Source organism: Eurytemora carolleeae, unplaced genomic scaffold (genome assembly GCF_000591075.1).
Source record: "Eurytemora carolleeae unplaced genomic scaffold, Eaff_2.0 scaffold687, whole genome shotgun sequence".
NCBI lineage: Eukaryota > Metazoa > Arthropoda > Copepoda > Calanoida > Temoridae > Eurytemora > Eurytemora carolleeae.
This window is the reverse complement of record NW_019396800.1, coordinates 20,757-71,718: the sequence shown is the minus strand read 5'-3', so window position 1 is coordinate 71,718 and position 50,962 is coordinate 20,757. Positions and strand designations below refer to the sequence as shown.

Here is a 50,962-nt window from a genome sequence, read left to right as displayed (position 1 = left end):
GGGCTTTAGTGGTGTTGGGTAAAGGAGGGTATAAAGAAGGGTATGGTGGGAATAGTGGACTGGAGGATGGGGGAGGGTGGGAGGATTCTCTGCTCTGATAGCTCAGCAATCAGCATAAGAAGTTTCCTTATGTCATAATTAATAATTTAGCATTTATTCGCATTTTTTCGCGAAACAGCAAAAAGCGAAATTTTACGAATAAAGTAAAAATTTTTTCATTTTTCGCGAGGGAACGAAATGCAAAAAATGCGAAGTTTTCGGCGAAATTTTTTTTTCGCTAACTGATTTCCCTATTTCGGTGGAAACCCTACGCCGAAGTGTGATATGAGATTAAAAAACTTATTTGACTGTAAACATATAACTTAATCTTTGTTATGATCATAGCTCTTGAATAACGGGCTTGTATGTTAAACATAAAAGATTTCAAACTAAAATTTACGATCACTCCCTTTTGATGTTACTTTATATATCCTCCCTCCCTCCCCTCCTTTATCATTGAAAACCAAGTTGTGTATCTCTTGTAGACTCAGGTAGAGCTGTGCAGTGGTGAGAAAGCGTGACTGCATCAATTTTTAAAGAATTTGAAAAGAATTTTCAAACTATTGGATTCTTTACAAATATCTATAAACAAGAAATAAAGTTGAGACAAAAAACCATAAAAGATCTCTCAACGCGCTTTTTAGACTTTTCCATATTTCACCTAGATTTTGATAAATACTTGTTATTTTTTCACAAGTTTTGAGTGGCGATATTGTATAGCTTTGGAACCCAGCTTTATCTGGAGACTAATATTTCCTTATACAATTCATCCCACTCAACATAGGATTCAAATATAAGTTAAGAACATTCCTGTGGTTCTACCATGTTCTTCAATAAAAATTTTAAGCAAATCGGGATACAAACAAACACCCCTATATAGATTTCAGTAAACCTGACAATCGCGAAGTACAAACTAAGAAAATCCGCAATTTTTGGTAAAATTTTATATTTGTATTCATTTTTAATTCAAGCAAACAGAATTCAATGTAAATCGTGATTGCTAAATTATTTGTTAACAGCTTTAAACTGCGGAAGGGGCGTGTCTTGAGGGGTTGGAAAGAGGAGGGGCTGTGCAGTGTAAACAGGCCCATTCATCACAATAAGTGATTTAATAAGTACTGGTAAAACTATTTACTTTGTAACAACATTAAAAACATTTAAGTATTGCTTTAATGCAGTTTTAATATTTCACAGTTTTTTGGTTCTCACTGTATGCTGAGGCTTCAATTTAAAAGCTTACTCTCGAGTTTAAATCCGTTAGTTTTAATTCTAACATTCAAATTTAGACTTGTCTTGTTTAGTTTTGCCATGTGTATTCGGCCATTGGCTAAAATCGGTTTAGTTCAAAATATAAACAAACATTTCATACAATTTTAAAATACAAGAAGTAAATTTATGATTTATTAATAAAGAGCAAATATAAGAAAAATAATGTAACCATGAATCAAGTAACATGGTCTAAGGTTTAGACGTTGGTCTTAAAAAATACTTTTACTGCAATCATAAAGAATAAGTTGATTAAATGATGAAATTTGGGAGACATGTCATACTGTTAATGCATGCTATAAGGCATTCGAAAACTGAAAAATCATAAGGTTTTTTTTAAAGGCAGAGGTATGTAGTTTGAATATGCAATATTGTTCCAATAAATACATTTACATTTACGTATTGTGAAGTCAGCAGAAAACCTACAGATGTTTTTTGTTTGATTTATATCAAACGTTTTAGGATTTCTTAGAAGCATGTTTTCAATTTTCTTTATTTATGAGACCATTGTTCAACAAATACCCCTCATTTGCTTAAAATATTTGATAATTTACGTTTTTATTTTTGCAATGATAATTTTAAAACAAAGTGCTTCAGGATCTGATGAGAGTGGCAGTACGTGTGCGTCCACAATACATACATTTTAATCATTTTCAAAAACATGTTTCACCTTTAGCTAGTATCTATCTACACCGATTAACAAATAGTATAAACCAAGAATGTAAGGCAAGGAAAGTCAATTGCGGTTTGTATACTCTGTGTACATATTGAAACCAGTTCTCTCTGGGGGGAATTTGTAAACAATAATAGATGCATCAGTGTTCGTTTAGTAGCCGAGGAGGTTAAAAGCATTAAATTTTGATAATTTTGATAATTCACTTAATAATTTCCTATGACCAGAATATTTCATTGATTTTTTATGTGAATGATGGATCCCATGTCAGGCTTCGACATTCGTCTTGTGTTTACATTAGCGCCCAGAGACAGTACACTGCAGTACTAAAGATGTGTACACTTCTGAAATGACTTTCCTTGCCTTACATCCTTGGCATAAACAAGCAACATTTAACTAATAATGTTTAAAAATTAACGCTTAATGAATAACAATTAACAATTAGCAATTAACACTTAACGAATAAAGGACGTAGCAAACAAACTGGTAACATAATGTGTTTTAACAAATAGTTCAACTATTTCTAACCCTTCATCAAATCCGACTTCAGACCTTATGAACAAATCTCGTACTCGACTTAGTCTTTTATATTTTGAAGTCAGAACTTTTATATTTCGAAGTCAGAACTTTTATATTTTGAATATTGTTAATATACAGACCTATGGTTTGATTTAATTCCTCATCGATATCCCGTGATGGTCTTACCCTGCAGGGATTACTTCAATTGAGTAATCAACCATTGATCCTTAAATTTAAAAGTGCCTCAATTGTATATCGAGATAAATCATTCCAGATGAACAATATCCATGCACAATAACTCGAATCTCTATTCGATTTAAATCTTGTTCTTATTTTACAAAAAAATCAAAGCATTGGAAAACTAAATTTAAGAATCCTTGAGCTTTTAACTAAACTGTTTAATGTCAATGTTGAGTAAAAATGTGTGAGGGGGGGCACAACAATACACAATGATAATAATAATAATAACAATTTTCATTTATTTTATTCGTTTAATCCTGACATTTTGTGGTGTGCTGTCACCACCACTAAATATTATGCACTGGGACCGGAAGTGAAGGGGGGATAAAATTGACTTTTCAGCCTTTTTTGTGACTTAAAATGTGTAAAAACGTGAAAATATTTTACAGGGTGACACAAAGAATTTTAATAAGGACTTTTAAAGAGAGTGACCGACAATGTATGGTGATTGAACTGAATATGTGAAAAACAAATTTGGGATTCATTTGAAGCATATAAAACTATTCTACGACGCATAATTACTGAGTTTGATCGCAAAGTCGACTTTCAAAATCATCCTACTAAGCAAAATCATCCTTTAAGTGGATACGTTTTGAGAATCGTTTTTTAGAATTATTAAATATCGACGACAAAAAATGTAAAAAAATTCTACATTAAACTAATTAGTTGTTTAGAAAGAGGTTGATTCACTACGGTATTCTTAAAAGGTTTGTTTTGGTTTTAAATGTATGAAATCCATAATCTTCTTTCTGAAAATTGGTTACCTTTAATTGTGATATCCTCATAAAATGAATTGTGCATATTTTCTTCAGAAACAATAGAGGAAATTGAGAGAACTAAACACTTGTCAAGTTAGATATCCAAATTGTGGATCAGATATAAGTTTAAAGGGTATTGTTGTGGTTGAGGCATGCCCCCTTTTCTTTTTTTAATTGCAAGGTCGTTTGAATTTACAATGACGACTTTTTACAGAAACTTTTATCATTAGGAACTCCAATATTAATATGAGCTACATCCTACTTTAAATGTTTTTACATAAATATAAGAGATACAATTTATAGACTTTAGAGACGACTGTACGGAATATGGCATTCATGTATAGCTCCCTGCTGCTATTATCTTGAATTTTTTGTTTAAGAACGATTCACCGACATAGGATCAAACGACCTAGGGTCAAATGCCATAGGGTCCAACGACATATGGTAAAAAGGGTCAAAATGTGCGACAAACGGGCAAAATTTCAATTAGACTATTTTTTGGTTAATTTGAACTATTTTTGTTCATTTGAACTAATAGCCGCAGCGATTGTCACCCTAGCCTGTCCTAACCGCAGCGCTCGGCCCAGAAATTGTCTTAACCTAACCAACCTCTGAAATACTACATATTCTATGTTATGTTTTATGTTCCTTTGAAACATAAGCCGACGCTCGGCCCCCTAGCATGTCCTAGCCGCAGCGCTCGGTCCAGAAATTGTCTTAACCTAACCAAACCCTGAAATAATACATAAAATATTTTTTCCATTTTAACCCTTTGTGCTTTTACCCTTTGTCGCGTTTTTTACAATTTGTCGTTTAACCTATGTCGTTTGACCCTGGGTCGTTTGACCCTGGGTCGTTTGACCCTAAGTCGGTTGACCCTATGTCGTTTGACCCTGGGTCGTTTGACCCTGGGTCGTTTGACCCTTGGTCGTTTGACCCTAAGTCGGTTGACCCTATGTCGTTTGACCCTATGTCGTTTGATCCTAGGTCGTTTGACCTTAGGTCATTTGACCCTTGGTCGTTTGACCCTGGGCCTTTTGACCCTAAGTCGTTTGACCCTATGTCGTTGAACCCTTTTAGGATATTCTTGTAAATGTACACGATTTTTGAAGAAAGGCCGGGTGGATAATTTTAAGCTGAAGTAAAAAAGGAGGAACATCGAATGCCTTAAAAAAATAAATTTTTCGATGTAAAATTGGAAAACGCTGATATTAGAATAACTATAAAAGTCTCCTTGTCCTTCTCTAAACTGGATTGCATATAATATACATACAATATATAGTATATATACACAGTTAACTGGGCATATCAAGATGCATATATTAATATGCGCGGTTCTTCTTTGATAATTTCTAAATCCCGAGTTTTGATATCAGTATTGACAACCAGCAACCCGGGGAGGGATACGATGTCTTGTATGCAACCGTGCGTTCTGGATTTTAAAGTATTTTATAGATAGTTTTCTTAAACTACTCAAAGCGTTATTTGTGTGCATGGGATATTCTAAGATATTTTGAATATATTTGATTCTGGTTTAGGTTGAAGACCTCCCACTGTTTTAGGACAAGATACAGGAGGAGTAGGAGGAGGAGAATGATGAGGATGAGGATATTGAGGATGATGAGGATGATGATAATGATGAGGATGATGAGGAGGAGGAGTAGGAGATTAGTGTATCCAGTATATCCATGAGTATATCCAGTGTATCCAGTGTATCCAGTGTATCCAGTATATCCAGTATATCCAGTGTATCCAGTGTATCCAGTATATCCAATATATCAAGTATATCCAGTGTATCCATGAGTATATCCAGTGTATCCAGTGTATCCAGTGTATCCAGTGTATCCAGTGTATCCAGTGTATCCAGTGTATCCAGTGTTCCAGTGTATCCAGTGTATCCAGTTTATCCAGTGTATAGTGTGTATCCAGTGTATTTAGTGTATCCAGTGTATCCAGTGTCTAGTGTATCTAGTGTATATCTGGGGAGTTAAGCCTGGTTGAGATTTGAACTGTGTATCCTTTAGAACTGGGGAGTCAAGCCTGGTTGAGATTTGAACTACTGTATCCTTTAGAATCAGGGAGTTCAGCCTGGTTGAGATTTGGACTGTGTGTCCTTTAGAATCAGGGAGTTCAGCCTAGTTGAGATTTGGAGTGTGTGTCCTTTAGAACCGAGGAGTTAAGCCTAGTTGAGATTTGGACTGTGTATCCTTTAGAATCAGGGAGTTCAGCCTAGTTGAGATTTGGACTGTATATATCCTTTAGAACCGGGGAGTTAAGCCTAGTTGAGATTTGAACTGTGTATCGTTTAGAATCAGGAAGTTAAGCATGGTTTAGATTTGGACTGTATATATCCTTTAGAATCAGGGAGTTAAGCCTGGTTGAGATATGGGCTGTGTATCCTTTAGAATCAGGGAGTTAAGCCTGGTTGAGATATGGGCTGTGTTTTCCTTTAGAATCAGGGAGTTAAGCCTGGTTGAGATATGGGCTGTGTTTTCCTTTAGAATCAGGGAGTTAAGCCTGGTTGAGATATGGGCTGTGTTTTCCTTTAGAATCAGGGAGTTAAGCCTGGTTGAGATATGGGCTGTGTTTTCCTTTAGAATCAGGGAGTTAAGCCTGGTTGAGATATGGGCTGTGTTTTCCTTTAGAATCAGGGAGTTAAGCCTGGTTGAGATTTGGAGTGTGTCCTTTAGAACCGGGGAGTTAAGCCTGGTTGATCTTGTTATCGAGTAGACCTGGATAGAAACGTCTCGAGAAAATTGTTATGGAGTAGGCGTTTACTACATGAAGTGTGCAACTTGCATTGCGCATGCAAATAAACAAATCTGCGAGCGTAGCACGCACATTTTTCATCAACTCCCAAGGTTTATAGCAAAGGAGTGAAATCATAAAATAGATATTTTTATCCTTAGGATTCATAACATTATCTAAAACCAGATTAAGAAAATGAATTTTAAGAGAATACTAATTTTCTTTTAACATAATTCGCTTTGGCAATAGAAATGGTCAAATTCTAATCTTAATATTGTCATAGTTCTTTACAAAATAATGATAAATATAGTAATTTCCATCCTTCAATCAATATATCCTGTAGTGGCGACTTTTTAAGAACAAAATTCGTTCAAGATGAGCAATATTTTGTGATTCACGTTTTGCTGTGAATTGAATTACACTCTCTTATATTAAAAGAACAATTAAAATGATGTTACCTTCAATTCAAAAATGGTTTTCCTTTCAATTTTTATTAATGAGTTACTCGCCTAGACCCCTACGCCAAGAGGAAAGCAATCTAAAACGTTTTGTCATTATTTGCGATTATTAACATTGTCAGTTATCACGGTTGTTTCCAAAATGGCTGACCTTGGACCTACTTTTTGCCGCGGACAAATTTTCCGGGTTTTAGAACTCAAACACTGGGACCAGATAGAGAGCGTTAAAAACAGTTTTTTGGTTAAAACCGTGAACTTATTTTATCCTAAAACAATGAATTTTCACATTTAAACCAGCAGAGAATTCAATGACACAACTGAAGGTTTTTGGAAAGAATATTTTTGAAATTTTAGAGAAATGTAAAATATGATTTAAAAAAATTGCATCCTCAATTACGTTAAACTAAAGTAAAATGCACGGACGATTGAAATCTTATATGTTTTTTTTGTGTCATAACTCATCTTATTGAAGAGCTACTGAGAAGAACAGGAATTCATAATATGTATAAACCGAATACATTTGCTTTTCTTGTGCGTAAAATCAGAATTAGAGAAGGAACGAGGTCACAAAGTCGAACCAATAATTTTAAAATGAATTTGACCTTCCCCTCCTGGCTAGTTTGCAGTGCAATTAACGAAATAGATTATTTAGATAATTAAACTAAAAAACATCTTTGTGTCCTGTTTTGATAATATTCAAAGTATAATGTAAATTCTTAAAGATTTTAACCAGCAAGAAATTGAATGACACTACTGAAGGTTTTTTTTGAAAAAAAAACTGTTTTCTTTTTGATACGTAAAAAAAATTTTGTGTGTAATGCATACATTGTGCATAGGGTCTAACCAAGGAAAAGAAAAATCGTTTCTCAAAAAGTTTTTTTTTTCGCAACCATTTCGCTTCATTTTTGCATTTCGTAAAATAATTTATCGAATAGAAATTCTAGATCTCAAACAAACTAAACAATTAATTATGTCCTGTTTTAATAATGAAGTAAAAGTTGAATGTAAATTGTTGAATACGGTGTAATGATGAGGTGCATGAACTCTGACACAAGACACCAATAAATGCGGGAATAAAGTCTGACCACTGCGTACACCCTGATTGAGCCGTGACCAGCTGTGATTGTCCCCCCGGGCTGACCATAAATCCAACGGTAGCTACTTCAGCTAAGAATATTTGTCTGCTCAATAATACATACTAGCAAAAGTATGTCCCATATGTATTTTTAAGTATGCAAGGTCTTTTAGGATATTTTTGCGGATTTTTTATCAATAATAATTGAGATCAAAATGTGATGAAAATATATTGATTTGCAGACATGATGTACTTCGAGTTGATGTTAGTTTTATGTGACATACATCGTACAATTTTATATCGACGCTCTTCGTTATATACGAAAATATAAGCATATATCTAAGAAGAGATTTTTCGTTAACTTTGAAAGTAAAATAATCAAGTATAGACGTCCAACTGTAATTCTAACATGTCCGCGCAATTTTTTTCGGTGGGTCAAAGAATGCTCAAATATGGGGTTAAACCCAGCTCCTGTAGTAATTTTGTTTATTTTTCGCAAGGTTTTTGCAAATCGTTTATTTTAGAGGTTAACTTCTTGCACAATTCTCATGAAAAGCCCATCTTTCTCATCCCAATGTTTATAATTTAATTTGTTAGTTTAAAATTAACCATCGTTATTTTCTTCTACACTCCTAAACAATTCATTGGATACATGAGGAAAAAGTGTTGAAAGCCTTATGTTGTAGTTTTAGTTTTTATCCATTGTGACCAACCATCATACCCTGTCTTATCTAACCTTATCTATCTAAATCTTACCTCTTCCTAATGCTTGTTTTTAAGGAATGTCATTCAATATTATACAATATACAGATCATGAACCGAATTTAGGTAGATAGACAGAAAAGTCAGATAAACAGTTAGACAGATTTACATATTTATAAACCTAAAAACACCTAGATAAAGTACATTGTACATTGTAACCTAACTACGTCAAACCTTTATTGCGATTAAACCTATAACTTTGCTTATCAATAACTAACTGTGCTTGTAAATAACTACGTAAAACTTGTACTGTGATTAATCTAACTGTGCTTGTAAATAACTACGTAAAACTTGTACTGTGATTAATCTAACTGTGTTTGTAGATAACGAGGTAAAACTTGTGATTACGTTCATTGACTTAACCTGTATCATAGAGCTCTAAATAAAAGTCAGTTGGAATAATACTCCGCTTTGATGAACCTGAAGGGGAAAAACACAGAGTCTATCTAGATTGGATAGATCAAGTGGAATACATGTTGAGTGATGAAGAGAAAGCTCTGGTGGAAGTAGAAAAAGATCGAGTTTATATAGATAGGCTGTTGAGTAATGATGATAAAGCTATGATTGAAGCCATTTTAATTGATGAAGAGCTATGGTAGAAGGAGAAAAAGATCAAGTTTATACACTGCAGGTTAGATCGAGTTTTTGAAGTGAAACCCATTAAAAAGTTAAATCATGCAGTGATTCGGACACGGAAAAGTTAGTTAAACAGGAAGTAACAATTTCCTGTTCAGAACAAGAAGCGAAATTAGTAACTAGAAGTATAAGTCAGGAAATATTAACCTGGTTATGTAATGTGACAGACTCTCTGCCCCCAATTATGAATGAAATGGGAAAAAAAGCGGAGCAAATCCTTTTTGATCCCACTACTATGAAACATATACCAGAAGTAAGAGAGAAAGTGTCCATCCCTACGGGAAGTGCTAAATTTATGAAAATACGAGTAGAGGAGAATTGGAAAGATGAGGAGTTTATAGAATCAATGCTACCTGCAGAATATCAAGAAGCAGCCTGAGATTTAGTACTTCAAGAAAATGATTATAATTTGTCAGGCAGTATACAAGCTGTATACATAAAGGGTCATGAAGGTGAGGAAAAAACATTAGAGGAAACGAATATATGCTAGAATCAACCTATTCTACAGAAGAGGAGCGTCACGAACAAGAAAGGCGCCAAGATCAAGAAGAGCACCAGAAACAAAAGAAGTATCAAGAACGTTCCACGATAAAGATGTTTCTGTTGAAGACAAAAGCGATGATAATGAAAGCAGCAGGAGTGTAACTGAGTCTGAGTGCAGAGAAGCAAATACCGAGGCCGAAAACGAGGTCAGAAAAAAAGAAATCAAGATCAAGAAATACAGAGGAAACAAGATAAAGGAAGAGAAATCGAAGAACCAAATAAGTTACCAAAGAAGAGAAAAATCGAGGAGATAATAGAAATTTATAAAGAAGGAAAATCAAGGCTGTTTAACTGAATATATCGAAGAGGTTTAGGAATTGGAATAATGTGCAGAGTTCTTTGTGAAATCTACCTCACTCATTAGGAGATGGAATAAATAAAAATCCAAAAAGGTCAAATAAACCGACAACTATGTATGTCAGCCCCAAAGTTGCAATATGAATGAATATGGAGTTAGAACAACACAGCTAGGACAGCAGGAAAGTTTATCCAGTTCTAGAGAATCAGTCAGAAAGTTCAGAGAGACAACAAGAAGATAAGAAAGGATTAAGATAAAGTACTCCAGCTGTAAAAAACAGGTTCCAACCCTTCCACCACCACATTTCTAGAGAGGGATGTAAACATGGATGACAACATAGAAAGGGATTACAGTTACAAGGAGAATGCAACTGGGACAAAAGTAAAGGAACCTAACATAATTATAAAAGAACCAAATATGAAAATAATAGATGAATTAGATCAAATATGTCTAAATCCCGAAATAGACTAGGAGACAGAAACCAAGAGAAAAGATGAGTGTCAGATTGAGCTGAGGAACAATTGGTATGTTAACCCCAAGAAGGAGTGCAATAGTGTGCAGAAGTCCGTGAAGAAGATCACCCAGGAGAAGGAGTGCAACATTATAACTGATCACTAGTGAAGGTTGAGAATGTCCGGCAATGTAGAAGACAGTGTGAACAAATGTGGAATACTATCTCTGAAAGAGTGGGCTCTTCTGAGAGTGTCAAAAAATGCCAAACTGGCCGAGAGTGCATTACTGAAACTGTCTGTGAGTGCTCTAAGGAGAAGGTTAGAGAATGCAACCTTATAAACAATCCTGTCTGCAATGTTATCCATTGTGAATAAGTGTACTCTATGAAGTGCAATGCTGTGCCCAAAGAAACGTGTTGGGATTAGAAAAATATAGAATTAGAAAAATATACAAATAGCCAGATGTACAGTTAGACACATTTTTACAGATTTACAGATAGATGGTTATACGATTAGACAAACACACATTTAGAAAGATATGTATGATTAGACAGATATTCAGTTAGACAGATAGACAGATAGACTGCTATACAGTTAGACAGATTTATAGACAGTTTGACATATATTCAGACAGACTACCTAACATTTAGGAAGATAAGCATTTAGACAGATACAATTAGACGGATACAAATTTGACAGATATAATAAAATGTTGTGAATGAGAAAATGTGGTTCTAACTTCAAGAAATATGATCCCTTCACTTCATTTAAACAAAATATATTATATTTCTCTCATTAAAATATATAAATATATATAAATATAATATTTTAATCATTAGTAAAAAAATCTTTGAATTTACCAAAGCTTACTGCCTCGTTTTCCACAAATGAAGTGATGCAAAAAATATTTATTTTCAATCACCCTTTCTTTAAATCAGATTCAAATAAGAATGAGGAATTTTCAGTGTTACAGGAATCTGAATCAACATGATTCAAAGTTCATTTTGGCCAAATTTTCTGTTTCTTTTCCTCGCAGCTGTAACTCTGTAAGTATAATATTGAAAAGGAAAACGAAAAACGAAACGAACATTTTTGAAAACGACCCTTTGTTAACGACCGTTAACGACAATCCTTCATTAGCGAATGTTAACAACGCCCTTGGTTTACGATCGTTATCGACCTTTATAGGAAAAAATACATTTTTTGGTCAGAAAATCTGAGGTATTAAAACATTCAGGGTCTTTCTCTCGATAAAAAAAAAACATTTAAGACAACATTCATTCCCTTATCTTTCTGAAAAAAATTCAGTTAATTGTCAAAAAACTCAAATTCATTAGCAAAATCATTTCAAAATCAGTCGTGTTTCGCTTTTTGTAGGTTCAAAACAAATGGTTCATTTTCAAAAACAATCGTTTTTAGAAAAAGAAAAGAAAAACAAAATAAAAACGATCGTTTTTAAAAACGATTAACAACAATGCCATTTTTACATTTGCCAAAATGCCTGTTATAATTTAAATATGGTAAATTTGAAAACGGAAAATTTTATCTTTTTAACAATTTAAAAAATTAATGTTAAGAACAGCAGGAGAAAACACACTTAAAAAGCAAATGTGCGAGTGTTCAAAAGTCAAAGTAAGTTTTTTCTTCATATTTCATATTTAAGAATATAGTTAAAGAATCTAAATGTAATTGCTGGTCGTGTTTAGTTGAGAACATATATATGATTATGATGTCAGGTTATTTAGCTGGACTGAAGTATAGTGAAATACTGAACTTAAGTTAGGTGGATTTTGTAACTGATCTTAAATACAGTTAAGAAAGTTACAGGACTATATAAGTACTGAGCATTCTTTAGTTAATAACAGAACTTAAGAATAATTTGGTTAGTAACAGAACTTAAGTGCAGTTTAGCAGGTGACTGAAATTAAGTTTAGTTCAGTTGGTAACTGAACTCAAGTATATTTCAGTTGATAACAACTTAAGTGGAGTTTATTTGGTAACTGAAATTGAGTATAGTTCAGTTGGCAGTCGAACTAAAGTAAATTTTAATTAAAAACAATGCTTAAGCACAGTTTAGTTGATAATTGGTACATTAGAGTAATAAGATCAAAAAACTATCTTTTTAAATTAAAATTTTTTTAATTGAATCTTTCATAGCCAGAGGTTAATGCAGCTTTTGAGGCCAAACATGCATCCAGGCATAAAAGAAGTACAGAGTCAGGTTAGTCTAACAATTTGAAAAAATTTTAAATTATTATATTACCAAAAATTGTTGAACTAACACCTTTTTTTACTCTGTGAGGTTTGGAACATCATCAACGCCAAATTTTAAATTAAAATAAACCAAAAGCATTAAATTTTGAATTAAAATAAACCAAAAGCGTTAAATTTTGAATTAAAATAAACCAAAAGCATTTAATTTTAAATTAAAATAAACCAAAAGCATAAAATTTAAAAATCGTTAAAACAAGTCAAAGTATTCAATTTTTTTCTTTGATTTTCTGAGTGATTGTTTTTATAAATTTCCTAGTCAAAAAGTGTCGTAAAAATAGTCAAATTTTATTCATTCCCTTAAATCTAAAAATTGATGTTATCCTGATGCGGCGTTTCACAAAAAAATAAGCTAGGAAAGGGCCCAAATTATCAGTTTTCAGAAAGAAAAATAAACATGAAATATGACAAATTATCATAGCTTTGAATCATAAAAGGCCAATCAAAAAAATAGAAATACTTTTGTTTCTACAGAGGGACCCATAAGACTGTGGAATAGGAGGACGACATCTCAGGAATCTTCTAATGTATTAGAAAACAAGCTTTACCAGTGAAATGAAAATCAACTTATCAAGTGGGTCTGTGTACACTGCACAATTGTTGTTTTCCATGTGCATAGGACTATTGAAGATCATAACTTGAGTCTCACAGTCGTATTTCTATTCCACAGTTGTATTGGTCCTAATATATATGGTTTACTAAAAACTGTGTTTTGCAGAGGGACCCGAGGACAGAATTGTTGGAGGATATGCTGCAGAGAACCCTAAACCTTGGATCGCTAAACTCTGGTTGAAGAAAAGTGAATTTTTGTGTGGATCAACTGTCATTAATAAAAGGTTTACCTTAAAGCCAAAATACGTAGTTAACATATGAAAAAACTAGGATTTTCTGCATGCACATTTTTATTTAGCTTTATACAATTTTCTTGAATGATTAAATCTTTTTAAATCTTCTGATTTGCCCTGAAAATCGCAATAAATTATGTGGGACCCCCTGTATATCCCCAAGTTACTCGAATAGAGAAACTGCACTTGTCAATTCTCGGAATATTTATCAACGATCAATGTTCAAGATGTGAATCAGAAATGTGATTTTTAAATACACTTTAATTATGTATATTTCTAGATACTTGTTAACCGCTGGTCACTGTATATGTAAGGTTCTAAAATGTACTGCAGGAAAACCGGATTACGTAGCCAAGGATGAACTGGCAGGTAGAACATAGAAGTCGTGACTTAATTCCCATGTTTATTGGAACACGCTTACATAGGAACTGAGTGTCGACTCTGAGATCGTATTTTAAAAATAATTTTTGATTAAATGTGGTGATGTCTACTAGGAAAATTGTAATCTGGTATAGACTTAGGTTTTTTTGTGTTTTGTTGGCTTTCTGATAAAGTTCTTAGTAAAATGAAAAAGTTTTTAATCTTCCTGACAGAAACAATCTCAAGAACTGACAAGGGTTAACCCAGACTGAAATATATTTTCAATAAATGTGGAACCCATCTACTTTTTTTACTCTACATCACCGAATTTTAAAATTACAGTTTTTTATATGTTCAAAATAAGATAATCACAGTTTAATTTAATAAATTTAAATCAAAACAAATTCTTCATTCTGATATCTTTAAGCGCAAAATAGACAGACCTCATTTTGGAACTGTGATTATTGTTTTAAGGGTTTAGTTTTAATATCAGTTTTAGGTTAATTCAGCAAACAAAAATAACCTTCTACCCTACCATACAAACTTGAAAACTGTCTGAAATTGTAAACATGAAGGAGTATGAATGTATTAATTTAATAAATAAAATAAGCAATTAGCATAGAAAGATTGAAAATTTAGAGAAAAATTTCACGTCTGAACTTTAGACCTACATACTTGAAAACTTATTTTGATTTCAGCATATCTTGGAGTTAACAAACATCCTGTTAAAATAGACAATTCTGACATAAAAGGTAAATTTTATTATCTAAAATCTTTAATAAAAGCAGCAAAAATTACAGATCTTCAAACCTTTAATTTTTTTTTCATTTATTCCTCCTTTGCTCAACTTGAATAGATGACCATTGACAACCTCAATGTAATATTCGGTTCATTTCAAGTACCTGGGTGAATTTTAAAAAGCTAGAGCAAGCAGTACAGTATGCACAGACTATATAAGGCAAAACAGGACGGTACACTAAATGAATCCCAGTATGGTTTTGGTAGATTACGAATGATAATAATTTTTCTTATTATTTGTATTCATTATTATTGTAAGAATCTTATATTTTATTCCAGGAAACCCTTTGTTTGAATATGGTGTTGAAAGCGCAATTGCTCATCCTGAATACAAGGTTAATTATTCTCTTTGAAAGCAAATCTAAATCATGTGAAACTATCAGGAAATAATCCCTTTGCCTGTTTTAACCAAATCTAATATGTATTTCTGATCACTTCCAGTTTAAACGTTTTTATTTCCCCATTTTAAAAATAAACTTAAATATAACCCTGAACTGTTTTTGTTTAAATTATATTAAATATACGAATAAGAAAAACCCTACAAGTCTATAAGTGCTTTGATAATATGAAAACAAATATAAAAAAACGGAATTGCTAGGCTTTTACTTATTTGTCTTGGAAAAATAATAAATAAATTAAAAAATTTTGGAGGAAGAATTCTCTAAAAGTAGAATAAAATCTAGACAATGTAAGACAAATCTAGAACTTTAGGGCAAACCAATAAAAAACATTTAAGTTTTCTGGTTTAGGTTTCATTTGACATCGCATTGGTAAAACTAGACCGAGATATTGTATTTGTTCCGAATGTTCTTGAGCCTATATGTTTACCAACAGCTGATGATAAGTCTGATGTTCCATCTGAAGGTAATATTTTATAAATAATATTTATCTTGCCTTTTACTTTTTCTTAAATTATAAATAACAAATGTTAAGACTACTTAACATTAATCAATTAAAATTAAAATAATTAGAATATAGATAGGTAGATAAATATTAGAGCTTATACTTTTTAACCAATACCGTTGTCTTCACTTAGTCTCTGTCACAACCAACGAATTGCATTAATTTTCCCTTTGTAAAAATTTAAAATGTGATTAGACCAGAGGCTGCAATTTTAATAATCCTGGAAAATTAGTCTTGACACTAAGCTGCCATAGAGATAAAGATAAGATTATTAAGCCATGAAATCTATTGGAGCAAATTTTTCTTTGAGAAAGATCAAATTTAAAAAAAAATAAAATACCTTTGATAGAACTAACAAGTCAGGTCTAACTTTGAGTGTTACACTGCAAAAAAAGCGCTATCGCTCCAATAGATATAAAAATAGCTGCTTCCTTCTAGCAAATGTTGTTTCCTTTAACAAACATATTTTGCAATACCACGTAAAGAGTCTGCAATATAGCTAACTGTAATTTTCTCGTTGAATGCAATAGTGTTTTTTTTGCCATGTACAGACAGTTGGGAATACAAGATTTAGACTTGAGACTAATCTTTTAAATCGCAGTCTCAGATAACTTCTTTAATTAGATAAGATTAGTTGAGACCTTGAACAGTGTATTAGAAGCCAGTAAATGGAAAAAAATTAGCATGCACTTTAGACTCAATAGATTTTTGCATAAAAAAAAAGTCAAATTTTTAGATAAACCCTTGGAGGTGTATATAGCTGGTTGGGGAAAAACCTCTTCAGATTGTGTAACAAATGAGTTTGGTCCAATAAAGAACCTGAAGTGCAAGCTACCCTTCAAGTACAGGGACGAGGAGAATGTTGAGTGTTCTAATTCTAGAAGTCCAAGTTCTAAAATAGAAGAATGTAAAAGCTTCCAAAAGTAAGATTATTTATAACTAGCTAAAGTGCCCTGAGTTGCCCGCGGAATGATTTTTTTTTAATTTAGAATTTTTTAAAGTCCATGTTACCCTTAGGGGGTTCCCTCAAAAATTGTCAGTCCATTCGGTGCAGCCGTTTGGCCGGCTGTAGGGGAACTTATATGGGAATGTCTTGTTTTATTATGTAGATAAACATTTATTAATGAGATAGAAGGTCTTCTGAAAGAATATTATAATTCGTTTAGTTTAAAAATCATGAGGACCATCCTGTTCATGCAAAGAGATACTTTTATCATTGAACATCATAATCTTTTTTCTCTTCTGACATACACATTATGTTTCTATCTAGTTATTTTATAATCGTTTGTTTAAGTCATTTAAACTTTTTCTCTCATTTCTTAACTTATAGAAATTTTAAAGATCGATTAAAGAATATGTGTGTTATTTAAATATTTATATTTAAAGTATTCTAGATTAGTTTCACAATGAAAGTTTTGTAGGTACAGAAAAATATCTTTCTATCTTTTTTACTTTAAATTCAGAATTCGGCAGTTTAAAAATTGATAATTATCAATAAAAAGTAGTCTACAATATTAATAACATAAATTCAAAAAACCGTAAAAGTCAATCGTTTTCTGAAAGAAAATCAGGATAATTACATTGCAAACCAAGATGTGCCTTTCACGCAAAAGTCAAACAGTATTTTTCCAATTACTCCTTTTAAGCTTAAGCTAGAAACAAGGCCATTGCATTTTTTAAATTTTCATGTCTAGGACTACAAAAAAGTAAAATTGAGTTTGTGAGGTAAAACCAAAGTTTCTTCAAAGTTGACGGTTTCTAAAAAATTGATGAATAACTTTCAGAGTTGTTTAGATTTGCGTTTGCAGCTCTATTCTTGACTTTTAAAAACGATTAATTCCTACTGCCATTATTAGCAGCACTGAATATGAAATTTACAAATTTTAATTGTTGATATTTTGAAGATCAATGAAAGCTGAATATCCACCTTCTCCTGGGACATCCGTCATTATTACAGATGGAACTAAGAATACAACCTGCTACGCGTTTGACAAAGGGGAACATGGTTGGTGCCAGGTCTATAGTATTCTAGCAAAATCAATTTTTGGAGAAGAAAAATTTCGTTGTTTAGCCAACTCGGTCCAGCCGTTCGGCCAGTTTTTCCTTTTTTGAAGCATGTGAAGCTTATAGCTTTCTGTTTTGAAATAATTACACTTTTCTTTTATAATCAAATGAACTATCGGTTTGATTCTTATAAATACCATTTAAAGAAATGGCATCTTTGCCACAAACTTTGATTTTCTAATCCCTATATCTTGATGTTGTAGACCTTAGATATTTTAAACTATGAGTTCTGTTAGATCAAATAATCTAAGTTTGAAGTAACAAAGATTTACACCATCAAATTGCAAAGATGTAGGGATTACAAAATTTGTGTTTTTGTTAACTTGTTATAATTCCAGGGTGTTGGAACTGATGATGAATTTGATGATAATTGGGGTTGGTGTGAAGCTGGTTGCAAACTAAAGAAAGGTTAATTTCCCTTCCAACAGGCTTTGCAAAAATAAATACCTTTAAATGTTTAGATTCTGAAAGAATTGCACCTATCCTCCAAGAAACTCGTTTAGAAGTAAGAAAATTATATTTTTGGTCGCTAAGGCTTTATGATTAACATAATCTGACTGTTTAGATTTTACCCTTGGGTACATGTAAAGATATGATTACCAGCGGGCAATACAGCTTTGTTGGTAAAAATGAGATTTGCGCGGGTAAAAAGAAAAAGTTCAAGTCAACAAAAATATTTAAAAAAGAGGGAGATAAGTATACTCAAGCAGGGAATACCACAGATTACTTAGGTAGGTTTTTAAAATATTTAAACTTTTTTTAATTTGACATCTTTAAAGTTTTGTTATATCGTTATATCGTATTAAAATATTGTACTTTGCTTTTTTGTATACAATATTTTTTGGTAAGTCTCTTGTAGTATGGTTTAGAATATTTCAGCTTGATTTTTCTATTTTAATTAATTTCCATATTTTTTTAATAAGACTGAATTTGAATCCTTTTTAAAGTAGGTCTTCCCTCTACAACATAAGGCATCAATAATCTATATTATGAAGCAAGTTTTCCAATATTGAAAACATTTTATTGTATAGTTAGTTTATGATTGTTCCAGTTTCTAAAAGAACTGTTGTAACTTTGTTTGTTCATTTGTTCCAAAGATGTGGTTGTTATCAACACGTCCTGTTTTATAATTGCAAAAAATATTGTTTCCAGTCCCTCAACTCCTTAGAAATAAATGCATTTCTCTTTTTTATTTAAAAATTAGCTGTGGAGCCCAACCCAGGTTACTTATAGTAACTCCTGACCCGCTCTTGGTCTTGAATTACACTTTTAGCTATTTCTTTTGTGGTTCTCCTGGGTTTCACAATAAAAATTTGAGGCAAATCAGTCCAAGGGTTTCCTAGTTATGATCGGACAGACAAACAGACAAAAAGAGATTACTACTTTATATATATAAAGATAAAATAAGTTTTCTATTATAAGGCATGAACAAGGATGGGAAGTACGCATATGATTATTATATTGCTGGGACAGATTCTTGTGCTGGTGACAGCGGTGGTCCAGTTTATAGATGGATTAATGATACTGCAACTCTTATTGCTGTTGTTGCAAGGTACTTAAAGAGTTATTCAATTCTGGACAAAATTTGGAGTAATCATTTTTTATCAATATTTATTGAAAAGGACTGCAGTTGTATTTATTTTCTGAACCAATAACCTAGCTTAAGCCACATTTTTATCAATATTTATTGAAAAGGACTGCAGTTGTATTTATTTTCTAACCCAATAACCTGGCTTAAGTCACATTTTTATCAATATTTATTGAAAAGGACTGCAGTTGTATTTATTTTCTAAACCAATAACCTGGCTTAAGTCACATTTTTATCAATATTTATTGAAAAGGACTGCAGTTGTATTTATTTTCTAAACCAATAACCTGGCTTAAGTCACATTTTTATCAATATTTATTGAAAAGGACTGTAGTTATATTTATTTTCTAAACCAATAACCTAGCTTAAGTCACATTTTTATCAATATTTATTGAAAAGGACTGCAGTTGTATTTATTTTCTAAACCAATAACCTGGCTTAAGTCACATTTTTATCAATATTTATTGAAAAGGACTGCAGTTATATTTATTTTCTAAACCAATAACCTGGCTTAAGTCACATTTTTATCAATATTTATTGAAAAGGACTGCAGTTGTATTTATTTTCTGAACCAATAACCTAGCTTAAGCCACATTTTTAGTTAATAAATATTATATTTGCAAGGAAATGCTTCTTATTTTCTAAACCAATAACCTAGCTTAAGTCACATTTTGTCAATTTAGAGGATTTGGCTCGAATAATCAGGATGGGTGTGCTGAACTAAACTATCCTGGAATATACACAAGGGTTGCCAAGTTCCTGGATTGGATTCAAGAAAATGCCAAGGATGGAGTTTGCTGAACATGTTTCTGTCTCAATCTTTAGCCATTTAAGTCTGTTTAGTTGAAATGAAGACATCATCTTAAATCTTAAAGTACTCTTTTTTATAAAGGACAGGGATCAGGAGGGACACTCTTTTATTGTGAATATTTGAACTCAATCTTTTGTTAATCTGAAGATTAATTTAATCTTTATTCGATATCCCGCATGGTAATCGTACCCTTGAGGAATAACTGAAATGAAGAGATTAATCATTGATCATCAAATTAAAGTGCATAGTGTGGATATCGATATCAATTAATTATTTGTTTAAATTCTTTGAGAAGTTAATCAGGATTCAGGAAAAATTGTAAATAAATGGCAAACAAAGGATTCTAAACAAGTAACCTTATTTAACTTTAACTTTGTCATTAAAGTAATTTTTAGCGGAAACCATTTTTAAATGAAATAAATTTATTTCAGACAGAAGGGATCAGGATTTTTTTCAGATTGGTTCAACGTTAGTTAATAAATATTGCATTATTATATTTGCAAGGAAATGCTTCCATACTGAAGCATGTGAGACAAAAACAAAACTACTTTTAAGTAAACCATTGACGTAAAAAATGGAAATATTCTAGCTAGAAAAATGTCTCACAACTCACGAGTTAAAGGCAAAGTAAAATTTAGATTTAACTATTTTAAGATAATAAATGTTTGTTTTTATATATAACATATGAGAAATTATTAAGTAATTAAGGATCATATTCTTTTTTGTGAACAAAGTATTAAAAACAACATCTGTAACAACAAGAAAAATCATTTAAATTCTAAAATAACCAAGGAACTAGTGATATAAATTCATACTTCTCTTGTAGTAAACAATTAGTTGCTTGTTTGAATGACTTGTCTCAGGTATATCCTTTGATGTGGATCAGTAATATTGCATATAATAATCAATAAAACAATAAATGCATATTAGTTTTTATAAGGAAGTATGCTATAATATTTTATGCATTTAGAACAAAAAAAAACAAAGAAACATTTAAAAATTCAACAATATTGAAAAAAATGAATCTAAAACATTTGGAGTTTAATAAAACGGATAGAAACCACATTTTAAATTTTTACAACCCCTCTCCAATACTGCACTAAATATGCTAAAAAGTGTTAATTACAAAAACTTGATGAAAACAAAACAAATGATGACTGATTTATCTAGTATATATCTAGACCCTTCTTGACTAATAGATTTCAAAACATCTTATTGACAGTAGTAACATTACACCAGATCAATTTTATCCTATTGGACAAAAGGATGATACTGTCTTTCTGGATTTCGGTCCCTTTGCTTTGTGCTCTAAATAGGTAAATACATTTTTGAGCAGTTTTTTAAGATTGCTTTTACATATTGTATTGATTTGTTACTTTCAAGAAAAAAACAAAAAAGATTTAATGGTCCAAAATAATAGCAAATCAGTTCAGGAATCATGACACTTGCATCTCCCTAGAATGGTCTGATCCATTTGTTGTACTGTCATGATTTGTTTTTATTGTCTGTATGTGTACTGTACAGCTCTAGCTGGTTAATGGTCGGCCCGGTACTTGAAATGAACCGGAGTTTACAGTGATGAAAGTGCAACTTGACATCAATTTTCTCAAAATTTTATCAATAATTTAAACCTAATCACACACTTTTTTAGTGTGTTTGCTGAAAATGAACTAGTTAAGCAAATGTGCCCGTGCTCTAAAGTTGAAGTTAGTATTTTTATGATTTTATTAGAATATGGCACTAATTTTATTATATTAAAAGGACTGTACGATTAATTTCAAGTCACCATCCATGCAAAAATGGCAGTGCCGGATTCACACCCTTAAACATTTAAACATTGATCATTAATGTGGAAGATATTGTTGTTTTTCTAGTCTTAAAAATGTTTAATTGTTTTCCTGCATGGTAGAAATGCGCAAGTCACTTATGTAGACTGTAGAGAAACCACAACTTAAAATAATCAGTTTACAAAATTACAAACTGTTGATATCTAATTTTTACTAATCAGACAAAGTTTTATGGGAATTGTTATGTAGAAACAGGCATTGCCATCTTTGCATGGAGGATTACTTGAAATTACGCTTACAGTACCCTTAATTGGACACTTTTAGCCTGAAATTAATGCTGCTTTTGAAGCCAGAGGTAGGAAACGTCGCAAGCGAGACACAAACTCTACCATTGGAGGTATTTTTCATTTATGTTTCTATGTTCAATATAATCAAATTGTGATTTGCCTTCAGTTGGTTTGTTTTTTGGGTAGTTTTTTGTCTATGTTTTCTTTCAAGGTCGAAATTTGGCATAATGTAAGAAAAGCAAACGTTTTTTTATTTTTTATTCAAAACAATTGTTTAACATAAACAATTTTGAATTTTGACCCTAACAGAAGATATTTGTAAGAAAAAACGATTCAAAAACTAAGGGGATGTCATGATTGTTTTTCCTTTTTTTCAGGACAAAGATATTGCAAAGTTACATAAAAGAAGCTTTGATACAGTTTTAAAATCTTTGAAGTTTCTTATTTTTTTTCGAAAACAATTCTAAACAATTAATAACAGTCTGCATAGATGAAGTTGATTACCGAATTGTTGGTGGTTATGATGTGAGTAAAAATAAACCCTGGATAGCTAAACTCTGGCTCATCAGATTTGAAATGCTATGTGGATCTACAATTATTAATAAAAGGTATGTTTTTACAGTTAGTGAATTTTTCTAAATTTTACATGGCATTCAGGGCGATTAGAACTCAGAAATGCACTACTTTAAACTATTATCATAATTTCACAAAGTTTTGTTTTGTTATAATCTGTGCATTTTCAGAAATAATTTTTTTTAACTTTTTGTGAGGGAAAATTTTTTTAATTTGACCAGTTATAAACCTTCCCTGGGGTCATGTGAGTTGCCTTAAAGTATTTTTGGCTTGACCAGTTCAGATGTTTAAGACAAGTAATGTATATAGATAGATTCTATAATCCCAACATCTGATGTAATTAAGGTATCTGTTAACAGCAGCACATTGTACCTGCAATGTTCTACAATGTATTAAAGGAGTTCCTCAATACAATCCAAAAGTGGAATTTAAAGGTAAAAGAATTAAGTATTTGCCACAAATTAAAAATTGTACAATACATATATCTTTGCAACCTGATGGTGTAAACTTTGATATTTCAAACTCAGATTATTTGATCTATCAGAAATCAGAATTCATTGTTTGAAATATCTAAGGTCTACAAAATTGTATTGCAAAAATATAGATATTAGAAAATCAGAGTTTGTGGTCAAGATTCAATTCCTTTTAAAAATTTAAGTGTTACATAGCTTAAATTGAAATCTATCTTTTTCCTAGCATACCTGGGTATAAACGGAAATGTTGTTCAAATTGATAGTTCAGACCTCAGAGGTTTGTAAAGTACTATTTACATTATTTAGAATAAAATGTTAAATTAATAAAAGCATAATTTCAAGGTAATCCTCGATATGAGTATGGTGTCTTGGAGATTAAATCTCATCCAGAATACGCTCTGGTGATCATAATTCAAAATTTACTCTTATTTTCATTTAAGACAGATCTTTTGGCCAAAATCAATGATTAATTTTCAAGCAATGCTATTGCTAGATGATTTTTTTCAATTTACTTTTTTTAGTATTTTCATAAAAGAATAAAACAAAAGTTTTCCTTTCATTTAATATTTCCTACTTGTATAAACACTTAGAGGGATTCTCAATGCCCATGGGAGGAAAACCTTAAAGCACCCCTTTAGAGTAGAAACAGTCTCCAAATTTGTTATTTGACATTTTAAAATGCTAGATGACTTTTGATATTGCTCTGGTAAAACTGGATAGAGATATACAATTTATTCCTGGAGTTTTGGAATCCATCTGTTTACCTCTAGCTGATGATAGATCTGATATTGTAGAAGGAGAAGGTAAATATTATGATTCTGGAACTTCAGGGGATTTTTGTTACAAAACAGCTTCATGATCTATTTCTAACACTAAGTGTTAAAATTGAGCACAAATTGAAAGATTGGGGTTTCAGGATCCCAGCCTATTTCTAAAGTTAAAGTCAGTAAAAACTATAATTATCATTTTATTCTGAAAGACAAGGACAACAATTCCCATTATAAAATTATTTTCTAACATTTCTAACACTCAGAATTGAAAATGGGCCAAATTGCGTTTTGGAACTTATATACCTTGAACTTGTGACACTGCCATAGGAATAGGAGCTTAAACGATATTTAGTTCTTTTAATCCACAATAAAGTAGTGGTATTAAAAAATCCGTTCCATTACTCAGATATTTAAATTTGTCAATTGAGCAATCGAGTTCAAAGAAAAATAAGTCTTTCCAACAAATTAGAATTTCTAATTATTCACAACAAGATGGTGTAAACCTTCAATATTTAGCTTAATTCAAAGTTTGAAATATCTTAGAAAAGATACTGATTAGAAAATCAGAGTTTATGGTAAAGACTTAATTTCTTTCAATCTAAAACAAAGTTGAGAAATTTGGCTCTGAATTCCAGGATATAATTTATGCTACTGTCAGAAAAGAAATATACTTGACTCTAAATATAAATGCTGAGTTGGTAACCTAAAACCTTCTAAAGGAACTGACTTTTTGCCAAAACTCAAATTTTCTAATCCATAGATCTTTGCAACCTAATGGAATAAAGCTTAGATATTTCAAACTTAGATTATCTGATCTAACAAACAATCAGTTCCTTTCTAGAGAACTTGGAGGTATACATTGCTGGCTGGGGCCGAATGTCATCAGATTGCACTACCAATGAATATGGTCCAGTTAGAAACCTGAAGTGCATGTTTCCATTTAACTATAGAGGATATGAGAATTTTGGATGTTCTAACTCCAGGAGTCCAAGTTCACAATTACAACTTTGCAATGACTTTAGACAGTAAGATTTATACAAACAAGATCAATCATCTGTATAATAAAGCTCTTAAATCATATATATATATATATAAATGTCAACTATAGCTGGCCAAACAGCTGAACCAAATGGCTGTCATTTTTTTAGGTCCAGGGTAACAAAGGCTAAACAAATATTTTGATTTCTTTTTCTCCAAAAATCTTTTTTTTCAAAAATTGACTTTTTTAAAATCAAAACTGTTTTAAAATTCCACGGGCAACACTTCAGCTAGATGATTCATATTACTAAAGTTTTCAAATATCACAAAAGAGTTATTTTAGAGTTTTGTTCTCTTTCTTTGCATAAAAGGCATAAGTGGTAGGTTATCTATTCTGCTTTTTTTATAAAGAATTGGTATTTTATCAAATAACACTCTTATTTAGTACATATAAATATCTTAGAGCTCTTGCAATTTTCTGTTTAAAAGATTAAAAATATTTAAAAATTAATCATTAGGGGTTTAATATTTCCAAAACTAAGGATTTAGATTTGAGAGTTAAGATATTCTCAGTTAACAAGTTGTTTCGTTAATCATAAAATATAGTCAATTTTTAGAGCCATGGCTGCTGAATATCCAGAATCCCTTGGTTCCAGTATTGTTATATTAGAAGGAACAAGGAAAACTCGCTGTTTTTCATTCTCTATAGGAGATTCTGGCTGGTGTCAGGTAGGAATACAGATGGCCATGGTTTTCGTGAATACATAAAATTTTTCGCAAGGGATGGCGTCATTCAGAAAAATTTACAGTGGATGAAGGAAGTGGATTGGATTGTTAATGATCGTTTGCATTTTATTGATCAGTCTGACCTAAAGAGAAATTTCTAAATCATTCGTTTGAACAAACTTGAAAAATAAATAATAAATTATTCAAATATTTTGATTTGATTAAAAAATTGCAGGGAATTGCAACTGATGATCAATTTGATGATAACTGGGGATGGTGCCAACACTCATGTTCCCTACATAAGGGTAAATTATTAAGTTTTTTTCTAAATTTTTACAAGAAACTTGATCCTGTCTAGATTCTACTATGAGATTACCTAAAATACTTCAAGAGACAAGATTACAGGTATTTGCTTTTTAGTGACTTATCACCAACATTACAGAAAAATGATTCCCCAAACAGCTAGATGTTAAGTTACCCATCTGTCCCTTGGGACAATAAGGTAAAATTGAGTTGTGTGATATATTTTTGGGGTAATTTGAAAATTTACTTAACCTAAAGCAATTTTTTCATGGTCTAAGCAAAATTGGTCTTGGGAACCCTTGGTAAGTAAAATTTCCTAAAGCTTCCTGTATATGAGTTCTAGATAAAAAAAAATGTCCTAGAAAGAAGGTCATTTTTCTTATAATAATTGGGGTAAAATAGCCCATATTGGCTTGGGTATTTTATCAGGGGGTTAAAAATATGATGTAACCTTTCATTTCAGATTTTACCAATGGGTGTTTGTAAGGACCTTATAACCAGAGGAAACTATAAGTTTGTTGGGATGAATGAAATGTGTGCCGGAAAGAAGAAAACTTTTCCTCCAGTCAAAGTTTGGGAGAAAATTGGAACATCATTTACATTTAGGGGAACTGAACGGAACTTCTTTGGTAACTACATTTGCAAACTGATTGCTGTTCCTGATAAAAAAGAAACCTTATAAAGAATCTGGGACCAAATTTTATGAATTTGAACTACATCGCTAAGCTATACACTGTTGGTTCAAATTTGAACCACCTATTCAAAGTTAAAGATTAAGAAAGGATTTGAATTGGTGATTCAAATTCGAACCAGGGGCAGGCAGTTCAAATTCATGAATTTCACTTCCTTAATGTTCTCCAACAGTATTTGATTTGATTGTGCTCTTTAGGACTCAATGATGATGGAAAATACCCGTATAGTTATTATATCTCCGGATCAGACTCCTGTAATGGTGACAGTGGTGGTCCAGTTTACAGATGGATCAATGGGGTTCCTATACTGGTGGCTGTGGTCTCTAGGTATACATTAAGAATTTGATTCAACAAAAAAGTGATAGTTTTAATCATGAATCAGATTTTTCAGTGTTAATTAGTTTCAAATTTTGTTAGTTAATGTAAAACATGCACTGATCAGATGATGATTCTACACAGCACTCAAATATCCTTAATTAAAGTAGACTTAGAATTGATCAAAGTTATTGCCCAAGAATGGCATTACTTCTTAAAAGTAATATTATAGATTTTCTGTAACAGAAAAAAAATGTAAAAAAATGTGCTTTTTAGGGGATTTGGGTCTGGAAATATGGATGGGTGTGCTGAGTTAAACTTCCCCGGTGTTTATACTAGGGTTGCCAAGTTCTTAGATTGGATACAAGCTGCAGCAGCTGATGGATATTGTTAGCAATTATGATGAATATTGTTAGCAATTATAATGGATATTGTTAGCAATTGTGATGGATATTGTTAGCAATTTTAATGTGTTTTTTACGTCTTAAAAAGCCTTTATGCTTAATTTAAAGTGTCCCTCCATGCAAAGAAAGCAATGATGCCTGATGTACAAGTTTGAATAAGATATCCATGTTTTGTCTATTTAAACTGTTTATTTTCATTTCTCTGTAAAAGTCATTTGCACATTTCCTATACTTATAAGAAGAAATGGGGAAATTATCAGAAATAGAAACTACAGTTTCTTTAGATTAAAGTTTAAGGGTTTAAGTCAGAAATTGGCATCTTTGCACGGATCTGGTCACTTGAAATTATGCTGACAGTCCCTTTAACTGTAAAAATTACCAGATATGGTTAAAATCAATGTGATAAATTTCTTTAAAAAAAACTTTGGATATTTTTTGTTCTTAATGTTCTCTATGATTTTAAATGACTGTACAGTGGACAACTATCAATATCACAGTTGTAAGCATTTTAAATTTGCTGTGGTGTTTTATTTTGAATGGTACAAGTTGCCTTGAATAGTGTTTTCTAAACATTTATGGTTTTTTGGCTTTTAGGAGTCTCAATAAAATCTTACACAATCTAACATTAATTAAAACTTTAGTTTTTTAAAATATGCTTTTATAATATTGTGCCAAAAAGATCACTCTGACAGAAGATATAATTGAGAATAAATGTTAGATAATAATTTAGCATCTTTAAAAAGCACACACTTTTGAAATATCGTAAACTTCTCAGGTTTTTTTTGGAGTCTCAATCCTGCAAGCCAAACCCCTTAATGTTTGAAAGATTTAAAATTTAAGTGTTCAATTCATTTAAGCTCATTTACATGGTTAATCATTCCAAAAGCCTAATTTTTTATTTTGTTTTGAAGATCAAGTTACACAACAAAGTTAATTCAGATAAATGTCATATTTATCTAAAAGACTCTTTAAAAAGCCATTTAAAATTGCCCTATTATCAGTAAACTAATTCCTCTTTGATGTTCACAAATTTCAAAGGGCTAAAAGTTAAAATTTAACGGAAAATTAATTTTTTTATCTTTAAACTTCATTTAAAAAAGCCACCTTATTTAGATTCCCAAGTTCACAAATTATTGATTCACTGACTTTAAAAAATCAACTATATATGAATGCAATGTCATGAAAAATGGTTGTAATTTCTGAATGATATGTTTGGAATAAAATCGATTTTTTTACGATCCGAGTTGAATATTGCAACTTTTAAATTTGTATTGACGCTACGTTCTTCGGTATGAGTGTTTTTAACAATTTTCTCCTTATAGACATAACAGATAGAAGTAAGAATAGTAGCAATCACCATTGAATATAATTTGGTGTAAGCCTTTGCCCCCTTTCATTTTTGCAAACATTCCCTTTAATAGAATCCCTAAAATTAAAAAACAACCAAATACATTAAAAATGATGATATACCAAATTTTAAAAAAATGCTTGTACTACACATGTAAATCAAGTATACACCCTACTAATTGTTATATTGAAGCATTTAGTTAAAAACGGAAACTCTACACCACAACAATATCATCAGATTTAAAACTAAAATGAAGTTTGATGCTTGGATTCATTTCATTTGTTTTTTACTCAATCTTTCAATGTTTTCAAGGTTAGTAATTTGAGCAAAGGATCCCAAGAAATCTTTAATTTTTAATGTTTGTTTGACATTTTAAAGTTTATGAATAAGAGACTTTTTACAGCTTTCTAAGACCAAGTTTATTGCTTTATTAACATTAATTTAGGGTGAAAAAATGTATTATTTAATTTTCGAAAATTATTTTCTATTCAGTATGTTTTTAGTGTAATGGCTGAAAACGAGTTGACAAAGCAAATGTGTCAATGTTCAATGGCTCAAGTGAGTTTATTTTGTTTTTTCAAACAAATGATGATATTAATAGATAAATTGAGAAAAAAAACACATTATGGATTTAATTACAATTAGTTGAAGCAGTATTAAAATTACAAATCAGCTGATGTTGTTTAGCCTGAAATTAATGCAGAATTTGAAGCAAGAGGAAGAAGACGCTTTAAACGTAGTGAAACTAATTCTACAACTGAAACAAATTCAACTAGTTCAGAGAATGAATTAAGTGAATCCATAGCTTCAAGTGGATGTAAGTATGTTCATGTGTTAATGCTGAAAATGTTGGAATTTTATTGTGATTTTATGTCTGTAATCTGTAGGCCAACCCCCAACTTTAACCATAATTGCCATTTTTCTGGGATAGGTTATGGGGTAGAGTAATGGGGTGAGGTGTAGAGTGTGTGACACCATTTCTTGTTAGATCACTAAAGTTGAGCACAGCTAGTAACTGGATTTGTGTTTAGATTGGTGTTCACAGGTTTATTTCCTGTATTCCAAACAAACTTGTGATTTCAAAAAACATCTGAAGCTGACATCTGATTAAGACGGATGTAGAAGGACGGAGGGGCGGCTGTCAACAACTCTCGCAGCAAAAGGGTGCATGCTTTCTACTCAACAGAAAAGAAACTTTATATGGATTGATCCAAGTGAATGATGAAGAAGAGAGAAATGGTTGACAAGCTGGGAGAGTCTACGGTTGCCAGCTATAGGTACCTGGGGGTATCCAATCCGGTCTTACACACCAAAGGAAGCAATGAGTGTGATGTTTCCTATCTATATGGCACCCAGGCCTCAATTCAGTATATCAGAAGAATTCCTACATTCTATTATTATCAGGCCTAAGAAGCCCTTAGGCAGCTGAAATCTTGTGGACCCTCTTCTCAGTATGAATGAAGCATGGATGGAGGAATGTGCTGCCAGATTACCATCCCTGGTAGATCAATATAAACCCAGACAACACCAAACTTTCACTATAAAAAAATTCTGAGATTTGAACGTAACAACCCAATCATGTCCTGGGGACAAAAAATCTCTTTTAAAAGATATATGTACGCACATTATGAAAAGTAGGAGTGTATTTAAAAATGAGTTAAAATATATCTACAGGAATCAAAAATTTATTTTGTTCTTCAAAAGAGAAAAAAAGTTCAGAACAATGTATGGTCCAGACGGAAGATTTGTGTCATAAATTAATAATAGATAATGCCCTTACATGTTTAAAAATATTACCTATGGTAAACAATTTTTGCTTGTTATAAGTTTGCACTAATCTACCTATGTTTAGCTAGTACTGACTACAGAATAGTTGGTGGATATGATGTGAGTAAAAACAAACCCTGGATTGCTAAGCTCTGGGTTGTCAAGTCTCAAGAACTTTGTGGAGCAACAGTAATCAATAAAAGGTAAATAAGCTAATAACATTTTTATGTTTAAAGAATACCAGGTCATTTTCCCTCTTGCGTTGCATTAGTCTGATGACGCTTACAAAAAATTGATTTTGTCAGAAGAAATCATCATCTTTAGAATCCTATCTCATTTATAGATACTCCCACATATTCATTGAAGAGTGACACTTTTAACTGGAGCCCCAAGATGAGACTCCAAGCTCAAAGGGGTCTGCTATGAAAATGTTGGGATCTCCAATAAATATATGAGGGTCTCCAATGGTAATCTTGGTGTCCTCAATGCAAATCTGGAAGACTCCAATGAAAATTTAAGTGTCTCTTATGACTGATAAGCTTGCAGATGGGGAGTTCGAAAGAATTAGAATTTTGCTGATAATTCAAATTTTGCCAATAGTTTTTTAATGTTGGAAAAAATTAACAAATATAAATTTTAATGCTTCAAAATTTTCAGGCCGTTAAATTGATATATTAAAGGTACTTGCTGACTGCTGCACATTGTGTCTGCCACTCTTTAAAATGCATTGAGGGGAAACCTCAATATGATGCTAAAGCAGAATTCAAAGGTAACTTTAAGTAATTTTAATCAGTGCTTATGATTCATTTCATCTTGACAATGATCCAGACCCAGATCCAGATCCTGGATATTTACTGTATCCATATATTTTTGTGGATCAGGATCCATGAAGCCAAAATGTTGCGGATCCTAATGACTGCTTTTAATTCATCCATATTCGTGTAATATATAACTAATTTAAATTGTTTAGCATATCTTGGCATCAACAAAAATCCTGTCAAAATAGATAGCTCAGATGTAAAAGGTTGGTGATTCTTTTCCTTTTTTGGAAAACTAATAAACCTCTCTTTAAAAATTTTTTTTTTTTTTATTTAATAAATCTCAAACTGTCTTGTTCTTGAAAATCCATTTTTTCATCAGGTAATCCCCAGTATGAATATGGAATTGAAGAAATAAAATCCCATCCTCAATATGCAGAGGTAAAGATTAAGTACTTAAAGGGACAGTAAGCATATTTTCAAGCAACCCTCCATGCAAAGATGGCAATGCCAGATTCAAAACTGTACTCTATGTCTGATCAAGTATAAATTAGATATTAATGTTTATAATTTTTTTTAACTGATTATTTAGAATTATGGTTTCTCTTCAAAAGTGACTTGCGGAAAAGCATGTAAGAATAATAAGAATACTAGAAGTATTAAGGGTACCAGAAGTACCATGGTGAATCTGGCATTGCCATCTTGGTATGGAGGGTCATTTGAAATCAAACTTACATTCCATGTAAAAAAAACCAAATTTGATATTCAGTATTGATATATTTATGTTTTAGCTAACATATGATATTGCTTTGGTAAAACTTGATCGAGACATAGTGTTTGTTCCTAATGTACTTGAACCTATTTGTTTACCAACTGCAGATGATAAGTCTGATACAGTAACTAGCGAGGGTAAGAATAGCCATTTAAGAAAAGTGTAAATCAAAGTTTAAACCTCATAGGCTTTACATCTCTTTTTGAACTTTTTCTTTTTGTTGTTTTCTTTTATCTGTAAATATTTTTCCTTGGTTTTTGACTTTTTTTACAGATTTTTCTTGTTTAATTGCATGATGGACTTTCAAATTTAAAAATCTAGACCTGCCAATTTATATAATTGATGTTGTTTAGGTAAGCTGGAGATATATATAGCAGGATGGGGTAGAATGTCAGCTGATTGTGTAACTGATGAGTTTGGTCCAGTTAAAAACTTGAAATGTAAATTTCCCTTTAATTACAAAGGGGAAGACAATGTGAGATGTTCAACCTCCAGAAGTCCAAGTTCTAAAGTGGATCAGTGCAAAGATTTCCGAAAGTAATAATTTGTTAAAAACCTTTTGACCAACATTACCAACCCATAGGGCAATTAAATGAAATAACTACCTTCTTTGCAAAGCTTTTGTGAAAAAATCAAAAGACAATAACATTGTGTACAAGTACTTTTTGGGAAAATTAGAAATTTTACTTAACCACGACTACCCATGGCCCAACGCTGTGCTTTGGATGATTTATAGGGAAATAGTTATAAATAATCAATTAAATATATTGTATAAATTGCATCAACTTTTTTAAGAGCGATGAAGGATGAGTATCCTGAAACTCCTGGGACTAGTATTATTGTAAAGGATGGTGATAAAAAGATACAATGCTATTCTTACTCTAAGGGAGAGGATGGATGGTGCCAGGTATATTCAATTAATCAAGAACAATCCAGTGCCGGATTTAATGAATTCAAAATGTCACTGAACTACTTACCACCAGTTCAAATCCTTTTACAACAGTAATTCAAGTTTGAACCATCAGTTGGTAGTAAAGCAACCTAGATCAAATAAATCAAATTCGATCCCAGAATAAAATTCATAAAAACCAATGCTCTTAACTTGTATTCCATGTCATTCATCACTTAAGGGGCTATGATATACACTCAAAACTAAATTACTAAATCATAAAAATCACTTATATTGCAGTTATCTACAACTTTTGTTGCCAAATAAGTGATTTTTTGTTCAGTACAAATGATTTTTGTGGTTTATTTAGCAGATATTCAACTTTTGCTGCCTAATAAGCGATTATTTGTTAAATATAAACGTTTTTTATCGCTTATGTATCAGCTATCAAACTTTTTCTACCAAATAAGCAATTGTATTTTCTTTGTAATTTAGATTGAAAAGATTAAACCGATGAAACCTCATAGTCCCTGGGAGAAACGAATTTAGCTGATACCATCTATATATTTTGATTGACTATTTGTTTGTTTGTTTGTAACCAATAAATGTCAGAACAGCTGCGCTGATCTAGCCCAAATTTTGCAAGACCTAATATGACCCCAGGGATGGTTTATCAATGCTCAAAAATATTTCATAATAAAATTTTAAAAAGGAAAGAAAAAAATGTGAATCCTCAAAAAAGAAATATTGTGTTACTGAAGAGAAAACAATGAAAAATAAAAGTTAAATTTCTTAGTTCATTTAAAAGTTCTAAGTTATAAAATTGATTTATATTAGGGTATTAACACAGATGATGAATTTGATGATAACTGGGGCTGGTGCCAACCATCATGCAAACTTCATAAAGGCAAAACCATTGATGATTTAATTAAATTAGGTTAAATCAATAAAATGTTAAAATATCATTTTTTCAGATTCAACTGAAAGATTGGCAACAGTGCTTCAGGAGACAAGACTAGAGGTAACATTTACAGAAATAAAAAATGAAGAATGCAAATATGAGAATTCCCTTATTAACAACGGTAACCTGTAAACTTTGTCAGATCAAGTATGAACTGTTTATTTTCAATTGTGGGTTCTCTATAAAATGTACCCGCGCATTTCTTCTGCAGGAAAACATGAAGGAATCATCAGATTTAAACACTTTTAAACAGAGAAAAACGACAAAATCTTCCCCATTATCAATCAGATAAAGGTTTCAAGGATACTGTATTTGAACCTGGCATTGCCATCTTAGCATGGAGGGCCACTTAAAATTATGCTTACAGTCCCTTTAAAACCATTTTTATTCCTAGTAGCTGAACTTGTTTTTGCCACAAGAAAACTTTATGAATCTACACCATGTAGTTTTAGGTATTACCTATGGCTGTTTGCAAGGATCTTATTACCAAAGGCAGTTACAAGTTTGTTGGGAAAAATGAAATGTGTGCTGGGAAGAAGAAAACCTTCCCAACTGTAAAAGTTTGGGAGAAAGCCGGAGAATCATATAATTTAGCTGGAACAGAGCAAAATTTCTATGGTAAGGAAGATAATTAATACTTTAATTAAAGGGAGTGTAAGCAAAATTTCTATGGTAAGAAAGATAATTAATACATTAATTAAAGGGACTGTAAGCAAAATTTCTATGGTAAGGAAGATAATTAATACTTTAATTAAATGAACTGTAAGTGTAATTTCTGTGGTAAGGAAGATCAGAAGGTCTAACCTAGCCTTTAGGAAGTTGCTGCTTGAGAAATTACACATTTAAGATAGTACCTAACATGTTAGAACCATAGACATTCTTAAAAACAAATATTGTTTAGGACTCAATGATGATGGAAAATACCCGTATAGTTATTATATCTCCGGATCAGACTCCTGTAATGGTGACAGTGGTGGTCCAGTTTACAGATGGATCAATGGGGTTCCTACACTGGTGGCTGTGGTCTCTAGGTATACTGTTTTAGATTACACTACTCATTAAGGTAACATGGAAATACAACCTGTCATATTCACATTCACAATTTTCAGAGTACATCCAATAGCACTTTGGCTCAACTGCCAGAGATGGACAATATTCTTTTTAGAATTTTTAAAGAAAAGTCACCACAAGACTCTGAGAATAAATTCAAGATCTTTATTTAAAAAAATGTTTTTCTATGAAACTATGGTCAATTTTTGAATTATAGATGAATATGAATAATATCTATGAAAATTAGGTTTTCAGGACACTTCGTACCTTGTTTAACAGTAACAATTTTAGCAGATTACTGTTGCTCTTCAAGCTGCCATTTATTGTAAGACTAACAAACTTACTAACATTTAGGATATTTCTGTTTTCAAAACTAATAATCGTCAACATTTTTTCCTAGTCAAAATATTTCAAATTTGATCTTCAAGAAACCTACCCCTAGCCTCCTGGTCATGTGAGTTTTTCACAGTAAATTAGGCCTAATGGGTTCAGCCGTTTTGACGTTTATTCTACACAAACAGTCAGACTATCAAAGAACTTATATAGATGAAAATTAACTTGAAATAAAGTTTAAATAAAAAAAGGAATTTAACAAAATTATATTTCATTATCTCTATTCCAGGGGTTTTGGATCTGGAGAGATGAACGGGTGTGCTGAGTTAAATTTCCCTGGTGTTTATACTAGGGTTGCCAAGTTCTTAGATTGGATTCAAGGACAGGCAGCAGACGGATACTGTTAATAGACAGTTTATGTACAATGTACATTAGCATTGTACATAACATTGGTTTAAATAATTGCAATAATTTAATTCATGATATAATTTTGTATAAATTTTTGTACAATTTTTTAAATCATTGTAATTGTAATAAATTAAAGTAAGCATTTTTTCAATCGTTGATGTCAGTGAAAATTCAATTGTATGTTATATGCCTTGTTATGAAAAAAAAACTTTCCATTTATTATTGTTTCCTTTCATTGCTATTTTTTTATTTTATATTTCTACAAATGGACCAGTCCAGTCTACGTCCTGATGATGATGATGATGATTATTTCTAACTTTAAAATTTTTATAAGGGAAAAAGCAAGAAACAGGTTAAGAATTAGATCTATATATATAGATATATATATATATACGCATGTATAAAAATAAACAAAAGTTTTCACAATGCACGCTCTTATAAGTATAACTTCGAAATTTGTAATTTAACAGTTCTGAGATTGGTTTCAGTAAGTATTTGAGATGATAAAAATGACAAATTAATCTAGAACATTTTGTCGAACATTTATAAATCGAAAAAGGACTTTTCGTCTGAAGTAAAATAATGAAATAAACTCATACTTTTCATCCTATTAAAAAGAGGTGGTAGAGGCAATAATTTTATATTTACTATTGATTATTTAGTTTTTAATTATGAAGAATCTTTTTTATTTTATTTTACAGAAAAATGTTTTAAATGTATGTTTTAAACCTCGACCTTGTTTGCTCTATAACTTGCTTAGGTCTGCATGATTCTAGGCAAACAACCAAAATAAACATAAAACTGAGAATTCAGCTAAATTTGACATTATTTATTCCAAACACCTTTGCCCACAGACGTCAAAGATTTTTATTTTGTAGCATTGCTCCACATTTTAATATATTTAGAGAAGATACAGAGGGCCAAAAAACATCAAACTCCAAAAGGAAAGGGAGGCCGGAAATAAGTGAGAAAAAAATTTAGGTTTTCAAATTGAAAAAAAATAGAAAAGAGATAGTATCATTAATGGAAAAGAACAACGAAAAAATGGAAAAGAGAAAGCGTTAAATATTTAGAGAAATGGAAAGAGAAAGCGTTAAATATTTAGAGAAATGGAAAAGAGAAAGCGTTAAATATTTAGAAAAATGGAAAAGAGAAAGCGTTAAATATTTAGAAAAATGGAAAAGAGAAAGTGTTAAGTATTTAGAAAAATGGAAACGAGAAAGCGTTAAATATTTAGAAAAATGGAATGGTTGGAATAGATGGAGAAAAAAGGAAGATAAATTACTGCACATGAGCTAGGGAGGGAAAGAGAGAATGGAAAAAAGGAATGTGAAGTAGCGGAATGGAACAGAGAGAAAAAGTAAGAGAGAGAGTTTAGAAAGTAGAGGTGGGGAAAGAAGGGAGGAAAGCAATATAATGTAGATATATGGTAGATGAGGGGATAAGATAAAGTAAATAGAATATATTTTATTGCTAAAAATATACATAACAGTTACAATGTTACAGGCAAAAAATGTTCAACTATTAATATATTGTTTACATGTATATGTATATTATAGCAACAAGGTGGAGATTAGTTAAACTAGAAAGGGGATGAAGAAAATAATGTAAAGTGTGGAAATGGAAAAGAAAGACAAAAAGTAAAATAGAGAATTTAGAAAATAGAAGGGAGGAAAGGAATTGATAATTTAAAAGAGGAGAGAAAGGGGAAGGGAAGGGAGAAAAATGTAAGGTAAAAGAAAGGAGAAGGAAGGGGGTGAAAGAAAGAGAATGTTTATTTGTAGAAAACAGGGGAATAGAAAGGAAAAGGGGGAAGGGAGAAAAGGAAAAGGGGAATGATTGGAGAAGATTGGATAAGGAGGAAGAAAGGGAAAGGGGGAAAGGTAGGAAAAGGGGAAGGGGAAGGATCAGGGGGGCAACGAAAGGGGAAGAGTGGAGGGGGGGGGGGTCGAGGGGGCCTGGATTTAAGAGGATTGGAAGAATCATCTACTCTATTGTCTATATATTATCACCTCATTACAAGGATGACGGGGTGCAAGCATTATCTTCAGTGATTCAGCAGTATTCATTTCAGGAGCTAGAGGTGGTAGGAGATTTATAGGAGGTTCCCAGTAGCTAGAGGTGGTAGAAGATTTATTGGAGGTTCCCAGGAGCTAGAGGTGGTAGGAGGTGTATATGTGGTTCCCAGGAGCCAGAGGTGGGGGAAGGTTTATAGGAGGTTCCCAGGAGCTAGAGGTGGAGGGAGGTTTATAGGAGGTTCCCAGGAGCTAGAGGTGGAGGAAGGTTTATAGGAGGTTTCCAGGAGCTAGAGGTGGAGGGAGGTTTATAGGAGGTTCCCAGGAGCTAGAGGTGGTAGGAGGTGTATAGGAGGTTTCCAGGAGCTAGAGGTGGTAGGAGTTTAATATGGGTTCAAAGAAGCTGGAGGTGGTAGGAGGTTTATAGGAGGTTCGCAGGAACTACAGGTGGTAGGAGGTTTATAGGAGGTTCCCAGGAGCTAGAAATGGTAGGAGGTGTATAGGAGGTTCCCAGGAGCTAGAGGTGGTCGGAGGTTAATATGAGGTTCCCAGAAGTTGGAGGTGGTAGGAGGTTTATATGAGGTTCCAATCATCTAGGAGGTTCTAGAAAATGAGAGGTTTACTGGAAGTAGAAGGTTCCTAGGAGCTGGAAGGAAGGAGGTTTTCCAAAGGTATTGGTTCCTACATGTTGGAAGTTTCGAGAAGGTAGGAGGAACAGGGGTTCTAGGATGTATACGGAGCCAGGAGGTTTCCAGGAGGTAAAAGGTAGCTAGAGAGTAAGAGGTTTTTAGGAGATATTGTTCCAAGGAGGTAGAAGGTTGAGAGTAAGAGGTTCCTTGGAGATATGATGTTTCCTGGAGATAAAAAGTAGAGAAGAGGAGGTATACAGGAAATATATGATGTTTCAAGGAGGTAGAAAATACAGAATAGGAGGTTCCCAGGAGATAGATATTTCAGAATAGGAGGTTTCCAAGAGATATGACGTTCCCAGGAGGTAGAAGATTGAGAGAAGAAGGTTCCCAGGAGAAAAGAGGAACATAGGTTCCAGGATTTCGAAGGTTGATAGTAGGAGGTGTCTTGGAGATATTGTTCACGGAAGGTAGAAGGTTCAGAATGTATAGGAGATTTGCAGGAGAGATATGATGCTCCCAGGTAGAAAGTAGAAAGTTTCAACGTTTTCAGAGAATAGTTGGAACTTGAATAAAAAAAATCTTTTAAAATTTTTCTTTTGCTTAATTTCGTTCTTTCATGTACAGTGCATTATCTATTTACCCTTTAACCAAACCCCCCGGGTTTTGTGATCTGACCCTTTAACCCCACGTGACCCTGTGTTCGGCTGATAAAGGATTGCATGGTTGTTTATGAATAGACATCTTTTATATCAAATTCTCAATTAAAAGAACATTGTAACCCGGGTCTCCGACTTATAACCTAGTTCTCATGGGCTCCACTTCAGGAATCTACCTAAATCTAGAACCAGGTGTGCATTTAGTAATCTACCTATTTTTAGCACCAGACTGGGAAGAAATAAGCAACCGTTCAATGTTATCATTGATTAAAAAAATCAATAAAATTTCGGTGAAATCTAGGTGTCCACCATTACTGGTTGTGTGTTGCTGTGAAGGGAGAGGGTAGGTAAACTGAAACCATGTATACAAAGCCCACTAATTATATGTTTTATTGTAAAGCTAGATTTTTGTCTAATAGGCTCAGGAATTTGCTTCCCTTAAAATAAGCTTTGAGAGAAACTGGGGTTTTAAGGGGTTGGAGAAACCACAGAAATGAAAATTTTTAGAAACAATTTTACTAAAAGGTTTCGATTCTTTTCAGTCCTTTAAATCGAATTTAGAAATCTTTTCCGCAAACTGTTTTTGCAAACTTTTATTCTATTTAATTAAACCCAAAATATTTGGTAAATTAAAGAAAGTGAAAATGATGAAAACTAATTTATTTTTAATGTGACCTGAAGTTAGTAATTTACGGAATAATTTAGTATTTCTTCGATACACTGTGGTGGGTTTTACCCTGTAGGAATAAATCTAATTCAAGGATCAAGCATTGATCCTTCACGCACATTAGATATCGAGCTCCTGATCAAGCATTGATCCTTCACGCACATTAGATATCGAGATCCTGATCAAGCGTTTAAAATAAATAAAAAACATACAAAAGTTGAGATTATTTGAAAAAAATTTATTAACTTTTGATTTCATTGTGTATACATGCATAAACAACTCAAAAATAATAATAGAAAATTTGCACAAACACTTTAATTTCCAAGAAGTTAAAATTAAAATATAAGAAAATGTGTGCAGTAGTCTCCTTTGTCGGAAACTATTAAAAGTTTTCAATATATCTGTTCTTCATTTTATTCATTCTAATATTTATGTTTTTAAAGTCATTAAAGGGACTAACAACGTTATTTTAAGTGACCTTCTCTTCACAACGGTCCTTTAATCTGATTTGTATGATCAATAATGAATGATATATCCTATTTTTCAATGTAAAACTGGGTTGTTTCAATCGTGGTTTCTCTGTAAAAGTGTCTTGCGGATTTCTAGGAGCAGGGCCAATGGAAGGATAATGTCAAAATTCAACACTTGTCAAGATAGAAAACTGACAATGAATTCCTCCTTGTTATTCGGATACAGGTTTTAACAGTACCGTTGTCAATCAGACATACAATTCTTTCCATGCAGGGTCACCTGAAAAAACGGGTCTTACAGTCCCTTTAAATTCGAATGAAGCAAAATTTTACTGCAAAAAAACCTATCCATAGTTATTACCTTTTTTCGAGTTTCTATCTTTCCAGATTGATTTTTCATCAATTGTCTAGGTTAAAATATATTTATCTATTTAATTGTTACAAGTAGATTTTGCAAATTATTTCATTTTGATAATTCATAAAATTTGTAAAAGCTGGATCATTTTGTTTATATCAATTAAAATTTCAAAAAATCAACATTTAACAATCTCGTTTCTCCTTTTTGTTCATCTCTCAATTATATTTATATATTTGAAAAGCCCATTGAAAAATAGATGTGATAACATGTTTCACATGTAAATATTTGCAAAAATTCAGAATAACTATTTTTGAACATTTTTTTAACGTACTTTTTGAACTTTTCATAATCCTCATTTGCACCCTAGCCATTAAAGTTAGAGGTATAATTTCATTTTAAGAATTACATGTATCACACTCCCCTATCTCAACTCTAAGGAAAAATCATAGGGGGGAGACCCCCCCCTAAGACAGACTTTTATCTCTTTCGGATTTCCAATCTCGCTGTCCTGTCTTTTTTTATATTTTTTCCATTTCTTTAAATATCTCATTATTTTTTCTTAAATTTAAATTTTTTTAAACTTTTGATTTTCACCTAATATATTTTCCCAGTCTGTCTGTCTCAAAAAAAAACTTGGATCATCAGACAGGATCTCAGATCAGATCATAAGAAGTAGAGATTGTGGACTCAATTTCATTACGTTTACAGATTTAAAGGGATATTCGATTCACAATGATACGGGATATCCCTGAAAGCCTTTCCCTGTTTAAATGTTCGATCACTCCTGAAATTACAATTCTTTCAATTTCTTTAATCATCCAAATATAATATAATTGCACAAAGGCGCGCGCTTGTACCATGATTCTTTAAAGCCTGGAGCACTTTCTTGATAAAGAATAGGATCTTATCAGACAAAAACACTAAAAATGCATTTTTCCATCTCTGCAATTCTGGAATAAAATTTAAAAGATCTTACAAGAGATATATACATATATAAGAGATATATACATATACAAGAGATATATACATATATAAGAGATATATACATATATAAGAGATATATACATATATAAGAGATATATACATATATAAGANCCCCCCACGTCATACTAAAGATAAACAGAACTAACGATTGAAATCTTTCTCACCATAAACTACTCTTTCTCAAGAGCAATTGAGAAAAAAGAAATGTTTTGCCGGGTAAAATGCGTGCGTTTACTCAAAACTAGAGAAGCTACGAGGTCACAAAGCTGTACCATAAATGATTAGAAAAGGTTTATAAAGCCACCTCTGTATTTGAGAGAAATACAACTGAAATACAAAAGTATGCATAAAAAGTCCTAGAACACAATTTGTTTGTGAAGATTTAGGTGTGTTCTTTAAGTGGAGAATACGGGAGAGAGATTTTGCTTTAATTTCCATCCATAAAACATAAACAGATTGTTATAAAAGGAAGGAGAAATTTTTATAAAATTTGTTGAAAATATAATTCCCTGGATTGTTGTGAGCTAAAGTCAGGTTTAGTCCTCAAGAATTTCAAGTCGGCATAGTTCCTAGGATTCAATAGAGCAAAGGAACTCAATTCAAACACACAAAAGATCTCATCAAAACCCTCTCCTGTTCAATTCTATCCATTCTATTCCATTTTATCACATCCTCCTCTCTACCCCCCCTCATTTTCTATCCGATTCTAATCTATTCTGCCAGATTTAAATCCTATTCTTCAGGCTCTTAATTTGCATAGAGCTGCGGGTTGTACCGGACACAAGGTATTATTGAGTTCCGTTCTTATCCAGGTTGGACAGACAGTCCTAGTCAATATCTCTCTCTCTCTCTGTCTATCTGTCTGTCTCTGTGTACGGTTTGAGGGTAAGGTTTGATGAAACGGATGAGTTTACGCCAATAGGAGCGGAGAGAGTGAGCACTTGAGCAAGGATGAAAAGCTCAGCGCTGCTGCGTAGAATGATTCCGCCCGGCACTCCGTAGAACCTCAGAGAAAGGTTGGTGGTAGAAAACCTGAAGATTTCAGTCAACAGGTTCCTCCCGACATGGAAACAAGTCCGAGCATTCATTCTCTTCTCTCGGCACAACGCCAGCTACTGGAGCTACAAGCTCGGTATGCAGCTCTGTACCAGGAGCAAAATAAAGGAAACTTAAACCAAGGCCGTGTTCCCGGCATGGTTGGGGGTTCAAAGCCAAAAGTTGCAACCCCTGATGTTGTGAACAAGATCGAGTTTTACAAGAAGGAGAACCCGACGATCTTCGCTTGGGAGATCAGAGAGAGATTGATCTCTGAGGGAGTGTGTAAGAACAGCACAGCTCCGAGTGTAAGCTCCATCAACAGGATTATCAGAAACCGAGCAGCAGAAAGATCAGCTCGGGATTACTCCAGGTTTTCTCTTCCCTGGATTCCTGCTCTTTACCAGCCCACTCACCGGTTTCCTTTCTCCACACCCTTCTCCAGCCCTCTTCATATTCCATCCTCTCTCCACACCCCTTCTCCCCTCCATACTCCCTCCCCACCCCTCAAAGAAGAATCCTACTCCGATGATGAAGGAATCCAGTTTAAGAGATCTAAAAGTAGTTTCGACACTGAGCAACTCTCAATACTGGAGACAGGGTTTAAGGAGTCCCACTACCCTGATCTAGATGCAAGGGAACATATGGCTGAAGCTACAGGACTTTCTGAACCAAGGATACAGGTATAATAACACTAATAATAATGATTAATATTATAAAATTTCTAAAAATCATTGAAATTTTTGTAATTATTAATAATAAATATCAATAATGAATTAATAAAGGTCTGGTTCTCTAACAGGCGAGCCAAATGGAGGAGGAATCAGCGGACGGAGCTTTTTCGGCCATTCGTCGACACCAAACCAAACCAATTTCAATCCAAACCAAACCAGTTTCAAACCAAACCAAACCAGTTTCCCTTCGAGACGAAACCAAACTTTTTCCAGTTAAACCCTTTCGTCCCTGGACTGATGCTAACTGAAGCGGACACCATGGACTGGCATCGTCCCTGTCCGTCCAGTCCAATGTATCCTCCTAGTCCCTCCAGTCCCATCTCTACTGATAGTCCCCCTGTGTCCCCGGGCCCAGAAAGTGTTCTAGATTTGTCCAAAAAGTAATTAATTAATTTTAATTAACTCATTGAGTTTGATATTTTGTACAGTATGATAATTCGTTAATAAATATTTATGTTTTGTGTAATTTAAGTTTAAGTTAATAAATAACGAAAGAACAACATTTAATTTAATTGATTTCAAGATACCAAAAGATCTTCATTTTTCATATTTATATCAGAGTGTTGAATGCACTAAAAAAGAATTCTTAATATCTATATTTTACCCATAGAGAATAGAATATATAGAGAGGAATTTAATGGAAAAAAGTGTAAATCGGCCATTTTGTTGTACTGTTTCCATACTGCAGAGCCCAAAACTTAAGACAGGGTATCGTTATGAAAACCAGTTTTAAAACCCGGGTATCACGAATGGGGGTAGGCAGTTTTGTGAATATCAATATTTTTGTAATGAAATATTTTTTTTTCAGTTTGTTTATAATTTTTATTTTTTTCGTATCTCTTAAATCAAAATCTACACAAATGTTAGGATCCCAAAAAGGAAACTCGGGAGTACTGCGATGTTTGAATTGTACTGCAATGTTTAAAGTGTACTGCAATGTTTAAAGTGTAAAACAATGTTTGAAGTGTACTGCAATGTTTAAAGTGTACTGCAATGTTTAAAGTGTACTCTAATATTTAAAGTGTACTGCAATGTTTAAAGTGTGCTGCAATGTTTAAAGTATACTGTAATGTTTAAAGTGTACTGCAATGTTAAAGTGTACTGCAATGTTTAAAGTGTACTGCAATGTTTAAAGTGTACTGCAATGTTTAAAGTGTACTGCAATGTTTAAAGTGTACTGTAATGTTTAAAGTGTACTGCAATATTTAAAGTGTACTGCAATGTTTAAAGTGTACTGCAATGTTTAAAGTGTACTGCAATGTTTAAAGTGTACTGCAATGACAAGAAGTTAGAACAGATTGATTGACCTCTTCGTTCAGTCTTCAAACTAGAAATACAACGATTTGTAATTTGAAGCAATTAAGGCTAAACGAAAATAACGAATATTTTGATTTATGCTGGCCATTACTTTATATCGGAATAAGAAAAATGTTTGAAAAAATCCTGAATCAACTTTAATTTTTCGCATTTTTTTCAATTTTATATTTCATTTTTTATTTTGGGCTGTAGCATTCTGATAGTTTCCAGCTTTTATGGTTTTATTTTGACAGATCCAGCTTTTTCTGATCTTATTCCACTCTCGTTAGCTATAAGTATTGTGTCCTAAACTCTTTTTAGAGTTTTTTACGGCTGAATCTTAGCTTTTTCATGGAAAATATAATAAAAAATTGTGGACTGATTTTGAAAGCCCAAATTTCTCTCTCTCAGGTTTTAAAAAAGTTCAATAACCATATGTAAACAGCTCTAAAAAAAAGATTCTGCAGTTTTTTTTAATGCATAATCTTCAAAATATTCTTCCTAAGTTGTACTCATCTTGAATTTCTTCTAAGTTTTATGCATACTTTTCTATTTTAAAATTTTATTTTTACTTGATATTTCCTTATTTCATGATATTTTTCTACGTATTTATTTTATACACTTGTCTTAAATATAACGAGTCAAATGTAATAAAATTGTTTGATTAAAATTCGTTAATTGAGTTAATTACTCCAGCTTAACAATTGTTTAATCTTGTACTGGAGGAACTTAAGGGGAGTGTTCGTGTAAAATAGAAGAGAGTAGTATGAATCATAGTTAAATAAAGAATCAGTCGGCAAAGCTTATTAATCAAAAGATCAATTTATTTCAGTCTCAAATCTTGCATATTTTCCAAAATCAACTTTATTTTCTGATCCTTAACGATCGTGCTTACTAATTACCGCGTATTTTTTTCTCTCCACGCGATTTTATGGATTTAAATGAGAGATTGAAGTTTGCAAGAGCATATTCGGTCTCCTCAGCTTATTTCCAACGGAGAGAATAGACATTTTTTATTGAATGCTTATAACTCCATCGGAGGAATGGTAATTTACACTCAGCTCACTAATTACTCCACCGGAGGTTGGATACTGAGTGTTAATTAACATCCATCCGATGGAGTAATAAGTGTTATGAGTGTTAATTAGCATCCCACCGGTGGAGAAATTAGTATTCTGTGAGTTGATTACCATATAATATGTGGAGCAATTAGTGTTCTTGTGTGTAATTACCATCCCTCCGATGGAATAACTATTGTCCTGAGTGTTAATTATCATCCCTCCGATGAAATAACTAGTGTCCTGAGTGTTAATTATCATCCCTCCGATGGAATAACTAGTGTCCTGAGTGTTAAATATCATCCCTCAGATGAAGTAATTAGTGTCCTCAGTTTAAATTACCATCCCTCCAATTGAATAAAAAAAAATTTTCCTCCGGTGGTCTCCGCTCCAGCTGTTGCAAACTTCAATCTCTCTATTCAAATCGACTCCCCACTACAACCACGCCTTGTCCCCATCCAACTCCATCTACTTGGCTTAACCTACCTAACCTACATCATGAATTAATACATTTTTTCCCCTATGTCGGATTAGCGGAGTGGAGAGATTTGGTCAATTTACATTTGGTCAACTTGATAACAGTTGACTAAATGTAGTAATTGACCAAATGTAAGGTTGATAAAATGTAAAATTGACCAAATGCATGATGACCAAATGTAAATTGACCAAATGAATCCGGATTAGCAGTCACAATTAAACGTGAAAAACAACTATAAAATCATGGCATTTAAAAACTTCTTTTACTACAGAAATTTAAAAAAAAATTAATTTTATTTTCAAAAACCATCTTTTTTTGAAAAACTAACATATCCTCGTTTCGTTTTTCAGAAGTTAAATACCACAGTTCGCTAATTTTAATCCTTCCTTTTTTCTAAAAACGAATGTTTATAGTTTTGAAAAATTAAATTTTAATCAAAAAACGTAGTTTTTCTGTTCGTTTTAAAAGAGAATGCCCTTTAGACTGGTTCAAGACACTTCAGCCTCTCTTGTTGACCTGAATATCTGAAAGCACACATGTATCATAAAAGGTATAAATATAGACAAATGTTTCAATTTACTGCAGGGTGAGTCATGTCAATGCACTTTTAGTTAAAATCTGTTCTTTCGCGTCAAACTCGTAAAAGTTCAAATTTCGGCCGAGAATGTATTTTCTATTTTCAAAAATTATCAAAAAAAAAATTAATTCTCTATATACTATATCTTTGCAACCAGACGATGTAAACCTGTGATATATATATCATATATAATAAATTTATCAAAATTAATATTTTGAAGGTCTACGACATCTGGTTGCAAAGGTATCAAGATTTGAATAAAAGAAAGTGTTCAGAACCTATAGTTTAACAAATCTATGTTTTTTAAACTTCGGTTCCGTGCCAAATTATTTTCCTACTTAGATTTCAGATGAAAATTGGGGCATATTTATTAGGTTGCAAAGTCAAACCAGTAGTCCAACATATCAATTAAATTAAACCTTTACTTTTGACTATACAACTGAAAACCTAATATTGTACAAATAATTATTCTAAATAAAAGTTACATGTATTACTTTGCACCCTTTTTTCTTCTCTAATTACTATTTAAATACAAGAACTTAAATATGTGAACACTGTTGTTTGCTTTCAAAATAAGATTTTAACAAATACATTTTTCTCACGAACTACCTGTTAAAGGGACTGTACGGCCTACTGTACGCGNCTTCTGTTTTAATTCCAAATTTTTACTAATTGACAATCCTTACACCTGACGTGATTCTAATATATGTTAACCATGTTTAATTCTGATAATTCCCACATGTTTCACTGCAATAGAAATAAGGAGGTCACTTATATAGCGAAACTCCTATTGAAAATAATCAGTTTTCAAAATTACAAACATTGATATTTGATCAGAAAAGTTTCTTCATATCTTTAATTATAAAACTGTTTAATACTAATTGCGTTAATTACCATTTTTCTAAAATTATATTCTTGCATGTATACACTATACAGTATTTGAACATTATTGAATATTAATACACAGGAAATATGGATTTAATTTTGTTTATTGTTAATTGTTTACTTAAAAATAAGTTTAATACATGTAATATATTATTTACATATTTTTAAGTCAAAACTATAAAGCCAATTTGTATTGCAAAGAATATAATTTGATTAAAGTTTACAATAAACTACTCGTTATTCAAGTTTTATAATTATAATTGATGACATTGTTCTGCAATTTCCTTGACTGTAGTCATGTTGTGCAGGTCTGTACCAAAAGAGTGTGTGTAAGGAATACAGTGCGACTGGCTTTCTCATGCCAGACAAGCGCCATTTCCTTTCCCTTTATTCCTATTCCCTGGCCCAAGTAAACTAAATTAACGTAGATTGGAAGAAGGAAGGATATTTTTTTTTATTTTTTTTCTGAACAAAACTTTCTTTTTTTACTTTCTGCCATCTAAACATAGAAACTACTTGTAGTCTCCTGCAAGAAAAATTAGCATCATTCAAAAAGCATCAATTACTAAAAGATCAATAATGACATCAGGTAATAAACAATAATCTTCCCTTCATTAGAATTTAATATGATATGCATAATGTTAGTGTATAAAATTGAATTAAAAATATATTTCTTATCGTTATTAGATAAATAAGTGGATTAATTATTAGGACATTTTTCATACCCTGTAGTCAAAGGTAAAAGAAATTGTAATTTTAGAAGGATTAATGGGGTAAATAGAACTTTTTAGCAAAAGAGGGGGTACATTTGTTTTATATTAATATAGGGGGTAAACAATACTTTTTCGCACTTCGGCGAATATACTATCTTACCCCTATCTAGCCGCCCTTACTCCCCTTGCTTCCTTCATCAGTTAGGAACTTACACTTCAGGAAAAAAGTCATTTAGGACTTATTCTTGGAGGAAAAAGATCATTTGGGTACTTACTTATTCTTTGAAAAATAGATCATTTGAAACTTGATCTTGGGGAAAATAGATCATTTGGGAACTTATTCTAGAGAAAAAAGCATTTGGAAACTTATTCTTGGAAAAAAGAGCATTTAGGTCCTATTCTTAAGAAAAATAGATCATTCGGGAACTTATTCTTGAAAAAAAGATCATTTGGGAACGTATCTTGAACAAAAGAACATTTGGGAACTTATTCCTGGAAAAGGCAGATCATTTCAGACTTATTCTTGAAAAATAAGATCATTTGGGAATTTTTCTATGTACAGGTAGATCATTTGGGAACTTATTCTTGAACAAAAAAGCATTTGCAAACTTATTCTTGGAAATAAGAGCATTTAAGGTCCCATTCTTAGGAAAAATATATCATTCGGAAACTTATTCTTGAAAAAAAAGCATTTGCAAACTTATTCTTGGAAAAAAAGAGCATTTAGGTCCCATTCTTAGGAAAAGTATATCATTCGGAAACTTATTCTTGAAAAAAAAAATTTGGTAACTTATTCTTGAACAAAAGAGCATTTGGGAACTTATTCCCGGAAAAGGCAGATCATTTCAGACTTATTCTTGAAAAATAAGATCATTTGGGAACTTATTCTTAGAACTGGTAGATCAGTTGGAACTGACTTATTTTAGAAAAAAAAGATGATTTTGACTTATTAGTGAAGATCATTTGAAACTTATTCTTAGAAAAAAAAGATCATTTGGGAACTTATCCAAAAATCATACCATTGGTAAAGCATGGGAAGTAAATCTAATAAAACATCCATTTCACTGTTACTGCAAACTGTCCCTGACCTCGATTAAGCATGAGTTTCATAAAGAAACTTATTTTTGTAAAAAGATCCTTTTTGTTTGTTTTTGTTGTTTGTTATATAGCTCATATAGCAGGGGTTGGTTATTATCTATCATAATTAGAAATATTACAAAATATCCTTTCTCCACGTGAATACCTGTGTTACGCGAGAATGCCGCTGAATATTCATCCATCATAGTTACGGACGTTTAATTAAACTCTGATTTAGGGGGATTTTTTCTTAAATTGACTGGTGCATTTTTTCTTAACTACTGCGTGTGCTCAGAATTGGTTCCGGTATTTTTTTTCGAAGGTCTTTGGGTAGTCATTATTCAGTGGCACAATTAGCACTTTTGTGAGGGGGGGGACGAAATTTGATTTATAGGGGCTAGGGGTGCAGGGGTCTAGCCCCCTGTCAAAATATTTTTTAAAGAAAGCGCTGTTTTCAGGATTTGGAGTTAAAAACAGTATCTTTTAATTGTTGAAGGGTTGGCTCTGTGCACTCGATAATATCCATGGCTTGTTTTTGTGTTTTAAAAAGAACATCCAACAGCTTTAAAATGAACGACATGAGTAAATTCATTAAACATGTATCTCTTCTCTCAGAGTTTGTTAGTCCCTGGCTGTCATATTCACTATGTATATAAAGTCCCCTATTACTGTCTAAGCAGTTTTTTGTAATTCATCTACTAGCTTATTTGTCCTCTATCTTTGGTCTGTCCATAACCCATAATATTAATAGTTTTTCTGATCGAAGTCCCTATCTCCTTGTTTGACAGTAAGGGCTTATCCCTGTTTTCCTCTTATAGTCTGCAAAAGTCCTAATACTAAGATATAATTCTTATTATATTTCTTTTTATACTTCGTAGGTTGTCAGGTTTTGTGTATCCTTAAACGATTTTAGTTGTATATGTAGTTACTCATGAGAAATAACATATACCAGGATTTTTTTGAGAGGATAAATAAATTAAGAATAACTCACTTTCTTTAAGTCGAAAACGAGAAAATAGTTAGAAATTCTAATATGATTTGGAGTTAAAAACAGTATCTTTTAATTGTTGAAGGGTTGGCTCTGTGCACTCGATAATATCCATGGCTTGTATTTGTGTTTAAAAAAAAACATCCAAGAGCTTTAAAATGAACGACATGAGTAAATTCATTAAACATGTATCTCTTCTCTCAGAGTTTGTTAGTCCCTGGCTGTTATATTCACTATGTATATAAAGTTCCCTATTACTGTCTAAGCAGTTTTTTAGTAATTCATCTACTAGCTTATTTGTCCTCTATCTTTGGTCTGTCCATAACCCATAATATTAATTGTTTTTCTGATCGAAGTCCCTATCTCCTTGTTTGACAGTAAGGGCTTATCCCTGTTTTCCTCTTATAGTCATGTTTTGTGTATCCTTAAACGATTTTAGTTGTATATGTAGTTACTCATGAGAAGTAACATATACCAGGATTTTTTTGAGAGGATAAATAAATTAAGAATAACTCACTTTCTTTAAGTCGAAAACGAGAAAATAGTTAGAAATTCTAATAGAAATGATGCGCGAAGCGAAGCGCACAGGAAAATGTTGGTATTTTTTATTTGGCAAAATTTGATAAAAGATGGTCCAC

General features: G+C 32.2%; 4 protein-coding genes across 5 annotated transcripts; all 4 read left to right on the top strand.

Annotated features, from left to right (window-relative positions):
* The first annotated feature begins 11,404 nt into the window (after positions 1 to 11,404).
* LOC111708805 (uncharacterized) lies at positions 11,405 to 20,170 on the top strand. The gene is made up of 15 exons (XM_023482300.1): positions 11,405 to 11,513; positions 12,045 to 12,099; positions 12,625 to 12,688; positions 13,457 to 13,574; positions 13,864 to 13,952; positions 14,642 to 14,695; positions 15,021 to 15,076; positions 15,491 to 15,605; positions 16,381 to 16,567; positions 17,549 to 17,660; positions 18,047 to 18,116; positions 18,170 to 18,213; positions 18,274 to 18,439; positions 19,131 to 19,260; positions 19,980 to 20,170. The coding sequence occupies exons 1-15, from the start codon at positions 11,455 to 11,457 to the stop codon at positions 20,095 to 20,097; spliced, it is 1,437 nt and encodes a 478-aa protein (XP_023338068.1). The 5' UTR covers positions 11,405 to 11,454; the 3' UTR covers positions 20,098 to 20,170.
* Positions 20,171 to 21,132: 962 nt separating this feature from the next.
* LOC111708804 (uncharacterized) lies at positions 21,133 to 28,038 on the top strand. Its single transcript, XM_023482296.1, has 15 exons — positions 21,133 to 21,423; positions 21,759 to 21,813; positions 22,219 to 22,291; positions 22,672 to 22,789; positions 23,100 to 23,188; positions 23,451 to 23,504; positions 23,570 to 23,628; positions 23,913 to 24,030; positions 24,839 to 25,022; positions 25,593 to 25,704; positions 25,937 to 26,006; positions 26,060 to 26,106; positions 26,468 to 26,633; positions 26,894 to 27,023; positions 27,288 to 28,038. The coding sequence occupies exons 1-15, from the start codon at positions 21,374 to 21,376 to the stop codon at positions 27,403 to 27,405; spliced, it is 1,443 nt and encodes a 480-aa protein (XP_023338064.1). The 5' UTR covers positions 21,133 to 21,373; the 3' UTR covers positions 27,406 to 28,038.
* Positions 28,039 to 28,957: 919 nt separating this feature from the next.
* On the top strand, positions 28,958 to 35,852 carry LOC111708803 (uncharacterized). Its single transcript, XM_023482295.1, has 15 exons — positions 28,958 to 29,075; positions 29,267 to 29,321; positions 29,451 to 29,580; positions 30,616 to 30,733; positions 31,211 to 31,299; positions 31,501 to 31,554; positions 31,671 to 31,729; positions 32,080 to 32,197; positions 32,414 to 32,597; positions 32,856 to 32,967; positions 33,787 to 33,856; positions 33,924 to 33,970; positions 34,363 to 34,528; positions 34,812 to 34,941; positions 35,583 to 35,852. The coding sequence occupies exons 1-15, from the start codon at positions 29,014 to 29,016 to the stop codon at positions 35,698 to 35,700; spliced, it is 1,512 nt and encodes a 503-aa protein (XP_023338063.1). The 5' UTR covers positions 28,958 to 29,013; the 3' UTR covers positions 35,701 to 35,852.
* Positions 35,853 to 42,403: 6,551 nt separating this feature from the next.
* On the top strand, positions 42,404 to 43,759 carry LOC111708807 (paired box protein Pax-6). 2 transcript variants are annotated; one of them, XM_023482302.1, is made up of 2 exons: positions 42,404 to 43,201; positions 43,321 to 43,584. In XM_023482302.1, the coding sequence occupies exons 1-2, from the start codon at positions 42,548 to 42,550 to the stop codon at positions 43,498 to 43,500; spliced, it is 834 nt and encodes a 277-aa protein (XP_023338070.1). In that variant the 5' UTR covers positions 42,404 to 42,547; the 3' UTR covers positions 43,501 to 43,584. The 2 variants fall into 2 exon arrangements, with proteins under 2 accessions (XP_023338070.1, XP_023338069.1); XM_023482301.1 differs by having other exon boundaries at positions 42,405 to 43,201; positions 43,304 to 43,759.
* The last annotated feature ends 7,203 nt before the right edge of the window (positions 43,760 to 50,962 follow it).

Coding starts and splice junctions, on each gene's coding strand:
- LOC111708805 (XM_023482300.1), top strand. CDS start 11,455: ATGATTCAAAGTTCATTTTGGCCAAATTTTCTGTTTCTTTTCCTCGCA. Junction 15,077..15,490: donor TTGCTCATCCTGAATACAAG/GTTAATTATTCT, acceptor TTTCTGGTTTAG/GTTTCATTTGACATCGCATT. Junction 15,606..16,380: donor GTCTGATGTTCCATCTGAAG/GTAATATTTTAT, acceptor TCAAATTTTTAG/ATAAACCCTTGGAGGTGTAT.
- LOC111708804 (XM_023482296.1), top strand. CDS start 21,374: ATGATACTGTCTTTCTGGATTTCGGTCCCTTTGCTTTGTGCTCTAAAT. Junction 22,790..23,099: donor TCTACAATTATTAATAAAAG/GTATGTTTTTAC, acceptor GATGTAATTAAG/GTATCTGTTAACAGCAGCAC. Junction 25,705..25,936: donor GAGATTCTGGCTGGTGTCAG/GTAGGAATACAG, acceptor AAAAAATTGCAG/GGAATTGCAACTGATGATCA.
- LOC111708803 (XM_023482295.1), top strand. CDS start 29,014: ATGAAGTTTGATGCTTGGATTCATTTCATTTGTTTTTTACTCAATCTT. Junction 29,322..29,450: donor GTCAATGTTCAATGGCTCAA/GTGAGTTTATTT, acceptor GATGTTGTTTAG/CCTGAAATTAATGCAGAATT. Junction 34,529..34,811: donor AACAGAGCAAAATTTCTATG/GTAAGGAAGATA, acceptor AATATTGTTTAG/GACTCAATGATGATGGAAAA.
- LOC111708807 (XM_023482301.1), top strand. CDS start 42,548: ATGGAAACAAGTCCGAGCATTCATTCTCTTCTCTCGGCACAACGCCAG. Junction 43,202..43,303: donor TTTCTGAACCAAGGATACAG/GTATAATAACAC, acceptor GAATTAATAAAG/GTCTGGTTCTCTAACAGGCG.